Raw genomic sequence first — 71,922 nt, 5'->3', positions numbered from 1 at the left:
TTAAACCATAATTAAGAAAACCAGTTACATATATAAACAACAAAGAATCCATTCATTGGTCAGTCAAACATAAACCATTTCTCACTATCCTATATACATGAAATAAATCTTCTAAATTTATTAATGGCAAACTCATTAGATAATAAAAAAGAATACAAAGGTTTTAAAAGAGACTAATTACAGAAAGACTTTTTCTTTAATAAAAAAAACTTTCTACTCTTCATACTCATAATGATCATAAACCATTAATCACTCCAATAATTATTTAGATAGAAATGAAATAAACTTTCAACACCTAAATCCAATCCAAGAGTTGACATATGTCATAGTTGTTAAATGATCCTTCCAGGATACACATCTAATTTCGAAGAATCGAAGTATACACATCTAATTAAACAATTAAGAGAAAGATTAGATGCAAATATTATAATAGTGAAACTGTTTGGACCATGGAAGATCGTTACCTTTAGTGAGAACCCTAGCAATAGTGGTAGCGATTCAACAACTATAGAAGAACAATCGAGATTTGAGCATGGATTCTAAAAATCGTGAGCTTTAAACCTGTCAATTAAGAGCATGAGCCCAATAGGTGAACTTGTGAAGGTATCTGTCGATTGAAATTCCTGGTCGGCATTGTAGACGAAGGCAGTGAAGGAGGTGGCGCGATGCTGGAAATGAAGGCAGTGGAGGAGGTGGCCGGAGGCTGAAGCGGATCGAGAGGGAGAGGACAGAGTGGAGTCCTGTCCAAGGAGAAATAAGGAGAAGGGTAAAGAAGGGTAGAGGCGTTTCTTTTTCTCAGTCAGCATTGTTTTTTGAATGACTCGGTAAGAGCAACATTGACCGAGTAAGAGTTTTAAGCGGTGCTATCAAACGTTATGATTCAGACTAAGTCAGACCGGACCCAATAAGAGGCTTATCAAACAAGCCCTAAAGTATTTTAAGGGTTTTTTTTTTCCATTTTTGCCCTTAGTTTACAATTTGGAAAAAAAAAACTAAATATGAAATCAAATTTGTAAAAAACTTTATTTTTACATATCTTTTTATGTTTTTACCCTAATTATATTTTTCAAATTTGACATGAAAGTCTTTATGTTCGACAAATTTTGTTGGTTTCGTCTCTGAAAAGTTGCTATCATAGGTAACAAGAAAAAAAATGATAAACTTTAAACATTAATGAGTAAAAAATCGTGATATGTATAAAACCGACAAAATTTGATAAACTAAAAGAGCCCTATCATGTTTCATTATTGTGCACTATTTAGTGAATAAAATTAATAAGTTATGTAATATGGACAAACCCATAAAAATCGACACACTAAAGACTTTGCATATTTCAGAAAGACCCTACAATGTTTCATTATTGTGCACTATTTAGTTAATAAAATTAATAAGTTATGTAGCAAAACTTATAAAAGTTTATTGTCAATATATTAGATAATTAACTATAACCAATGCCCAAAATCATAAGGAAAGAAAGCTTAAGAAATATAAGCAATTTTCCATCCACAATCAATGTGCCTCGATAACAAATATGTCCTGACTTAGTTAAATATATAATTTATACCCAACTATCGAATATAGAGTCAAGTCAAAAAACTATAAATAGGATAACTATTGATACTGTCGGCCCATGGGCCCTTAGCAGACTCTCCAACAATCGGCCTGTTACACTCCCATACCAAACTGGTACATTTGGGCCCACTTCCCATCCCAAGCTGCAACACTCTCTCCCCTTGCTTCACTCGCTCTTTCCCTTCCATGTACGCCAATTCATACCACAATGAAGAAGATGACTGGTTCCCAAACCTATGTAACGTCATCAGTGCAGCCTCCACTTCCTCATCTTTTAACTTCATCTTTCTCCCTATCTCCATTATCATCGCCTTCCCAGACGTCGGCAAACAGTAATGTTGTATCACTTTCCTGAAGTTTGGTACGTAAAGCTCAGTCGATTTGTCGAGGAATTTCTTTCTAATCACAGAAAACCCGTATCGGATTTTCTCTTCTAATGGAAGAATAGAAGAACCCATAATGTGAAAGCTCGATCGGAGTAATTCTCCGACCACATGTAGTACGTCTTTTTTAAGCCTAAACCCCAAGAAGCCTTTGGAGTCTTCTTCACGGATTGCAGCGTTATACGCTATATCATCGAACGCACCTTGGGTTCGAAGAGTGTAGAGTAATCTGTATTTGGATATCTTTCTGGCGGATTCCTTGTTGGTGATTAGAATCGCTGCGCTGCCTGATCGGAAGAGGCAATTCAGGATCATCATTGACCGGTCTTTTCCTGCATACCAACCGTTTGATAAAATCTCTGTACTAAGAATTACAGCGTTAGAGTTCTTGTGAACTTTTAAAAGGTTCTGCGCCATGTCAACAGCTAATGCACTCGCACTACACCCCATACCACTGATGTTGAAGCTCTTTATGTCTTCTCGCATCGAGTACCTGTTGATAATGATTGACGATAGCGAAGGAGTGGAACAATACCCGCTACAGTTGACTATGATAATGTCAATATCGAGAGGGGAGAGTTTTGTTTTAGACAGAAGGTCTTCAAAAACTGGGAACAGAACCATTTGAGCTTCGTTAATGGCATCTTCATGAGATGATCTTGGTGGAAGGTAGTGTAGAGCTGGAGGAATGCATGTCTTTTGACTTTGACCCGAAGTCACCAACACTCTAGACATGAAATCAACACTTTCTTGGTCAAGAGAGTGAACGATACGTGAGTGTTCAAGGAAAGACGAAAAGGGTACTCTCCAAAAGTTTGGTGGCTTTAGGCAAGAGTAGTCAACAAGGTAGATATCTGAAGACCTTGATATCAGGTAAGTTTTATAGATAAGGAATACGAAACTAACACATAATACTAAAAAGTTAGCTTTTTGTATTTGATTGAGAAAAAGGAACGCAAGCAAAGTAAGGAGGATAAACGATAAGATCTTGAAAGAAGTTGATAGAATACTTGTGCGATTTTGTGGAATGGATTTGTGGAGAAGCAGAGTGTCATGGGTGAACTTAGAAAGTTGCTCCATTTTTGTGAAAAGAAAAGAAAAGGTGCAAGATATGTGATGTTTTGAGGTCAAATTATATAGACTTGTGCATGGGAAGTGCAGAATGGGGTTTTTCTGCTTATCACATTGATGAGTTTGGTCAGGGAAGGTGACCAGAATGAATGCGAGTTATTGCAGTTTTATCAAAACAAATCATAATCGGTTATCTCAAAATAAAAAGCCACACAACACAAGTAAATAAGGGGTTTTCTTTATATATAGTTTATACTTTGGTAAAGAATGTTGGTACTATATATATATATATATACTATAGTTATTATAAGGTAAAAAACGATAGAAGATGAGTCTAGTAGTTTATGGAAACAAAGTATATTGAAAAATGAAAAGTGAAAACATGCATATGCCCAAAAAGATGAGAACGTCTTAAATGAAGAAGGGAAAAACTAGATAGCATGCATTAAAAAGCAGTAGGTAGCTTCTTACGAGTAATTATGGCAGGGTGTATAAAGTCAAACTGTACATGCAGTATTAATTCATGAAGATTGATTAAACCATTTGGGTAATCGGAATTCTATATATCCTTCTCCCAACACGTATTAATCCCTCTTTCCAAGAACATGAACAAATCAAAATCTTAAATTCTAATTAAGGCTTCATTTCATTTAATTTGTTCATATATTATGAGACATAAGTAACTTATGTTAATGGTTTCTTTAGAGTATGGGCCCGTTTTGGGTCGTTATTGCCGATGTGGACACGGCTTAACGTCGTGGTGACGTGAGGAACACCGGCTCCCCTTTGTTTCTCGTTGCTTCCCGTTGCCAGCGTAACATTCGTCAAAGCTATTTATTCTTTCTTCCCTCTGCTTTTCTTCTTTCTTAACGTCGTTTTTCACGAGGAACATCATCCCCACTAGGAATGGTGAAATGAAGACAAAAATTTATGCAGATGTGGCTTTGAACGATGTTCTTATTTCTTGAACCATACCGAGTAGTCTTAGGTCAAGTAGGCTGGAGAATTGTAACGTGGGTGCCGAGGTCCATCTTAGTGCCAAAGAGAGAGAAACCACATTGTTTTAACCAAATCACCATCTTCTATATATCGTCTAGACTCTAGATATTTCCATTACTTCTTTACACTTGAACATTGTGAGAATGAAGATATTAAGTTATGCAGTATATGTCATGATAATGATTTTGTTTCAGTTATGAATTATTCATGTTTGATTTATTTTGGAAACTAGCAAGATGTGTTTAGCAACTCACATCATATTCGATATAGCTAATGCTCTTGAAATAGCCATTAGAATTTGTCTTTTAAAACTAGGGAAAATGACTTATAAATTCAACGAAGTTTCCAAACCGTTCAAAAAACATCAATCATGTTTTGTTTGTTCAAGAAAATTCAACGAACTTAACCTTTTGTCTAAAAAAGTCCAACGAAGTTTTCAAACATTTCAAAAAATTTCAATCATATTTTGTCTGTTCAAATGGTTAAGTTTGTTGGGTTTTTTTTTTTAACAGACAAAACAAACGAACATAACCTTTTAAACAGACAAAACAAAACATGATTGAGGTTTTTGAATGATTTGAAAACTTTTTTGGTCTTACAAGTCATTTTCCCGATATGATAATAAACCACGTCATCTGGTTCTTTTCTTTGACTTTCATAGAATTGAACAAAAATGTAACTTGGTTGGATTTTTTAGACAAAATGTTAAGTTTGTTGGGTTTTTTTTTTAACAGACAAAACACATGATTGTGGTTTTTTGAACGATTTGAAAGCTTTATTGGGCTCGTAAGTCATTTTCTTTTAAAACCATATCATAGATACTGACAAATCTATAATAAAAAACTATATGGTTTCCAAATAGAAAGTAAAACCAATAAAAATTAAATATTCAAAAATACTTGTAGTGAGTCAGATCATATCCTCCTTAATAAATAAAGGTTTTTTTTTACACATGTCAATCTCTCATAAATTTTGACACTTGTCATTTTATGGTATTTTTGAATAAATATTTTTTCCATTTGTCATTTTCTCATTTTTTTTATCTTTTTTAATTAACACTTCATATTTACACCTTAATTAATATTTGCCTTAATTGAAAATAACCAATAAATTACAATATTACAACTCGTATAGTATTTAATATGTTTTCTTTTAAATTCAAATTTTAAATTTCAAATTTAAATAATTTTTTGTTTAAACCTTCATATATTTTTTTGCCACATGTCCTCTTCTCATTCATTTGGACACATGGCATTTTCTAACATTTTTAAATTTTCTATTTTCCACTTGTCATTTTATTGTATTTTTCATTTTATTAAATTAAAATTCCATATTTAATATGTAAGTTAATATATATGTAAGATATTTATTAGAAATGGTTTATATATATAATATATCTAATACATTAAAGTCTCTTTAATTTTAATAATTCAAAAGATTCCTCATCTTTCTTATAAATTCAAACTTTTCAAATTGTTAAAATTATAAATATATTTTTTAAATGAACTCATGTAATACATGGGTCTCACACCTAGTATCATAAAAATTGATACCAACCAGAAAAAAAAATCATCCAGCTTAGTGAAAACGTGGTTAAACGGGAAAGGTTAAATCGGTAAAATGCCTTTTTTTTAATATAATTTTGAATTCTAAATCGGGCTTTGATATTGCTAACAGGCCCAATTCACTCGATGTCTATAAACAAATCGTGAATTTGTTGTACATGATCTTTACATAACAATTTCAGGCTAAAACACCATCAAGTCACTTGCTTTATAAAAGAAGGTAGGACTAATACTATAAAAGTATCAAATTCTACACATATAGTTTGGGAAAAATCATAATATATATTAATTTTTTTGGTTTAGGCCTGAATTTTTACGTAAAATTATCATTCTAGCTCTCTTAATAAGTTTCGTGGTTAAATCTGTTATCCTTTTTACAAAATTAGGCACTATAATTTGCAAAAAAATGTGGATAAGGTCCAAAAAATTTTCAACTTACCCATTGATAATAAACTCATGCCCTCAATTTCAACCTCATGTTGCCGGAAAAGTCTCGCCGAAGAATCATATTGTCATAGAAAAAGCATAAAATTAGGACATGTAGTGTAAGTTGAAACCTTTTAGACTTGTGCATGTTGAAAACTTTTCGGATCTCATCTATATTTTTTTGCAAACTACAAGGATCAATTTTGCAAAAAAGATAACAGAGTTAATTATGAATCTTGTTAAGTGGCTAGAAAGATAACTCTACGTAAAAATTATGGATAGAGCCAACGAAAAAATATGTTAGAGCTTTTCCCAAATACACGTGTAGAACTTGAAACCTTTTATAGTATTATTCCTAAGAAGCTATACAGAAAATTGTTTCGTTGTTGTGTCAATCTAGGTGCCTTCAAAGTTGTAGAGGTGCTTCTCCATGTGCAAATTTTGTTTTATATATGTTTTATTTACATGAAGGTTTTATAAATGTTTTTTAGCATTTGTCAGGCATATCATTTTAAATTTAAGTAGGATTGGACTATTATTTTTGGCATACTTTTTTTCTTTTAAGTCATTCATTTTAGTAGGAACTAGTAAGTTTTTACCCCAACTTCATGGGTGGATTGAAATTGTGTAACTGTAAAAGTGTAGGGAGCAAACTTATAAATATACAAAAGTTTTGTGGTCAAAATATGAAACCAAAAAAGTGTATGGACGAAATACATCAATATATTGTGGGAGCCTATGATGCATGGAAACGCCTAGTATGGAGTCGTTCCCGTATCTGAAACGTGGGGGAAACGTCGGGAAACGTTTCCGGCAAGTATCGGCAAACCCAGAAACGTTTCTGGTAAGTTTCATAAACGTTTCCAGTTTTCTTCATGGGCTTTTTATGTCCACTAATGAGTAATGGGTTGTAGTCCTATTGTAGTTGATATTACCCTACAATTAGTCGATTACAAGCCTAAACCGCAAAATTGATCGCTGCCTTGGTGAACAATGTTTACTGCCTTGCGCCCTTGCCTCCTGTGTCGTCGATCAAGATGACAAGAACAATAAAAAATTCAGATTACACTTTAAATAATTTGAAATTTCTTTAATATATTTTGGAATTTCTTATATATATGCGCGTGTGTGTGTATATATATATACATATATATATATATATATATATATATATATATATATATATATATATATATGTGTGTGTGTGTGTTTATATTTTAATATTGTCGTATCTCTACCGTATCCGTATCTTGAATTTTAGAGTTTTGCCGTTTCCCGTTTCCGTTCCGTATCCGTTTCCCGTTGTCGTATCCGTTTCCGTGCAACTTAGGTGGGAGCGATACGGGAATCGTAATCTGCAGATTTTCTATTAAATAGGGATTATTTTTTTAAAAAATTTCAAAACATAGATCGTTTATATAAAAAAAATGCATAAAGGCCTTTTCAATAAATTAATGGGATAATTTTTGTAAATTATTTTCCTAACAAAGGCCAAAAAAAACTTCACAATCATGTTTTTTTTTAATTCAAAAATTATAAAGAATAAATCTGTCAAAATTCAAAACTTCTGTGACAAAGATCTAAATTTGTCATTATTCAAAAACCTTTATGCTAAAAGTCTAAAATTTAAAAATATTTTAGGATTAAATATTACAATATTCAACACCTTAAAAGCAAAAATCTAATAAAAATGCCTATTGCCAACATCTAAAACATTTATGACAAAAGTTCAAATAAAAACATTTCATTTCAAGTTTTAAATGTATACTATAACATTTTTTTTATTACTTTAAATATGAATTCATATATATATATATATATATATATATATATATATATATATATATATATATATATATATATATATATATATATTATGTATAAATAATTAATTAATAGTTGTCAAAAGTTTGAAAACTTGAATTAAAGAAAGTAGTTAAGAAATTAAATTTGGAGCAAAACAAAAATTTTAAAATATTAAGTTCATGTATATATATTTATTTACTTTTCTTAAACTAAACATCAATATTAATTAATTTACATCAATAGTATATATAGACAATATAAATATAAGGCATAAACATAAATATTTTATTTAAAAATTGTATTTTTTTTATAAAATAATAACTAATAATAAAATTTAATAATTGTTTGCCTGTAAGAAATTATTCGCCAAAAATATTATTTATCATTGCCGCTTTGCGCCATATGTATTGGACCTGTACCTGGTAAGTCTCAACAGATTTCGTCTAAAGTCCACAAATTTATGTCAAACCGGTTAGGTCCAAGAGTCGGTCTGGTCCGAGTCAGTCGAAATGTCCAACCCTACAATCGTAAGAGATAAACAAGCTTTCAGTAAGACTTCAACGAGTTGTACCACATGTACTTAAAATTATACAGGTCCAATGGGTACAAAAACTGGAAAACCCATATTTGAACTGGACCCGGTAAGTCTCAACATGTCCACTCGAAGATCCATCAGTTTTTGCTAGTCCTGTCCAGTCAAAATGCTCATATATATATATATATATATATATATATATATATATATATATATATATATATATATATATATATATATATATATAGAGAGAGAGAGAGAGAGAGAGAGCTAGGTTCAGGTATTAAAAGTAATTATTGTGTTATTGTATGCATTAATATAGGCCAATCATTTCAAAAACTTAAATAAGGATATGTAATCTTACCTATTAATTAATTTAGCTAATTAAATAAAAAATTAATTAATCCTTAAAATATTGGATTGCTTTCCTTTAAATCCCTTCAAGCCGTTACTGCTTCTTTATCATCGATCCATCTCGTCTTTCTCCTCATCACCTTCCCGTTTCTTGCTTCTCGTCGGCGCTTCCTCACCAGCATCCTTCTTGGTCGTCGGCAGATCTTCTCGCCGGAGCACCGTTGCAGCCACACCTCCGCCCCACAGGTAAGCATCTCCTTTATTTAATTATTTATTTATTTTTCTGTTTTGTTCCTTCTGTTCGTTGCAGCCACGACTTCATCTGTTTCATCTTTTTTCTTCTGATTTTGGACCATCTAATCTCTTTTTTTTTCTGATTTGTTTCTTCATAAATTCCAATTTTACCATACATTTTGTGAATTTGTGATTTGTGATCTTCTTTGTATATTATAGAAGCATAAACTAGCATAGATGTTGATTTGAACTTTGTTTGTGGTTATTGAAGCGTACATACATGTTGTGCATTTTAAATTCTTGATTTGTTGATAGGAAAAAGAAAATACATGTTGAATTTTGTGTTGATTTTTGTTCAAACATGCTAATGTAAAATATAAGCTATAATATTATTTCTCGTGAACAGTAATTATGTGATTCTAACAAGTCATGGCGGTTCAGAAATCTTAAACAACATAAAAATAATTCTACGAGAATATTGCACACCAGGTGTTTGTAGAAATGTCTGAAAGAGAACTTGATGTTCAAATTCTTGAAGAGCAAAAAAATAATTTATGAGTTTGTTATTTGTGTTACTTGATTTTAACATGTAGTATGAATTCTCTAAGAACTTGATGTTCAACTTTAACTCTTTTGTAACATGTAGTTATTCTTATAAAATGCTCAATTTCATGGAAGTTATTCCCATAGAATGCGTGAAAGAGACATGTTGATCAAGGGCATGAACGTTGGATGATGGCGCTTGAGATGAAGATAAATAATGTTCAATGGTCTTCACAAAAGCAAGCATTATTCATCGTTATATTCTGGCAGAATAGTCCATAATAAAATGATCAAGTGCATTCGTTCAAGAATTCTATATTTAAGAATTCTATGCTTTTTAAGATATTTATTTATTTTTTTATGACATTCTGTTAGAATATGTGTAATTGTATTAAAATGTACAAGACTATTACTCTATAAGATTATGTATGAATCTATATTTACATTCAATGTCTATGAATATATATATATATATATATATATATATATATATATATATATATATATATATATATATATATAAGAATCATGTTATTTTTAAACTGATGTTCAAAACTATTGTTTGTCTTCAAAATATTCATTCATTCAAAACATTTATTTTGTCAGAATAGATGATCTAACATTCTCATAGAATATCATTCTAACAGAATTATTTTAGAATTATAATCTAATTAGTTAAAAAAATCAAAATTCAAAATTAAAAAAATCAGATATCTCTGAAAATTTGAAACTTTTTATTAATTAAAATTATGTTTCCTAATTAGTAAATTTTTGGTAAACTAAGAAAGTGAGTGTTACCTATTTATTAAATGGAAAGCTTTTTCTTTTTCTTTTTTAATTTCTTTAACCACAATAATCACTTTCTTAATTTACCAAAAATGATTGACCCACATTTATGCATACAATAACACAATAATTACTTTGAATAGAATAACCTAAGCATATATATATATATATATATATATATATATATATATATATATATATATATATAAAGGAAAAGTTAGATAGAGAACCGTTATTAATAGTTCTTTAAGGAACCAAATATTTTTCAACTTTTAAAACTTATTATATATATATATATATATATATATATATATATATACAGAGAGAAAGAGAGAGAGAGATAGGTTCAGGTCTTTTAACTAAGTATTGTTCAAAAACTAATTGAAAAAACAATAATTAAATAAATCAATAAGGGTAACTAGGTGATTTGACAAATAAATTCCACAAATACTCCCTATAATTTTGCTAGTTACGTTGATTTTAACCTAATTCCCCCCTTTTATATAAGGCCTACGACTGATCTGATCAATCTTCATCACCTGTGTAGGATCAATCTTCATCACCGGTTGAAGACTCCTTCACGCAGACCATCCAATCGGCTACTGACCTAATTTGCCGGAGACGATGCAGAAGATACTGAAGAATCCCACACCCGTCGTTGAAGAAGGCATCACTAAATCGGTAGCATCAGTAGCAGCGACGGAGGCACCGAAGCAGCGACGACCGACGCCAGTGATCGACGGTGATCGACGAGCGGTGGGTTTCCTTTGACGGTGTGTGACGATGCAGTCGATGAGAACAGCAGAGAAGGAAGAAAACGAGGGGAAAATGGAGGACCTCTGGGGTTTGGCTAGACCTAAGGAAGAAGCAACAAAGATATGGTGGCCTTCGGTGGGTGCATATGGGAGTTGTAGGGCAGCAGTGGGTCATCTAGGGTGGTGGCAGTTGGCATTTCCGTCTGCTTTTTTAAGGTTTGTTTCTTTTCTTTTTTTTGCTTGTTTAAGACAGAAATCAATAGAGGGAAAAAATAGGTGTTTGGGTTTGTTGTTTTTACATGGAAGAGAACATGAAAATGGGGCTATTTACCATTGAAACAGAAAGGGGAAGGGGGATATGTAGTGAAACATGTGAGCAGGGGGTTGTTTCTGCAACCCTTTCGTTCTTCATCTTTTCTTTGTTTAATTTTAATGGTAATGGAAGCAAGAAATCAGTGGCTTTTGCTTGTGGAATCGGTGATGAGCAAGGATGACCAAGAGAGGGTTGTTGCTCTCTTGGTTTACCCATCTCTAGTTGTGTTCTTTGGCAGGAAAACAAAGGAGAATACCAGGGAAGGCTTTGGTTGATTCATTTGAAAGAAAAGAGAAGGAATAACAATGGTGATGATCTCTTCTTTGATTGGTTATGTTTCTTTTGATTGGGTTTTACTAGTTAAATCGATAAAAAAAATCGATTCTCTTGATGATCTTATTGTATAGTTGTGAATTTTGATAGATATGGAGTAAATTGTGATCTAAGGGAAAGAAAACATAAATGTGTGGTACAATTCTTGAGATTGACGAGAAGAAGATAAAAGGAATCATGAATTCCAATTCTGTTGGAATGGAATCATGAATTCCAATTCTGTTGGAATGGAGTCATGAAGAAGATAAAAGGAATCATGAATTTCAATTCTTTTGGAATTGAGTATGGATATTTTCTCACTGATTCATGCATGTTCTACAATTCTTGTTTATTGGTTTTGGTGCAATTCACAAGTCCACATCTTTTTCCAAAGGAATTTAGTTTTTTATTTTTCATTTGCTAATGCATTATCGGAATCTAAACTACAATTTGGTTTTGTTTTCACAAAAGTTGATGCTTGAAGAACGGACCACAAAATTGAAAGTGATTCTAAGCAACATTATTTTTTAGAATGTATTAGTGTCGTTGTTAGATTTGATGTTTTCATTCCCATTTTGAAAGTTTTTTAGTTTTATTCTTTAACAATAAATGTAATTCTTAACAATTGTTACTCGTATTCTATAAGAAATAATGTATTTTTTGTATTTATTCGTCAATTGATTGTTCAAGAATTTGTTATTGTACAAGAAGTTTTTAAAGTCATGATCAAGAAAAACAGATTCAAGAATATTTTTATTATTTATGGTTCAAGAATATTTTTAGTTTTGAATATACTCATAAACATATTCTATCAGAATGTCCGAATTAAAAGAATTATAATTCGTACAATCGGATTTTTAAAATTAATATAATCTATGATCCCTAAAAAAATGTAGTTTCCCTTTATTAATTATATATTAATTGACTAAACTACCCTTGTAATTAATTAAGATAATATTTTTCAATTATATTTAATTCAATAATATATATTAATCACTTTCTTAAAATAAGTTAATTTGATTCGCCCACATTCATATATATATATATATATATATATATATATATATATATATATATATATATATATATATATATATATATATATAACTTCTCATTGTGAATGCTAAAAAATAAATTATATATTTTTCGAATTTACATTATGAATTTGCACAGATTCACAGTATTAATTTGATGAAGAAAAGTAAAAAAAAAAAAACTTATTGAGTTTAATATCATCGGAAAAATGATAAAAAGTTATGAAGTTTTGTATTTTTTTTTTTTTGATAAAAAAACTCAAAATGTTGAATAAAAATTGGTTTCTTGGTTTCATAGTTAATAATGGTTTTATATTAAACCTCACCCTATATATATATATATATATATATATATATATATATATATATATATATATATATATATATATATATATATATATTATAGACACTCCTTATTCTGCAAATTTGGTCAAAGGCTGATTTTTAAGAGGTACATGACCAAATGCAATATGTACAACCATTTAAAGAATTATAGAAAAACTTGATCTTATATGGTCAACCATTGAAAAAGTCATCCGACCTTTGAATTAGTATTCCCCATTTTCATCCAAATGAATCGGTCAACACCAACTACACTTTATATAACATCTCATCTTTACTATTCAATCATCACTTCTCTTCTCCCCATAACTAAATGATCATCACTCACCCTTCTCCCCAACTATCCATCGCACAAACAACATACCACCACAAACTTGCCGCCTTCATCACCTGTGACTATCATTTTCCGCCACCAAAACTAACCCTCAAATCGATTGTCTCTCTATGTGTGCATCTGCTATCTTTGTAAACATGGCTAAAGAAACCTGGAAACGAAGCAAATCTAGGGTTTTTTACTTTTGAGTTGTTCGTCGGATCTAAAACTTAATGGTTAGTTTTTTGTTTCTTTTCAAGCCTTCATAATCATTTCTCAAATCGTTGCTTTCAAGATCATGAGAAACTTTCATGGGACTTTTTTGTTACCTTTTCATTATCAAGTTTCTTTTGTTGTAGGATAAAATCGGGAAGACCAGCAAGAAATAAAAATATTTATGTGTGTGTAGTGATATCATGCTCCAATCCTCCCTCTCTATCTCGATTTCAATCCTTAACTTACTCTCGATCTTGATATTTTGCAGATAAGAGACATTCTGCGATTTCAAGTCCTAAATTGCATCAGCGAGCCTTTTTTTTGTTTTTCTTATTTTGGGTTTGTTCTTAAGTTAACGACTCACATATAATTCATATCTGATTTGGAAACTTTGTTACTTGCTAGCTAGGTATGTTTCTTCTTCTTTTTATATGATTAAGAGGTATTGAATTTCTCTTGGGTTATGTAGTTTCTCACAATTCGAGTTTCAGTTTGGACTCCGTTGGTCTCTCACACATATAATTTTTTATGAAGATATGTATCTGTACAGTTTTAGGTTATAAAAGACTAATAAGTTTTGTTCCTGATATGCATTAAGGATTTTGGTTCTTTAGATTTATGGTGTGGATTTGTTGGAGCATTCAAATAAAGGCCAATATTGCATTTTCGAATGGTAATTACATCTTTTTGCTTGCTAATTTAAGTTGTTTTAGCTAGTTTTGTCTTTCATTTCGTGTCTAACGGGGGTAAAAATAAAAGATTTTACAAAAATCATATCTCTCTCATATAGATCATATTTTCAGAAAACTTTGTCCTAAAGTTTATATCTTGAGGAGTACTATGAAACTCCTTTTTGCACTTTTAGTCAAAACTCAACCAATCTTTAAGTAGCGTTTTGACGTAATTAATTTTAATTACACGGTTGATTCCTGTTTCTATAAAATCCATAACTCTTTCTTGTGGAGTCAGATTGTTAGTAATCTAATATCATTGAGATCACGTTAACGAGTATTATACAAGTATGTTACTCAGCTTAGAAAATAATATAAATTTTCAAACGCTAATTTTTTAGCCTAATGGACGTTTTAACAAATAAATTTAATGACACATTTGATTCTTGTTATCTCAAAAATCAAATATCACAATACTAAACTATTACATTTATTTTTTCTACTCTTTACCAATGGTGATTAGTGACGAAACCTCTTGGTTGTCACAACGGAGGCTAAAAATGAAGCAATAATTATGAGGTTAGATGCTTAAATACGAAGGGAACCCTAAAATTATGGGCGTGTGCCTAAGCATATCGTGGCCCTACTCTTGCCACGTCGTGGGGCTTATCAGGATGACACGCTCATTTAAGTCATGCCACGTCGTATGCATCCTTGCGTTATGTCATGGCATAGAGTTTTTCCCAAAACTTCATTTTTGATCATGGTAAGTTTTTAGTTAAACCATATTGAAAAACGAGCGTAACTACCCAAAATAATGTCGATTGTTTTCATGGAATTCGTTACCTTCACAATGGTATTGAAACGTCAAAAACTAATGCATCAAAGCAACGACAATTTTCCATGCGACTTAGCAAAGCAACCAAGTTGAAGTGAAGCGACAACAATTTTTCAACCGACTGCGACTCTATTCCTCTCACTCTCCGAGTTTTTCGATTTTTGATTGTCCATTTTGTCAACTAGTTTGCTAATATGTTTCTGACGTGATTTTTGATTTCTAATCTCTAAAGCTCTACAAGATTTTTGATTTATGATTGTCCATTTTATAGACTATAAGTTGCAATTCAATATCAGCATCCAGACCTGGTTGTATGATTATGTTTTTGTTTTACTAATAAAGGCAACGTGAAATTGTGTTTATGATTTGGTTGTTCAAGTTGTTTGGACACATGATTTTGCCCCAACTTCTTGGGTACATAAGCTAGTAAAAATATATAAGATCCTAAAACTTCATCTAATAATGGTGATACATGTTCTTGGAAAGGAGTAGGGTAAAAACATTGAAGACGTGTTTGGAAGATTGGAATGGCATGTTATAGATTTCGCTTCAATTATGCACGCATATTATTTTACTACAATTGTTAAAGCTTATTATACTTCAGCTTTAGTTATTTAATATAATCTCATTATTTTGAAGAGCCACATATTTGCTATTGTTTCGGGCCTCATATTGGCCTGGACCCGGCCTAACATGAAAATGTAAAAATCCTTATATTACAACTTTAGACTTAAGTATTGCTCCAAACTAATGTTTTTTATTTAGGTTCCACATTTCTTTAGTAATTCTTAAAAAGTTGTAGGCATTACATACATGCCTTGTAAGAGGCATTCCATGGAACTAGTACGTTGTTCCTATAACAAATATCTAACTTTAGCCTACCTAAACTTAGCATTCATAATTTAAATGCTAGACAGTGCAATTAACTAGCCACTTGTACTTGGCATTGATAATTTAAATGCTTGACAATGCAACACCCATAATAATAAATAAATAAATAAAAACTCCAAAATTCTTATACTTTTTTTTTACAAAATCTGCAAAGATAGAAGTGACATTGATCTAAAAACACAATTGACCGTTAGTTAGACTTGAGTTAAATTAAGAAACTTTATATACGAAATAAGTATGAGTTGCTATTTAGAGAAATCAAATTATTTTCTAATTATTTTCTAATAATGACATATATACTAAAATATTATTAATCAGGTTATAGCATGTAGAAGTTATGGTCGTTATGTTTAAACCTATTATATATACAAAAATATCAGGAAAATAAAAATTTTGTTACCAAAAAAAATAAAAAATTATATAAATCATAAAAAAATGTCATGTGTCATGTGATGTGATATTTTTAAGTTTCGTTTATTGAAATAGTTAGAAGTTAGATTAGATTAGATCATATCACATCTTATCAAAATGTGACAATAATACAATAACTAACATATATTCATATCAAGTTTTTGATATGTTCTGTCGACATTAAACATTAATCCTTATTCTAATAAAAGAATAGTTTTATTCTCCTTTTGACATGTGTCACCATATTAGACCTCATAATTATGTGTCACTCTATTATGTCTCATAATTAATACATGTCACTTGCTAACCTATTGAATCTCCATTTCAAATTTTAAATTTTAAATTTTAAATTTTAAATTTTCCACTCTAATTACATTAAATTAATAACATTAGAAAGGAAATTAAATAAAATTAACACAGATTATAAAGTGATATAATTATACATATTTATTTAAAGCAATGACTATACTTTTATATAATTTATTTAAAATAAGTGATTAATAATTTTGAGTTTTTAATATTAAAGTTTAAATTAAGTTTGTAACCGTGGTTCCACGGGTTATAAACTAGTATGTAATAAAAGACTATAAATATCTTTTGTTCGTTTAAATATTATATTTGTTGTTATTTGTTAACTATCTGTTGAGATTTGGATTTAAATTTACATGTAATACAATACTATTTAATGCACTAGTTATATGAATAACTCGGTAATTAATTGCAAATATAAACTTTATATTTGCATTCATTTATCAACCTAATTAATCCAAAATATTCTAGAAAATAGAGCGAATACATTATATACTATGAATGGACGAGAATCAATATTTTTATAATAAAAAATAGACATAAATTAATAATAAAAACTCGACGGCTGTTAATCATTAATCAGTTTACATTATCTTTACAACATTTATGAACAACATTTTTTTTTTTTAATTTTGTAGAACGGCATAAACAACAAACAGAAAAACTTAAAAATGTTTGTCTAGAAAAGGTTAAATCATATATGGCAAGGAAATAATAGGTGAGTAAATACTAAATATACGATAGTGTGAATATACAGTCATTTAATATTCAACTTTATTTGATATAATATTATGAAAACCAAACTTTGATTCAAACGCACTTGAATGCACGATATATATGATGATTAAATGATAACCCGTGACTACATGCTGAACACATAACGTAAACGACAACACCCAAAAACACTTTACACAAACAAAACTCCATTCACAACATTCATCTCTTCCTGTTTTTTTTTTTTGCTTCCTCCGCCTCTCCATTATTTATACCCACCACTGTGCTCCACCACCACCACAACCACCGCCGCCGTCAATGACCAACCTTTACCACCTTCTCGCTGTCTCTCTGATTCTGATATCCAGTTTTGCTCCTACAATTCAAAACCACTTCGCCACCACACCTCCATTGCCGGTGTTACCCCTCCCGTCGTACTCTCAGCTCAAATGGCAACAAAGAGAGATCATCTTCTTCCATCATTTCGGTGTGAATACGTTTACAGATTCAGAATGGGGCACCGGAAAAGAAAACCCGAAAATCTTCAACCCGAAGGGACTCAACACCGCCCAATGGATAGATGTGGCAGTCCAAACCGGCGTCTCCCTCTCCATCCTCACCGCTAAACACCATGACGGATTCTGCCTTTGGCCGTCAAAGTACACCGACCACTCCGTCGTCGGAAGTCCATGGGAGAACGGCAATGGAGATGTCGTACAAGAGTTTACGAATGCAGCAAAATCCCGAGGAGTTGACATCGGACTTTATCTTTCTCCATGGGATCGTCATGATCGGAGATACGGAGATAGTTTAGCCTACAATGAATACTACATGGCTCAGTTACAAGAACTACTCAACAAGTAATTCTTCAATTTCAGTAATTAATTTTTTCACATTATTAATTATTTTTTTTATCAATAATAAAAAGATTCTTAAAAGGTATGCACGTTGAAATCCACCTGGGTTATATATGTCTTTCCCGATTCAAACTAACCATATTATTATAATGCACATGACAGTGCATACCCTAACTTTTTGCATTCTAGAAAACTTACAACATATTAATGTAATGTACTTTTTAGAAAATTTGTTATAATAATATATATTGTGGTTGGAAATCTTGAATTCGTCCTATATATAAGTGCGTGTGTGTAATTATATAAAAAAATCGTAGTGTTTTGCATTTCTTTAGAAAACTTAAAACGTGTTAATATTTTATATATTTCCTAAAACCAAATCTTGAATCCATCAACATGTGAGTGCGTGATATGATAAAAAGAATATGTAACGTATTACATAATCTTGAATGTATCACCATGTGCAAGTGTTTGTAAAAAATAAAAAATAAAAAATAAAGTATTGTGATACGTCTTAAAAATGTGCATTTATATAATGAGATTCTAATTTATTTAACAAAGTTGAGTAAAAAAAACATCTAAGTGCATATGTTTGGTGTGTAGATATGGAAGTGTGAATGAGATATGGTTTGATGGTGCAAAAGGTTCGAATGCACCAAACATGAGTTACCTTTTCAATGATTGGTTTCAAATGGTGGCGGAATTACAAGGCACCATCAACATATTTTCCGACGCCGGTCCCGGCGTGCGCTGGGTCGGAAATGAAAATGGGTTCGCCGGAACTACGTGTTGGTCCACCATTAATCGGACCTCTCTATCCATTGGAAATGGAAGTATTGTCAAGTAAGAATGATGCATTGATGTTGTCGTACTTTAATTGCTTATGTTGTTTTCTTCTTAATGAAAATTTTTAATAATGGCCTAATAATAATTAATGGTGGTGGGCAGTTATCTCAACACCGGGGACCCGAGAGGGACTGACTGGCTACCGGCGGAGTGCGACGTCTCTGTTCGACCCGGATGGTTTTGGCACAAATCGGAGTCCCCGAAAAAACTCAGTGATCTTCTCGAGATCTACTACAATTCCGTTGGCCGGAACTGCGTTTTATTACTCAATGTTCCACCAAACACCACCGGATTAATCTCTGCAAACGACATTCAACGATTGAAGGAATTCAAATCAGCAATCGACACAATTTTTTCCAAAAACTTAGCGGAATCATGTTCCTTAACAGCAAGTAGCATCAGAGGAGGCAAAAACAGTGGATTTGGACCAGAAGCTATGCTAGATAAGGACCATTTATGGACGTATTGGGCTCCAAAGGATAATGGCAACGAGGAGCATTGGATTGAAATCACGGCAACAAACGGAGAGTTGAGATTCAACGTGGTGAGGATTCAAGAGGCGATCGGACTCGGACAGAGGATCAAAAAGCACGAAATTTACGTCGACGGGAAACGTATTGCGAAAGGGACGACGGTGGGGTATAAGAAACTTCACAGGCTTGAAAATGGAGTCATAAAGGGGCGTAGTGTACGAATCCGGGTTCTTGGGTCACGAGGAATCCCTTTAATATCTTCTTTTGGACTTCACTTTGATCCTTTTTGGCACCCAATTGGGAGATAGTGAATTGCTTCATTTTCATCTTTTTATAATTCTATTTTCGCAATTAAACTATCTTTACCAAAATGTTCATATTGTATCTTTTGTTTATCCGAAAAGAAATATTAATTAACTTATTGTCAAAAAAAAAAAATCAGTTTATTCGGTTTTTAAAATTGCAAAACTAAATATATCTGAATAAAATTTAATTGGTTTTGAGTTTTTTTGGTTCGGATAATCGGATAAACCAAATAAAATTTGAGTTGCATTTTTTTTTCTTGTAGTTAAAGGAAATGAGGAATAATCTGAAATGTTCATCGCTTTTAATATTTTTGTAGCACTAAAAATGTATCTTTACAAATAAAATTTTGCAAATGCCTATTTTTATAACTTGTGGATGATTTGGGATTAGACATTTGCAAAGTAATTGCATAGATATAAAAACATAATAAAAAATTATTAATCAAATTTATTATTTGGTTTACTTAAAATATTGAAAAAATAAATAAAATAAGGTATTCGTATTCGGTTATTCGAACCAAATAACTAAAAGTCATTTGGTTTGGATGGGTTATACGATTTTGTTTTTTTCACTTTTCAAGAAAAAATCATTCTATCGTGACACTAATGTGACACTAATTGTAGAGGTCTCCATCTCAATTTTAGAGGGGAAGAGGGTTACATTCGCCCTTTGAAGATACTAAACTAAGGAGTAATTTGTGACGTTTGAATTTTTATTTTGAGAAGTTTATTGATTGTGGACAGTGATTTATAAGTATTTATTTAGATCTAAAACAAACATTGTGAATCCCATGTGAACAATCAATGTCTTTATTGGGGCTAAAGTTCAAAAATATGACATTAGGAATAAGTAAAACATAAACCCATTAATGACTAGACACATTGATGTAACGCCAAATTTCGGGTATGTCTCTCTTGAAAAATATTAATATTTCGAATTTTGGATTTTTTGTGGCCACAACGTGGTGATTGAGTCTCACATCGTAGCCATGGTTAGTGAATTCGTGGAGGCCAAGTAAGTGTCACGTCGTGACAATCTATTCGTCACGGTGCGACCGCTATTTATGACAAACCCTAGTTTCGGGGTTTGTGCCCCTATTTAAGGGATGTGATGGCTAGGGTTGCCCACCTTCAACCTCCAAAAGTAAACCCTAACCTTCATTACTAACTCTTGAGTTTTTGTGGTCTTTGGTGGTGTTTTGAAGAAGAAAAAGGTGCCCTTGAGCTTTGTTTCAACAAGCAACTCTCACCATCCTCCTTATGAACGTTTTTTGGACTTTTGAAAATCCTCAAGATCTGATTTTTATGTTACTTGTCTCTAGAATTAGCCCTTTTGTCCCTTAATCTTCATATTGTGGGAGTTTGGAAGGTTGGATTTCATACAGTTGGCAACTTTATGGATCCTTGTGGTCATCTTAGTGTCATATGTTTCAGATATGAGGATCCTTGGAGTTTCGGTCCCATGCACAAGCTTTGAGTTCCTAATTGCCATGTTTTTGACATAAATGTAACACTCGCAGATTCCGCCTAGCCAATTTAGAGACAATAAACGTCAAAAATGACTTTTTGATGGAAGATTATTTAGAATAAATAGTTTTAACTAAGATATAGTATATGTCACAAGGGTTCCGTACATATAAAGAACACTGAAATTCGAGTTATAACGAAGAAGTTATGACCTGTCGAAGTTTTACGGCAAAACCGGCACGACACCGGGAATCGTAAAAAGTGAGTTTGCGATTACATATTTTTTAGCCTTAGCAATCTAAATGAAAATCGTAGTATACGTTAAACCGAGAACGTGCATAAAAAGAACGTCTTAATCTGACTTCGTATGAGGAATTTATGTCTTTTCTAAAATTTAGCCTAGCAGTGCACAACTCAGAAATCGAATTTTAAATCGATCGATTTTTTACCGATACAACCTAAATGAGAATTAAAGATCTCATTAATAGGAGTTCAACGATAAAAAGACAGTCGAAAACGGAGTTCGTATGTAGAAGTTATGAATTTTACATGGTCATTAAACAATGTAATCTTTGCATACTGCTAAATTTAAAATCGATCGAGAATTAGCTGATGGAGTCAAAAGGAGAGTTGTAGATCTTGTGAATACCTACCCGTGGATATAAAGAACGTCAAAAGCGGAGCTAGTATGCGAAAGTTACGGATTTTAAAAGTTAATTAGTTTTTGAAGTAATCTGCGAGTGACACGTGACACAATCCTGACCATTGCTTCCTCCCCACGCCTTGCCACCAGATGGTGACATGTTGCACACCAACACGACGAGTTAGAGGCCCATAACTCGCGAAATTGAGCCAATTTCCAGCCTATAAATAGCTTGCGAGGCTCTCCCATTTTCTTCACACCTTCACCCTTCTTACTCTCTCAAAGTTCTCTCTAAAACCCTCCCAGCCTCTAGTACTTCTTAAGTGCTAATAGGCGAGTCCAGGAGTGCTAAAAGGTTCCAAGAAGAAGAGTTTTTGACTTGGAAGTTCTGCCCCTGTAGAGCCCGGTTACTAGCCAAACCTCCTAGTAAGTGAATTATGTTTACCTTACTTTAAGTATAGTTTATGTTTAAGTTCAATATCGTTATTATGAACTTATAAACAATATATATTATAAATAATAATATACAAAGTGTTATTATAATATCTTTAACTACTCACGGTACGGGGAATCCGGTTTGAAGGACTACATAAGGTTGTTGGATTTTAGAAGTGCTATAATGCCAAAATGGTCCTGCCATTCGGTGTTTCATGTATGGCCCCTGTCTGTACATAGTGATTGAAAAGTATTGTTTAACACTTATAAAACAATATCGCTCGTAAGTAGTCGTTATAGATATTAGACTAAAATCTAGTAATAATGATACGAGGTTTCGTCGAAGGAAAAAGCAATTGTTAGAAGCGAAGTGTTATCCGAGTTTCGAGTCACCACTTTAGCAAGTGGGTGCATAGTTACTTTCATCTTACACATAGATATAAAGTATTTAATATAAATTACGTGTTATGTATGCATATTATCTGTTTTCTTGATATTTATGCTAGATAAAAAAAATATACATGTTTTATTTGTATATGTATTTTATACCTATAAAAATATTGGATAAAGATGGGTAGATGAACGATGAGGGATGATAGATGAAAGATGCTATAGATGAACATTGACATCTATGGACTTAGTTCCATATAGATGAACATTGGCAGCTACGCCACAACCTGTAGATGTTTTTGAACTACGATGTACTCTAAACATCCTAGCAGTTGCGCCTAAAGGATAATATATGTAGTTGTGCCTAATAGAAAACGTCATAATTCTGGCAGTTGCACCTAAATGATAATATTTGCAGTTGTGCCTTATAGATAACATTGGCAACTGTGTCATTGACAACGATGGACTTCGTGCCTATTCCTTAGGAACGAGTAAATAAAAAATAGATGATTCTTAGGGTAGATCCATAAGAATAAAGAAGATAATGGGGATGTGTAATTGGGTTAATTGGTTGATGATGAAACATAATAACTTTATTATTGTGGGTTGAAAACCCTATGTCCTCACCAGGTTTCCCAACCTGACCCATTCAGTTTATTAGTATCACAGGTGTCGATACGAAGCTACATTACACCGAGATATTAAAAAAGATGTAGATCACTAGTATAAATGAATGTAAGGTCTGTTTATGCTTATGTTTCTGTATTAACAATGACATCCCAAAGTTTTAATATAAACAAAATATATTTCTTCAGGAATGCTTTGATAATATATTGATCATTTTTTTCTAGGAGCAAATTCCACAATATTATTTTTTAAAAAGGATTCTCTGATTTTCAAATAAGCATAAATAAAAAATTTTAAATGATCGTGAATTTGGAGATGTCACACTAAAATAGAAGGGACATGTATTGGACACGCATGTCCATAAAGCAACGATTTTTATGGTCCATTAGGTGTAGGAAACACTTCTGGAAACTTTGGAAGAGTAACTCTAGTGATTAGGTGCTTAATGAGTGTTTGCATGCCTTTAGTTGCCTTTAAAGATTTAGGTTTAGGATCTTGACTTATTGAGATGTCTTAATGGATAAAGTTGGAAACTTTATCCATCAAGACCGTGGGAAGGACCAGATCTGAGCTTTGGAGCTCTTCGAATTATTGGAAAACGGTTTAATATGTTATGCTGTCCAAACCAGTCCCCACGGTGTGGCCTTAGGTTGCCACGGCGTGAAAACTGGGTAAAGACCCGTTTGTTTTTTTTTACACTGCCACGACATGGCCAATGGATGGACACGTCGTGGCGACTCGCTGATTTGTACTTTTGGGTTGTTGACTTGATCGTTGACCGTGGGGATTGACGTGTTGACTTAGTAGACTTTTGGTCAACTTATGGGTTGGACTTTAGGTTGGGAATTGAGTTTCCTTGTTGTATTATAAGTGACTCGTGATATCGTCCTTTATCGTGGGCAGGAGCTATTTGATTATCTACTAGATTCCGATGTGAGTTTCCTCACAGTACTCGTGGGTCGAAGGCACCAATGTCGGCCCACCAGGTTGTGTTATGTATCATGGTATATAGGATGTTGTTTGTAACGTCCCAAAATTCATGACTAAAAATTTCATTTAATAAAACATTACGTTAAGCAAATTCATCGTTTCCAAACATAAACAAAGTATTAGTTTCCAAAATACATATTCGTTATCAGAGTAAACATTCCCAGGCTGTCTAAGTTATGGTGTGTGCCATGCGATCATCTCGAGCTCCATCATCTGCTACCGTAAGTACCTGAAACCAAAACTGAAAACCGTAAGCACGAAGCTTAGTGAGTTCCCCACCCTACCATATACCATGCATAACCACATACTGCACATACTGGGCCGCGCCCGCTATCCTGGGCCTCGCCCCCTACCTCGGGCCTTGCCCGCTACAACGGCCCCGCCGCTCCAGGCCCCGCCTGGCTTCGAGCCCCGCTCGGATACAGATCTATTTCACGTAGGCCTCGCCCACTAACATATAATAACACATAAACATCTCACATAAGCTAAACACATACTAACGGATCTTGTCCTAAGGCCTCGCCTATCTCTGGGCCCCGCCCCTGACCTGCTACTAATGAGTCACGGAACCCTGTCCATGCTCTTACTGGTAGTGAGATACGGTCCCAGCCCACACTCACTCCTTTCCTGACTTGGGCCTTGCCCCTGCTCTGCTGCTACTGAGATGTGGAACACCATCCACACTCTGCTATTGGTGAGATACGGGACCTCTCCCACACTCACCTCCTTACCAGTCACATACAAGTATCACACAAACAACAAGTATAAACTATCATTTAAATCATTCCTTGGGCACCAGCCCTCTATCATTGGACCTCGTCTCGAATATCATACTAGCATACTGGGCCTAGGGCTAACCCCTGGGTCTTCTACTCATAACTACATGGGCCGGCATTGTGGCCGTAGACCCATTCATACACAGGGAAACTCACTTGATACTGCTGAACTGCTGCTGCTAATCCCTTTGACCGCTACCTGACCACTGACTCCGAACTGCTGCTCCACCAGCTCCACGAGCTACCAATATCAATACAACACTGAGTCAAGTTGACCCCTGACACACAACCAAGTCAACTATGGTCAAGTCAAAGTCCTGGTCAAAGTCAACCCTTCCAGGTCAACCCTACTCGCCGAATCCACTTACTGACTCGCCGAGTTCACATACTCAGGGTCCTTCCATTCGCGACATGACTCGCCGAGTCAGCCCCTGACTCGCCGAGTCTACTGATTCCCGAATCCTGTCCTGACCAACTCACTGAGTCCTTGCTCGACTCGCTGACTCGAGTCTTAACTCGAAGGGTTTGGGGCTACGCGACCTAACTCGTCGAGTCCAAGAGCAGACTCGCCGAGCACAAGGCAATCTTCATCCAACTCGCCGAGTTGTTCATCCAACTCGTCGAGTTTATGCCCATCTTCATCCGACTCGACGAGCTGTTCATCCCACTCGTCGAGTTCCTCCTCATCTTCAAGCTACTCGCCGAGTCCACTAGAAGGACTCGCCGAGTCCATTCAGATCTACATACATGTAGAGGACTTTCGAGTCATGCATGGACTCCAAACTGTAGATCTACCCTTCCCAAGCCTATCCCCCACGTAAAGTTGCAAACTTTACGTGTAGAGAAGGAGATCTAGGCACAATCCACCATAAACTAGGGTTTAAGGCCAAGGGGCTTCAAAATCGACTCAAGGGTTGATACTTTATGCTTCTCCAGTCCATAACACACTTGGATCTGAAGTAGCAACTCCAGATCCGGCTCCTAACTCAAAATAATATCATTATGGCTAAAAAGCCCCAACAACCACACATAAATCTAGATGCAAAAAGGGTCCAGGAACTAGTTTATACCTCCAAAATCTCAGAAATGTCTTCCCAATCCCGGATCTACAACCCCCTTCTTGCACTCTCAAGATTCTTTTTCTTTCTCCAAGCTTAATGCACTCTTGAAGGCAATAAATGGCTCAAAAAGAGGATATGGCGGCTAGGGTTTGATATCCAGGGCTTAAGAGGCAGTAAGGAACCCTAGGAAGAAGATTAAGACGTTTATATAGGCTCCAAGTCCCGAATTTAGGGTTTTCCACGCACAGAACAGACTCACCGAGTCACCTTGGCCGACTCGCCGAGTCGGTCACTTACTCCTCGACCCGGATCTCGCTCGGACTCGCCGAGTTCCTCCTTGGACTCACCGAGTCGCCCCTTAACATTAAGTTTTTCTTTCCTTTCTTGGCCTTCAAAACTTTGGGTGTTACAACTCTCCCCCACTTAAACTAAACTTCGTCCTCGAAGTTTGCTATGGCCCACCGCCTGCGATCTTCCTGCAATACCCAACCAATTATCCCAACACTAGCTGCCTTCCTTCGCTGGCCTACCGCCCGATCATTCTGACTAGCATCAAACCTTGCGGATAATCATCTCGGGTCAACCCTGACCCTGAACATTCTGGAAACACGACTTACTCAACCGATAATCCGCCTGGTACTCACCGAGTACTGCACTGAACCTATAGGGGTTCACCCCTTCTTTCCTTTCACAATTCCCTGCCTTCCCAAGGCAAAACCCCATAACCAACTATTCCTTCTATCACTGTGAAGGCCCTATCCTTCACCAACTCCATCACCCCCGCTTACCAGTACGGGTCATAATCGCCAGTATCCACTGGGCATTTCTTTCTACTATGGTTTGGTGCAGAGCACCCCACGATCAACTAACTGAATTCCACCATGCGCTGCATGCTCGCACTGCCACTGCCTGACAATTCTGTTGTTCCTTTTCTGACTTCCGGATGAACTAAGACCACCTTGGTCCCTACCAACCTATCAATGACTGGATTACCGGCTCCTACCGGTAGCTAGTCCCAACACCACCACTAGTCGCTCCCAGCGACTTCCAAAGAACTTCGATCACCTATAACTGCTCAATCTACTCTGCCATTCAGGCACTACAAACCTGGGATTCTCGATCCCCTAACTTGACACTAAGGTCCCTACCAGGTCCCACCTGTGCTGCTAAAACTCACGGGCCTCGCCCACGGGTCCCACCCGCCTCTATCCTTCTATTCCCACTAGTCTAATCACGCTCGCTCGGGTCTCGCCCACGGGTCTCAATCAACCATACTACTGAGCAACCCTGCTCCCAGGTCTCATCTACACTGCTAATCTCCTACGGGCCTCGCCCACGGGTCTCACCCAACTATATCCTGGAGCGGCCTCTCCCAAGGTCTCACCTCTCTAGGGCTATACAGGTAAACTCCATATCATTCTCATCCACTACCCATTCCTGATCCATATCTGATCACTATGAGATAAGGGCCTCGCCCCAACTCCGCTAACAAAACTACTAAGGAATGCTACGACTTACCCATAGTCTTACATCACCATCCATTGTTGACTGCTAGTACAAAGGCACCCATGTGCCATTAGCTCTCAAGATCCTCATTCCGACTCCCTCGAGTCCTACGGGCGATCCACAACCTGAATTCTCAACCATAACTAACCATTACCATCACACGCACTAGCTGATGGGGAGTTTCTCAAACTCCCAACCCTGAAATCCTCAATCCATCAAACGCTGAACTACTTCTCTTCCCTCTCGGAGGTCACGTACTCATTCTGGGTCTGCGTGCTCCTCTCTGAGCACACCCGGAGGATTCTCCCCCACTTCGATCCTGCTTACCCCTTGTTGCTCAATACTCAAAAGAGATCCCGATCTTTGCTACCATTCCATAACCCATCTACTGAGGAACCCAAGCCCGCTATAGCTAGGGATTTAGCCAATCCATCACAATCACTGTACCACTCCGAACTAGCGAGACGTACCAAATCTCTCCCAAGCATGCTACAGTTACTGCATCCTTCGAAACCTTCTTCATTAGGGCACATCCCCTAACTACCATACAAATATCCAAGGTATGCAGATGGCATATAACTCGATCACAATCGACCACTCAAAATAAAATACTTTTACCGATAAAAATGGGAAATTGCATACCTGCAACGTCCGGCGTTGCTCGCGTCTCCAAGGTCGTCATCTGAAAAGCCCTGCTCCCTGCCGCAGGTGCCTCTACCCGGCCCTGACGGCCATCCGTGATCCTCAAAGTTGCAGGGGTGGGTGCCATTATCCGTCCTGCTGAAAACAAACTGGGACACTGGGCCTTCTTGTGGCCCCGCTGGTTGCAATGAAAACATATCAAGTCTGATCCCTGCGCGGCGGTAACAGTACAATCCCTGCTGAAATGACCAGTCCGACCGCACTTGAAACAGCCAGACTCACCACCGTTACCACTCCTGCACGCGCCCCCATGCGCCCTGCCACACTTTCCGCACCGACTGCGGTCCTGATGATCCCTCGATCTCGAATCCGATCCCTTGGGCCTTTTGCCCGAACCCGCAGCAACCTGAACCTCATCCGGCTTCCTCTTCCAGATTTGCTCCAAATCAATTTCCCTTTCTCTAGCCTGAGAAATCATATCTTCCAGCGTCTTATAGCTGGATCTGCTCACGAACTCCCTGATGTCATCCCTCAACATCTCATGGTACCGAGCCTTCTTCATCTCCTCATCCGCGACATACTGCGGTACAAGAAGAGCCATCTCCCTGAACTTGGCGGTGATCTCCGCCACAGTCTCAGTAGTCTGCGTCAAATCCTGAAACTCTCGTGCCAGTTGCTGCACCTCAATAATCGGCGAAAACTCCGCCCTGAACCTGGCCGAGAAATCACTCCAAGTCATCGCGTCCAACGCGGCATCATCCCCCAAAGCATGACCAATCTCCTCTCACAAATCCCTCGCTCTGTCCTTCAGAAGACAGGAGGCGAGTCTAACCTTGTCCCCCTCGGGACACTTGCTCGTACGAAAAGCGTTGGCAACATCAGCCAACCATCCGCTGCTAGCAATGGGGTCCCTAGCCCCATGATAATCTGGTGCCCCGCAAGCCCTGAACTCTCGAAATGTCAAGGTACGCGCTCCCAACAGAGCCATCATCTCGGTACGGAAGGCTCCTAGCCTCTCATCCAAGATCTCCAGTATACCCTCCTTGACTGTGCCAAAGATCATAGGAGTCTGAGCTAGAATACTGCGCGTAACCTCAGCTGATATCAACTCTCTCATCCGCTCCTCGAGCTGCTCGGCCCCTGAACCCGAGCATGATCCCTCTCCGGCGCCTGATCCGCCCGCTAGTCTCTCTCGCAACGTCACCATGCAGAAACATATAACACAACCACTATCAGAAAACTCATCACTGCTGCGAGACCGAACACACCCCCTACTAGGTTCCCGGTCTTGTCTTGGCCCTTCCCGAATCAAGTACGGATCCTCTGCTTTCAGTAGTACGGGCCCATACTACCTTCCACATCTATCCGTACTTTCCTCAGGAATTGCTTTGACTCCACCAGGTCCCTTATCCACTACTACTGCTCCCAGCACTATCTCATCCTAGGTTTACCCTAGGGAAACCTCTGACTCAACTCAAACAGTCCTCCGCTGCTGAAGGTCTCCTTGTGATGCCAATTACCCATCACCTAGATACCATCACATGTGACGAGGCTCAGATAATCCTTCAAGTAAAAGACTCGTCCCTACAACGGTTGGACTCAAACAAGAGTTGCGCAATAGGGCCAAATCCAGCACTCTGAGATTATTCAACCTTGATCACATGTGACGTGACGTATCCACCTAATGGCTAACTCCCATCACTCAAAATCCCACAATGCACAAAGCAAGCAGCATTTGGACAAGGGGAAAATCTAACCACAACATACTCAAGCAATCATATCCAAACAGCAAGAATCTGAACTAACATGCAACACAAACTCATAAACTCAGGTATAACCTAAACAGGCTATCCTATTACTGTCTAATCAGCATTATCATGCAGCTCAAACACATATAATAGGCACATAAGGCATCATTCCTAGATCCTTAGTCCTAATCTAGCATATTGTTCTATCAACTGATAATCATAACATAAACTTGTATGGGTATTTTGGGGTACTTACTTGAGCTCGGTTGATTGCATGCACCACACCCTTTTTCTCTTTTCAAAGTTCTTTTCTTTCTGAATTATTTTCGCCTTTCTAAAACTGTTTTCTTTCCCAAAACTCTCTTTTTACAAAACTGTCTTTTCATTTTGAAAACTTCTATACCAATCCCTCAGTTTGAGTTCAGACACGCTCGAGAGCATGTCCGAATCCCTCAAACCAAGGCTCTGATACCAACTTGTAACGTCCCAAAATTCAAGACTAAAAATTTCATTTAATAAAACATTACGTTAAGCAAATTCATCGTTTTCAAACATAAACAAAGTATTACTTTCCAAAATACATATTCGTTATCAGAGTAAACATTCCCAGGCTGTCTAAGTTATGGTGTGTGCCATGCGATCATCCCGAGCTCCATCATCTGCTACCGGAAGTACCTGAAACCAAAACTGAAAACCATAAGCACGAAGCTTAGTGAGTTCCCCACCCTACCATATACCATGCATAACCACATACTGCACATACTGGGCCGCGCCCGCTATCCTGGGCCTCGCCCCCTACCTCGGGCCTCGCCCGCTACAACGGCCCCGCCGCTCCAGGCCCCGCCTGGCTTCGAGCCCCGCTCGGATACAGATCTGTTTCACCTAGGCCTCGCCTGTCACAGGGCCTCGCCCACTAACATATAATAGCACATAAACATCTCACATAAGCTAAACACATACTAACGGATCTTGTCCTAAGGCCTCGCCTATCTCTGGGCCCCGCCCCTGACCTGCTACTGATGAGTCACGGAACCCCGTCCATGCTCCTACTGGTAGTGAGATACGGGCCCAACCCACACTCACTCCTTTCCTGACTTGGGCCTCGCCCCTGCTCTGCTGCTACTGAGATGTGGAACACCATCCACACTCTGCTATTGGTGAGATACGGGACCTCTCCCACACTCACCTCCTTACCAGTCACATACAAGTATCACACAAACAACAAGTATAAACTATCATTTAAATCATTCCTTGGGCACCAGCCCTCTATCATTGGACCTCGTCTCGAATATCATACTAGCATACTGGGCCTAGGGCTAACCCCTGGGTCTTCTACTCATAACTACATGGGCCGGCATTGTGGCCGTAGACCCATTCATACACAGGGAAACTCACCTGATATTGTTGAACTGCTGCTGCTAATCCCTTTGACCGCTACCTGACCACTGACTCCGAACTGCTGCTCCACCAGCTCCCCGAGCTACCAATATCAATACAACACTGAGTCAAGCTGACCCCTGACAGACAACCAAGTCAACTCTGGTCAAGTCAAAGTCCTGGTCAAAGTCAACCCTTCCAGGTCAACCCTACTCGCCGAATCCACTTACTGACTCGCCGAGTTCACATACTCAGGGTCCTTCCATTCGCGACATGACTCGCCGAGTCAGCCCCTGACTCGCCGAGTCTACTGATTCCCGAATCCTGTCCTGACCAACTCACTGAGTCCTTGCTCGACTCGCTGACTCGAGTCTTAACTCGAAGGGTTTGGGGCTACGCGACCTAACTCGTCGAGTCCAAGAGCAGACTCGCCGAGCACAAGGCAATCTTCATCCAACTCGCCGAGTTGTTCATCCAACTCGTCGAGTTTATGCCCATCTTCATCCGACTCGACGAGCTGTTCATCCCACTCGTCGAGTTCCTCCTCATCTTCAAGCTACTCGCCGAGTCCACTAGAAGGACTCGCCGAGTCCATTCAGATCTACATACATGTAGAGGACTTTTGAGTCATGCATGGACTCCAAACTGTAGATCTACCCTTCCCAAGCCTATCCCCCACGTAAAGTTGCAAACTTTACGTGTAGAGAAGGAGATCTAGGCACAATCCACCATAAACTAGGGTTTAAGGCCAAGGGGCTTCAAAATCGACTCAAGGGTTGATACTTTATGTTTCTCCAGTCCATAACACACTTGGATCTGAAGTAGCAACTCCAGATCCGGCTCCTAACTCAAAATAATATCATTATGGCTAAAGAGCCCCAACAACCACACATAAATCTAGATGCAAAAAGGGTCCAGGAACTAGTTTATACCTCCAAAATCTCATAAATGTCTTCCCAATCCCGGATCTACAGCCCCCTTCTTGCACTCTCAAGATTCTTCTTCTTTCTCCAAGCTTAATGCACTCTTGAAGGCAATAAATGGCTCAAAAAGAAGATATGGCGGCTAGGGTTTGATATCCAGGGCTTAAGAGGTAGTAAGGAACCCTAGGAAGAAGATTAAGACGTTTATATAGGCTCCAAGTCCCGAATTTAGGGTTTTCCACGCACAGACCAGACTCGCCGAGTCACCTTGGCCGACTCGCCGAGTCGGTCACTTACTCCTCGACCCGGATCCCGCTCGGACTCGCCGAGTTCCTCCTTGGACTCGCCAAGTCGCCCCTTAACATTAAGGTTTTCTTTCCTTTCTTGGCCTTCAAAACTTTGGGTGTTACATTGTTATGTTGTGTTGATCTGTTAGATTGGTAGATTTATATGATTACCTATATTTGTTGGTTATTGTTTACTTGTGGTATATGTCGACATAGTGTGGTTGGGTTGAGGCTTTGCTGCTCTATGTTGTAAGCCAACAAACTTGGGAGAATCCAGTCTGATGACTGTGGGACGGGGACAATCCAGTCTAATCACTATTGGCCGAGAGTAATCTAGTCCGATGATTGTGGACTCGAGAGTAATCCAGTCCGATGATTGTAGACTCGGTATGCATGCTTGTATATATTTTATTATGTGATATATTTTGGGGGGAACTCACTAAGCTTTGGCTTATAGTTGTTTTTGTGGTTTCAGGTATACCAGATGATTGGAGCAAGACGAAGACATGATCATACATATCATCATTGGGATTTATGTTGAGAGATGTTATTGGATACTTTGATTTTATGACTATATTTTGGAAACAATATTTTGTATGACTTATGGGTTATAAAAATGGTTTTTGAAAAATAAAACTTTTTATCATTGATTTTTTGGATGTTAGAGGTGACAATAAAGTCAAAGTAAGTAGTAAACCATGTAAATAGATAAATCATAATACAAACATATAACATATGAATGCAAAAACCTGATAAAAAACCAAAGTACGTCACATACATTTCTCATGGGTAGCTTGTAATTGAAACCTCCAATACTATATGGGAGGTCAGCGTTTTATCTCATACGTCACTATTAATATGCAGTATTGACTTGTATGAGTTGTATCCACTTGTTCTTTTTATCTAATTGGCAGTTATTCATCGAGTGATGTTATATAGGTTTTTTGGTCTCTTTTCAATTTTTTTCTCTATTATTTTCAGTACACTTTTACTTCTAAAAAATTGAAAGCGCACGATCCTACATAGAGAAAGTCCAAGAAATCTTAATTTCGTTGTGGGCCAAAAAGCAAAATGATACATCTACACCTTAAACTTAATCACTTTAGAGGAAACAATTAAAAAGATTTCCGTTGCCGGGACTTGAACCCGGGTCTCTCGGGTGAGAGCCGAGTATCCTAACCAACTAGACTACAACGGATTTGTTTTATTGATTTCCCATTGAGGAAAACACATAAACTAAAGCATCATGGACAGTTGTGCAAACAAAAAATTTCCTAACCACTATATCTGTTTTTTTTTTCGATAATGTTACGTGGATGCATTCGATCTTGCATTTCAACTTGTTAAATCATTCTGGTAAAAATAATTCTAAATTTTTATTATTTGATGTCAAGTAAATCAGATTTAGATAACTTGATAAAATATTTAATGTCAAGTACTCAAATTTCAATAATTTGGTAATTAATTTAGGTCAAGTAATCTGATTTAGGTAACTGAGTAAATTATTTAAGATATTTGATAATTGGTAAGACAAGTAAATAATCCATTATTAAAGATAATTAAATTGTAATTTTACTTATGCAGTTTGACTTAACTGATTTTCTTAGAATTTTTTAAAATTTTTACATCAAAATAAATCGTTTTAAGATGTACGTTGTTCCGCTGTTTGGAGCTCATAAATTTTGTTAATAGCGATTTCTTGAATCTTGATCAAAATTATTTAGCCTTAATAGTTAAACCCATAGGCCATAGGCCATAGCAAATATGAGTTCAAAGACTTGACCAAGTTTAGACATCATACAAGAATATGAAACCAACAAATGGAGGCCTTAAATACACAGCTACAAAACATAAAATTTAGTTAGCGAAAATGTTTGATTAAAAACGAGGAAAAGCATACAAGTGGAGTCCTTTATCCATGTGAAGGGTGAACATGGTTCGATAAGTAGCTTCTTCACTCTCATCCACAAGTTTGAACTTGAAGAAGTAAATAAGAAAAGCCGCAATAATCTTCATTTGTCTGTAAGCGAATTCCTTCCCCAAGCATGTCCTTGGCCCACCCTAATCAAACAAGCATCCAATATTCAAAACAAGAGACAAATAACACTAAAAAAATCAAACATATAATAATAAAAATAACACCTAAGACTAAATCATTAAGAGACCCAAAAATCGAAAAAAGTTTAGGGGGGAAAAGTAAAAATATATGTTTGTTGGAGGTGGGTACCTGAAAAGCGGTGAGCTTGAAAGGACTTTGAGGTCGAAAAACGCCATTGTGGAGCCATCTTTCGGGTCGGAATTCCTCTGCGTCGGGTCCCCAAATTTGGGTCATCCTTCCCATTGGATACGACATATAACCCACATAGTCACCTTTCTTGATCTTGAACCCATCTGGTAGAACATCGTCTTTCTCCGCACACTTGCCATTCTTAAAAAAAATACATACTAGCTACATGTTATTTATTGCTTTACTATGTATATATACTAGTAAATATGCAAAACAGAAGTTACCAATGGAATTGCAGGATAGAGTCTGAGTGTTTCTGTTAAGGTTGCGTGAAGATAATGCATTTTGTCAAGAGCAACTTCGGTCAACTTTATCTTAAACTCATCGGTAGATGTATGATCATTGCCATTGGCTTCGGTGGCCATTTTCACTTCTTCTGCAACCTTTTCTTGAATCCTGGATTGCTTGCAAAGCACATAAAAGAACCAAGACATGGTGTTTGCAGATGTATCCTTTCCGGCAAGGATAAAACTCAAAGATATATCTCTCAGATATTTGTCGGTCATATTTTCTGGATCCTTTTCACTTTCCATCAGAAATCTCGACAGTATATCTTCTTTATCTCTCTTTCATAACCACAAAAAGAGAAGTTAAACACTTGAAACGTTCAAATATTGGAAACAACACAAGAGTTTAGAGTTTACACACACACATATATAAATATAAAGATACCTCTTCGTTTTTCATCTGTTCCCTCTTGTTTCGTATCAATTCATATACGAAGTTATCGATAATTTTGATTTTTTCTTTGAGAGTGGCTTCGGAACCAATATTAAGATACCTCTTCACCTTCCATAGAAGATCCACAAATCGCCAATATACTAAACCATTTGATGCATCAAAAGCTTCCATAAACCGATTACCGGCCTCATTTGAACCCGATATAGTATCGAGTTCAAATCCAAATCCCACCTCAAACATCGCATCTAAAGTCGACCTCATCAACAGATCCTGCGCGAAAAAGAAATAGAAAGCAAATGAAACAAATTAAACTACAGTTAATTCATATCGCTTTTAGGTGATCGAATCTTCACCTGCAAATCCATCGATTCCTCAGCAGCTGCTAGTAATGAAATCTTTTTCACTAGTTTAGCAGTATTGGACTTGAAAATAACGCTGCTAAACTCTCGTAAAACTTTGGTTGAGAACTCTAAGCTTGCAAGCTTTCGTTGGTGGCTCCACTTAGCTCCGTCCACAACAAAAATCCCATTTCCAAAAAGATCACTCATGATATCAACATTGTACTCCCCCTGTAATGTAAATATATAACAACTTCTTCGAGACTGTTAATTCATTTAGCCATGAATCAGGTAGAAAGATACATGATAATAATACCTTGCCGTAATTTGCGAAATTGGTCTTCAAAATGTACTCAGTGTTAACAGGATCAACTGTATAAACTTCACTGTGTGAAGGTGTGATGAGACGATAAGTGGGATACTTTTTCGCCATTAGTGTCATGTAATCGTGAAGCTTCTGGAAGTGTATGAGTTGATTGGTTATTGGTCCGATGATGGGTGGCCGGTGATCGGTTGACAACAATTCTCTCAAGTAAGGTACAAACACCAGAGCCAATAGTACTATCAAAAATGAAGTGAGAATCCCGATAACTGCGAGGATGAACAACGGTGAAACGTAAAATAATACTGTGAGAAGGACGATGGTGGTAGTGGTAAGAAAGAAGGGAGTCCTCATATTGTGGAGACACCATTTGTGAATGACCATCGTTTCTTGTTGTTATAAGGGGGTTAATTTGGGACCTATGTTATTTGTTATTAATTATTTATAGATGGATTTGCGTAGACGGTTTTTATTTTTATTGTGTTTTAATGGTTAATATCACCACAAAACCACCAAATTATAGCTCATTTCTTTGGCTTTAGTTAATGTTAAGTTCAACAAATTTTCAAATTATTTTATCCAATTAACCCTAGTTAAACCCAACTCCCATTCGATAAAACACGACTGTTAGAGTATCCGTTTGCTAACATCTCTATTGCAATTAACCAAAAAAAAGGTGGTAAATAAATTATGAATAACACCCCAAAAGAATGAGAAACAAACTAGATTAACCAATAAGGACATGCAAACACTGTTAAGACCCATGCGTGTACTACGTACATGGTGCGGTTAGTGCCAACTCACCCTGCACGTATTCACGGTAAGACTGCTAGGAGCGGACAACACGCTTGCGCGTTTTTCAGATGTGGCAATCAAAAAACGGGGTTATAATGATTTGTACACCGCCCCCATCTGATGGTGAGGCTAGGTATAAGTAAGGTGGGTCTTAGGACCCACTTATTTTTGTTTATTTATCTAAATTTTCTATAGAAATTTTTTTATGATCTACCTTAAAAATAATTTAGGACCTATCTTATCTTTTCAACTCTGTTCTTGTCATAAAACATTTTGATTAAACACATATAATGATATAATCAGATTATATTATTGAAAAACTAAAAGTCTACCTTCCAAGGTATGTACCTTCACAATGCACCCACTTGGAGGTTGGGCAACAAACCAGCTACCCTCCATGGCATGTATGTCTTATAAACCTAAAATTGTATGACCTTCTCTTTCTAATTCAAACTTTCTTATCAGACAGGTGAAGCTGAGTTAAACTTCAACTTGTTTGTTGTAACCACTTTGGTAAATATATATGCGAGATTCTTTGTGCAAAGAATATTCGATATTTCTCAATGAGAGTATGCCATTTTTATCATTTATTAATCTTGGTAAGAGCATCCATAATTGTGAGTTCAATGAGAGAGTTCAATGAGGTGGCAAGTCCATGTGTCATTCAATGGATGAAACTAACCATTGTGAGATGTCACCTTAGCATACAATGAATTTGGAGTTCAATGGTTATTGAACTCTTTAATGCGAAAAATGAAACTTTTAATTCTTAAATATTTACTATAAATTACATTTATAACATTCTATTGAACTTTATAGAGTTCAATGCATTGTAAAGAAAAATATAATAGAGTTGAATGGATTATAGAATGATGATGTGGCAATCCATTGAACTCTATGAAGTTCAATGCATTGTGGATGCCCTAAGTCAGTTGGTAATCTAATGTCTAAATCAGTAATTGGGTTTTCGATTATTGGAATGTTCAAAAGGAAAGTGTCTAGTTGGAAAGAACAAAACTTATTGATCGAGACATGCTCACTTTATTGAAACACATGTTGAGCAGTTTTTGATCCGACTATTTCTCCATATTTAAGGCATCTAAAAAAAGTTTTGAACATGATGGGAAATTTAAGATGCATGTTCTTTTGGGTAGAGGCTACGAAAACCAAAAGGATTTCATGGGTGGCATGGAGAAATGATTTGTCCAAAACAAATCATGGGGGCTAGGTGCGCACTACTAGAAACAGGGGTTTTAGAGACGGACGAATTCGTCGCTATTCCATCGCTAAATGTTGTTTGCGATGGATCAGCGACAGATTCACTCCATAGGTAATTAAAATGTGGCTAATGACTTAGCGAGGGTTTTAGCAATGGATTAGTTTTTCCTTGCGACAAATTTAGCGACAGAGTATCCGTCGCTAAATGTTACTCAATACATTTACCCATGACATTAGCGACAAAATTTGTTAAAGACATTCCGTCTCTGTTCTGTCGCAAATTTCCATGATCAATTTTTTTTTCGTAGCTAATCCCTTGCAAAGTTCATATATATACTAAATTTTTTTTTGTCCATCGCTGATCTGTCGCAACCTTTAGACATGATTTTTCCCCATAGGTAATCCCTCGAAAAATTCTTAAATTAATTTTGTTCTTTTTCCGTCGTTGATCCGTCACAAACTTTAGACATAATTTTTTTTATGTAGCTAATCCCTCACTAAATTCATGCATTATTATTATTTTTTTTGTCACTAATCCGTCGCGAACTTGTAATATCATTTTTTTTATTATGATTCTAAAAGGAACAAAATACTACAATCATCAAATTATTATACTAAAAAACATCAAATAATGATACAACCAAAAGCAGCACAGAGAGCAGTAACAGATCCGATTGTTATAACATATATGAAATCATGATGATCGTTTTAGATGTAAATAAACATGAAATTACAATTACGCCCTTCAGAAAGAAATGTTGTATGCTTACACTGCTCCATTCATTCCATAACTAGCAAAAGCAGAGGCGATAGGGGTATCAGGGTCTAATTGGGAACATGGCACCAAACCAATCACTACAGTAGATACATCTCTCTGAGGATTCTTCACCTGTAATATAAACAATATGAAAATTACAATTATACCCTTTAGAAAGAACAATCACAATCACTAGTGTTACCTCTTCTGCTGTGCTGGTTACTGCATCAAAACCATCATATGAGAAAAAAAAACGTTTGCAGATCCAGCAAGTACTCCATTAGCTCCATACGGGAAATACCTGAAAATCTGAAACATGTTTCATGTTGCCAAGGGTAAAATGGTAATTTAACACATATGAAAAAAATGAACATATTACCCGCCTGGAACTTTATATCCATTGAGTCTTGAAACCTATGTATCCACCAACTACTATGATGAAAAGCAAGGCTACAACGTTTATTGTAGTGATTATGCCTTGAGCCAATGAACTCTAAAAGTATTCATTTTATTAGTATAATAAAATTTAAGAATAAGTCATTAACTGAAAGGACTAAAATACCTCTTTGATTCCAGTGCAAAGTAGTCCAGTTATAATGAAGACTAAAACAGCAGCACAAGGATCAACTACAATTCCAAGAATGGTGGGTCGAGTTAAGAAAGCAGAAAGCTTATCTGGACCTCCAAAAAACACAGCCTATTTAAAACTGAAATTATAATTCGAAAAAGAAAAAGAAAAAGAAAATTGAAATTATAAATTAGGTTGAAAGAAAAAGGAGATGAAGTGCACCATATTTGTGGATATGTCACGGGCTACTGCTGCTCCACCAAGTGTGTATTCAAGAATCAGGGACCAACCAATCAACCAAGCAACACTGGAAGTTGAAGGGGATAGAATATTGATTTGCAGAAAGAAAATATGAATATATGAATAAGAGAATTCTTAGGAGAAATTACGAGATTACCCTTCTCCAACATATAAGTAAGAATAGTGATATGCACTCCCTGTAGATGGGCAACGACATGCGATTTATGCATAACATAATGCTGAAAGTCCAGCTGCTATTCCGGCTATGAGGAATGATATTGTGATTGCAGGCCCTATTTTCTCTTTAGCAACTGTTCCAACAAGAATGTAAACTCCAGCTCCAATTGTTTCTCCAAATCCTAATAAAATTGGTTTGACTTTTAGGTTAATTGATACCAATACATCCCAACATCATACATACATACATACATACATACATAACAAATTCATTGCATAACGACACTAAGAGAAACAGCGTGTATTAATCAACAAAACATATGTATGTATCGATTTTACTTAATGTAAATCCGAGAAGTGATCAATAACAGATAGACGATGAAAGGTGAAAAGTGATGATACGTAAGTTGATTGAAAGTTTACCAATGGCAATGAGATCAAAAAACAGAGAGACATTTGGCCAACTGAAAACCCTCAGCTCTAGCGACACTTGCATCAACCAAGGGAATAAAAACTAATTCTATTTGTCTTTCTAAAATCATTAACGGAGGTTATTATCATGTTTCCTACAGAATCATTAGAGCATGTTTATCATAATCGTTCAATGGTTACATTACATTGATCAAAAGATGCATTGGCCAAAAAAGAAGAGGAAATAAGACAAAATTACATACCTGCCTTGGAGAACTACTCAAGGGATGTCGTACTTATATATTGATACATTGATCTGTCAAGAAATGAATAATGATTAAAAAGAAAATTAATAAAAGGAAACAACTACAAAATATATTTCACATGGAGATATGAAAATATGGAGATATTTTATAACACTAAATATATTTCCATGTAAAGTGTTACTTTTGCTTTAATTTTACTTTTAAATTGTGATCAAGAGAAAACATTTTTCACAGATGTCAACTACTTAATTTCACTCTAGAACACAGACTATAATTTTCAACTTGCTACAAAAATAGAGCTTCATCACTTGCTAAAACCCATTTTATATGCAATCATAATCATGGTTTTATGCTTTTTTGTATGTTATTTGAATTTAGATATAAGATGGTGTTTACGTAAGTCGCACATTGACATCATTGTATGTCTCATAAGGCATTTCAACTGAAGAAAATTCAAAAGGAAATGTTTTCCTTTCATATATTTCACCAGGAACATCCAGTTCACGAACTACATAACAAAGGGTAACATAGTAAATTACTGATGAATAATGATGTTGAATTATCAATTATCAATGAAAAAACAACATAAAAGTTGTCATTTCATCAATAACATGTAAAAGTTAGCCTCCAAACAGATGGACTTACCAACAGAGGTAAAGTCATAGAAGTTGCCTCTGTCAAAATAAATTTATACAAACAGAAATAAAATACTAAAATATTATTAATATTGATTTGCATGACAATTTCTCCTATAAATAAGTAGAAAACTCACCAATTTGACCAAGGAGTTCTATTTTAATGCCATTATGTTCGACCTTCTTCCCTTGCATTGGGTCTACAAATATCTGCAAAAAGGGTAAATAAGTAAATTCAACTTGTTTCGATCAGTAGCTAGCAAGTAAGATGTTTATTATCCAACAAAATTACAAAACCATCAATAAATACCACTCCAGCAATGCTTTCTTGACTTTGGAAAAGAGGCACCATTGATATCTGACCATTTTCCTTCTTCAAAGGAACCTGATGATGAATTAGTAAAGAAGAATTATTATATCAGGCCAAAGTATTGATATACTAAACAATAATCATCTATCTAGAATGAGAACAATAAGAATAGCTTACTTGTTTGTGAGTTTTCACATCATTAAATGTAACTGAAATATTACAAGAAGGCTTGAAAGCTCCTATATTAGTAAGTGGAGTGAAGTAAATTGCTATTTCCTGCAATGTTCTTGTAATATGCATTAACCTTACCAAGTATCCCCTGAAAGCTGCTTGTGCCTTAGTAGCAGCCTGTTCTAGCCTGATTAAATCATCATCATTTGCAACATTTAGTAAGTTGGCACTGGAGCTCTTCTCTAACTGTGATTGTTCTCCATTTATGTTGCTGATGTGGCACACTGGTGTTGACATAACAGTAGAGTCAACAGCAAGATCATTTGATTGTGTGTTGAGGGTAATAGAGGTCTTTTTGTCTAAACTAGCATCCTTCAAGAATAATAAGATACCATCATGTATATGTGTTTTACTAGTAACAGGTGTAACTGTAAACTGTAAATTAACACTTTTACTTACTTTTGAGATATTAGATTTTGATGACTCTTCCCAAAAAGAACAGTCTTCATCCACTTTCCAGGAGATTAGATTCCTTGAGTAATTCACGAGATTCATTGAATAATTTTCAACACATTGCTACTTGTTTTCAATTAGGTACATGCTATTAACTTCATCAATTGTCAAGATTATCAATTCATAGCTAATCCTATCAATCTAACACAACGCAATACAATGACCTAAACTTATGCATATCATCCACAAAGTTCAAAATTACCTCAAGGTTAATCAAATTTCTATAAACAAGAGCTTGAATGGGATGACCACCACTGTGATCTAGCTACCGCCAACAGAACCACCACCGCTATCTTATCGGGTGATCGACGTCGTTGTTGCCGCTGAGCAGTTGTACGGTCTGGAGTAGTTGTGAATCAACAAATCGAAAGGCATTGGCATGGAAGTAAGTTGTGAGTCAACGAGGAAGGGAGTCAAACCGAGAAGAAAGCCAACGAGGATGTGATTTCAGATCAAGTTTTCCTTTGAGAGGCTTGAAAGAGGGATGATACAGGTTGACTGTGGTAAGGCGATTTCCTGGACAGATTAGAGATTTGACGGTCATATAGGGATTTGGTAGGAAATCGTCACTTTGGGAATAAATCGGTGGGAATGAAAATAAAACGAGGGAACGAGTAAAGGAAGAAAAGCCAGGAATGAAAAAAGGAAGGCGTAGATTTTCTGCAAGGGTTTAGTGAGGGCCAGGAAAAAAGCCACTGATTTTTTGCAATCCGTCGTTATTCCCTCGTTGAGAGGTTTTACTTTTCGACGGTTCAGCGAGGGACTGTTTTTTTGTCGATAAAATCATACCAATCTGTTATTGATCCCTTGGTAATACGTCTCTAAACTTCTATAATTATTTGGATTGAAATATTTATGCATTCCATCAGTGATTCCTCAGTAAACCGTCGCTAATTAGCTACAGATAAAATTTGTCGCTGATTCCGTCGCTGTAGGTTAGGTTTCTAGTAGTGGTGTAGGTAGTTTAAAATTCGAAAAACTTGATTCTACTACCCAAATGAAGAAGATTTAAATTGAAAAATAAGTTGTTAAAAATTTAAAAAAAAAAAAAAAAAAAAAAAAAAAAAAAAAAAAAAACGTTGTTTTTCACAGGTGGACAAGGCTCTCTCAGACAACAACTCCGGGGGTGAGCCTTAGTGAAAGCCCTACTACCCCTCAAACTTTTACACACAATGGAAATTTTTTTAGTTCTTTTTCGGTGTAGTGTAATTTTCCTTTGTACTATCCTGACATTTTATTCTGGGTCCTCCACTTGACAACTTGCAAAAGATTGAACTTGGAGTTTTTGTCCAAGATTGCTTCTTTCAAGGATGAATAAAATAAAGTCAGTATTACACTATTATCGCATTTCATAAAGTGATTGGATTAGGTTAATCAATCAAGTTTTGTTAAGATTGTTGTGTTTCAAAGACCCCACTTTATCAGCCATTCCATTTGATGTTGATCGAGATTGTATTGTGATATACATATAAAATATTAGTAGAAGGAGACACCTATTGGTTACTCTTGTGGGTATGGAGGTGTATCATTCGAAGAGGAACAATACAGGAACATCTCATGTCTATTCAAACTTTATTGGCTCTATTCAATTAACACGGATTAGAAGACTCGTGGATTTGGTCGCTTGAAAACTTGAAACAGTACTTGGTAGGAACTTCGGGAGAAGAGGTTGATGATATGTCACTTTTCATTGAGGTCACATCCCAAGTAGAAAATGGACCAAACTTCTTTAATCTCATCAAACAATAACATGGAATCAATAGATTCATGTAAGGTGCAAAAAAATTCACATATAACGCTTAGAATTTGTTGGTGAAAAGATGCATTATATTGTTACAAACGAGGAAAAGCATACAAATGGAGTCCTTTATCCATGTGCAGGGTGAACATGGTCTGATAAGTAGCTTCTTTACTCTCATCAACTAGTTTAAACTTGAAGAAGTAAACAAGAAAAGCAGCAAGAATCTTCATTTGTCTGTAAGCAAATTCTTTCCCTAAGCATATCCTTGGCCCAGCCTAATAAAAAAAACATATGATTTCAGCAAGGACAAACTAAAAAAATCAAAAAACAAAACGAAACAAAAAAAAAAGTAACACTAACAAAGAAAAACGAATATAAATATACATACAAATTAAACGTAACTACGAACCCTGACTTATTGAACAAATCTTATTGAGTAAAATAACAGTAAAATAAATCGTTTACAATTAAATAAAAACTCAAACATCCACAAGTCCAAAAATGCTTAAGATTTTACCCAAAAAAAATGATAAAAATATAAATTTGTTAACTAATTAATTTGATTTTTTTAACAAGCGTTGGAGCTCAAATGTGGACGTACCTGAAAAGCGATGAGCTTAAAAGGACTTTGAGGTTGAAAAACGCCATTTTTAATCCATCTTTCTGGTCGGAACTCTTCAGCATCCTCTCCCCAAATGTACGTCATCCTTCCCATTGGATACGCCATATAACCTACACCATCTCCTTTCTTGATCTTGAACCCATCTGGAAGAACATCATCTTTCTCAGCACACTTTCCATTCTGATCATACGATTGTTTAAAAAATAGTGTTAATTACCAGCTGTATAGTTGTTGAATCCTTGAATAGGGAACATACCAACGGAACTGCGGGATAGAGCCTGAGTGTCTCAGATAAAGCTGCATGGAGATAATGCATTTTGTCAAGGGCAAGTTCCGTAAATTTGACTCCAAATTCATCGATGGATGTATGATTATCAGCTTCGATTGCCATTTTCACTTCATCTACAACCTTTTCTTGAATCCATGGATGCTTGCAAAGTATGTAAAAGAACCAAGTGAGTGTGTTTGCAGATGTATCTTTTCCAGCAATCACAAAACTGAGAGATATATCTCTCAGATACTCATCGTTCATATTCTCCGGATCGTTTTCACTTTCCATCAGAAATCTCGACAATATGTCTTCTTTATCTCTCTGTACCTCATGACCACGCACAAAGAAAGCATTGAAATCAGAAACAGTTGAAGAAAAGATTTTTAATTACTTTTACGCACATATATAAAGATACCTCTTCATTTTTCATGTGTTCCCTCTTGTTTCGTATCAACTCATATACGAAGTTATCGATAATTTTGATTTTTTCTTTGAGAGCGGCTTCGGAACCAATATTAAGATACCTCTTCACCTTCCATAGAAGATCCACAAATCGCCAATATACCAAACCATTTGACTCATCAAACGCTTCCATAAACCGATTACTTGCCTCATTTGAACCCGATAGAGTATCAAGATCAAACCCAAACCCCACCTTAAACATCGAATCTAATGTCGATCTCATCAACAGATCCTGCATAAAAAGAACAGAAAACAAATGAAACAAAGCTTATGATCAAGACATTCATCACTTTCAAGTTATAATTCTTTACCTGCAAATCCATGGTTTCCTCAGCAGCTGCTAGTAAGGAAATCTTTTTGGCTAGTTTAGCAGCGTTTGACTTGAAGCTTACAGTACTAAACTCTTGTAATACTTTTGTTGAGAACTGAAAGCTTGCAAGCTTCCGTTGGTGGCGCCACTTAACTCCATCCACCGCAAAAATCCCATTGCCAAAAAGATCTCTCATTATACCAATATTGTACTCCCCCTGTAAATAACAACTCGATTAAAACTGTTTATATACATCGACTTACAAGTTACAATCAATCTGGAAATTAATTAAAGATACTAAGACATTATAACACCTTGGTGTAATTTGCAAAATTGGTCTTTAGAATGTACTCAATGTCAGCAGGATCAGCTGTATAAACTCTACTATGTGTAGGTGTGATGAAACGATAAGTGGGGTATTTTTTGGCAATCAGTGTCATGTAATCATAAAGCCCCTGAAAGTGTAGGAGTTGATTGGATACTGGTCCGACAACAGGAGGCCGGTGATCGGTTGACATTAGTTGTGTGAAGTAAGGTACAAACACCACAGCCAATAGTACTACCATAAGTGAAGTAAGAATTCCGATAACTGCGAGGATTAACAATGGTGCAACGTACAAGAATCCTGTGAGAAGGAAGATGGTGGTAGTGCAGGTAAGAAAGAAGGAAGTCCTCATAATGATATTGTGGAGACACGGACACCATCGTTTATTGTTTTTATAAGGGGGTAAGATGAATGTTGATGATGCTGGAAATGGACCTGTTTATGGGTTTGCGTAGAGGCCTCTCTTTGTGTTTTAAAATGGATCAAGAACGGACCAATTATGATGGGTCAATATCATCCACAAAAGGAAAAGGTTAAGAGATATGTGGTTCAATGTTTACACAACGTCCTTATCTGTCATCACAATTATCTTCTAACCACAATTTTATTTTAATCAAACTTGTAAAGACTAGAAAGTTATTTGCTTTTAAGAAACAAGAGTATTAAATTTGTAGCAATGTTGTGACTTTTCTTAATTAACCTCTTTTTCAGAATAACGAAATGATATAAAGGTGCATTAGGATTGGTTGTTTTGATTTGATAATGACTTAGCTTATCAAGGGGTTGCCTTGACAACCCGAGCTGACTAATGATAGTTAAACTAACTACAATCGGTGTTCTTATCAATCTAGGAAGAGATCAATACTTACGAAGATCTAAATAAGTTTGAAGACAAATGATGATTTTTGCTAAACAAAATGCTCTTATTTATGTCCAGAGGAGCTTAACATGGAACATATCAACAGATCAAATTTCAACTTCAACCTTCAAGTATGTGACATTGAGTTGCTTTGTGGGAATTTTACATGGTTTCCAAGAACACATGAAATGAAATACAAAAGGGAAGGAATTGACTTTTTACTAAGATGATTCAACATTTGGGCGCGAGTAAAAGGATACAGATCGGAGAACAAAATTGAGAAGACGAAGAACGTTGTAAAAGTGAAAGGAAGGGTAGATGTATCTAAACATTAAGGTTGGACTTGTTTTGTTTTCTTGTGTCAAAGGTAAAGTTAAAATTATGAGATATATAGAGAATAATATTAACGCTCAATTATCCGATTGTTAACATCTCTGATACATTTAACAAAAAAAAAGGCAAAAGAATGGAAAGCAAACTAAACTAACCACAAAAACAAAACACACACCGTAACCACTATATAATGGAGTAATAAGAGAGAAGCCACATTATTGGCAATGTTGTCTTCCTTACATCATCAATCAAAACTGCTTTTATAGGCAGGCAAGCTTCCACCTATATATATTAATGAAAGCTTTTTCACCATTTCTTGTATCCCCCACGCCCACCTCTTCCACCACCACCACCTCCAAAGCCTCTGGAAAATCCACCACCACGTCCTCCACGAGAGAACCCACCACCACCACTACCTCTCCTGTCGCCACCATATCCACCACGACCACCACCACCTCCAAATCTTCCCCTGGGCTGCTCTCTCTCCTGCAATTGTGGCAGCTCCTTAACCACCTCCAAAGTTACACCTGTCGCATTCTCCTGGCCTGCAATCAAACAAAAAAAGAAAATTAGTTAATCGCCACATCAGAAAAAAAAAAAAAAAAAAAAAAAAAAAAAAAAAAGAGAAGAAAAAAAGACAATACCAGCAAGGAAAAGGTCGACATCTTCCATAGCAACATCAAAAACGGCACCCCTTTGGTCAGCAGTCAGTGCAAGACCTTGAATCGACTCTACCTTCTCTTCAGGCAAAAACCTCCTCAACACACCATATGCAAATCTGAAATTTAAATATAATTCCCAACATTTTATTATTTCTAATCAAATATAATTTTCAAAACCTTCAGTTACTATATATAAATCTTACGAAGGTGTGTAAACAGGTCTTCCAGCCTCAAGATGTAACGTGACATGATTTTCCATAGATGATAAGAGTGACCTGTGCTTGATTTCGGTATACCCCTGTACAAAATAAACCATAATACAAAGCTTATTAGAATCACAATAAGAAAATATATATATATATATATATATATATATATATATATATAAAATCAAATTTTAAAATAAAAAATAGGGTAAAGACTCACAATGCTCTTGGCAAGTGCCTTTGCAAGAAGCTCTACTGGTGTTAGCCCAGAAGTGTTCAACAACTCTTCAGCAGCTGACTTGAAAACAGGGATCACACTACAAAAAAATTTAAACAAACATGTTATTAAACAGGTTGAGGTTATAATCGTAAAATCACCACCAATGTTATTTATACCTATCAGCAACTTGAATTATAGCTTCTGCAGCATCACCACCAGCAGCTTTAGCAATATCAGCCGGTTGAGGGGCAGATATGTGTTCAAATTTCACACCTGCCTCCCTCTCTAATTTTGAAATATTTGCCTTTCTTGGTTCATAAAGTGTAATGGCAACACCCGAATTCCCTGCCCTTCCTGTCCTCCCGGATCGGTGAATATAATCTTCAACATCACGCGGTGGTTCACACTGAAGGGTAGAATTGTAATTTTAGCAAAAACAAGAAAAAAAAATAATAAACTCTGATATATATAATTGATTTGAATGTATTGTACCTGGATGATTAACTGAACATCATTAATGTCAAGTCCTCTTGCTGCAACATTCGTGGCCACTAGTGTCATAAACTTGCCAGATCGGAATCCCGCAAGTGTTGCCTAATATATTATTATATATAATATATCATGAAGAGAAGTTTAAAACTTTATACAAAAAGAATATAAATAGAGTAGAATGATTTTGATTTAAATGTACCTCACGAACAGACTGTTGAATGTCTCCATGAAGAGGGCGTGCTCCCTCCAGCACACCAGAAAGTTCAGAACAGTAATCTTTAGTTTCAGTGAAAACAATTGTTCTTCCTCCACTGATAAAAAATGAAACAGAAAATTAAAGATGAGAATTTACAAAAGTAGCCACAAAAACTTAAAAGAGTCGTGAAATTCAATTTTCAGCTAACCTGCTATGATGGCGAATGATGTCAGGAATGAGCTGTGACCTAGCTGACCAAGAGCAAGGCATGATGATGTGTCTCACATTTTCACTAGCTTTCATTACTTGAACACCAACAAGATCCACGATCTTCTTGTTTGGTTTTAAAAACTTTGATGCAATCTGTCATGTAAAGACAAATGTGAGTTTAATCAAATTTGTATAACAGTAAGAATACTTCAAAAAAAAAAAAGTTGGTTTAAGAAAGATTATCATACATGATTGACCCATGCAGGTAAAGTAGCACTGAACAGAACTGTTTGGACTTTTGTAGCATCATTCACTTTGCCCAAAATATATTCAACATCTTCAACAAAACCTTGTCTCAACATTTCATCAGCTTCATCAAGGATACGGAATTTTAATGAGCATAAGTCAAGATTCCCTCTTTCTATGTGATCCTACACATCATCATCACATCACCTTATGATTAATAAAAGGCATAATACAATTTAGACACCCAATGATGTTGTTGAAAAAGAAGATCAAGTTATAAGTACCTTGACACGCCCAACTGCTCCTACAACAATATCCACACCTCTTTTCAATTGAACAGTTTGAGGAGAAATGGATGCTCCACCTCCACCATACAAACAGCATGAAGAGAGGCCTACAGCATCTCCATAGTATTTGAAATCTGTATACACTTGCTTTGCTAATTCTCTTGTTGGCAAAAGCACAAGTATTGTAGGTGACCTGCCATAGCCGGTCTTCCTTGAAACTTTCTCAGGTCCATTGATAAGGGACTCTAATACTGGCAGGATGAAAGCTAATGTTTTGCCCTGTAGAATTAGTAATAAGCATTAAGTAACTGTTTTGATGATCCGAGTGAAGATTATGCAATAGTTCAAACCACAATGAGATCATTTCAATTAGTAACTTGTTCATAACCCCTAATAAGATGTGTGTTACGTAAAGCAAATTTCTGAAAGTGATTCCAAGTACCTGACCGGTCTTAGCTTTCCCAATCAAATCGAGACCATCATAGATCGATTCAAAGGTCCGAGCCTGAATAGGAAACAAAGCCTCGATCCCCTTAGCCTTCAAGGCATTCTTCAACGGCTCGGAAATCTTAAATTTGGAAACCGCATTTGGATTATCTTCCTTAATCGGTTCCGCCTCTTCATCGGCCTCAGCCGTCTTCATCTTTTTCTTCTTACTTTTCTTCATCGACTCCTCAATCTTCAGACATTCCAAACAATATTTTTCAAAAAGTAAATAATTATAATACGAATGACGAACATAAACCTGTAGAAATTAAGCATGAAACTAAAGACATCTACATACCTTGAGATTAATAGGCTCGACTAATTCAGAAGTATCGCTCTTTCCCTCGTCGTTATCTGTATCCGAAGAAGCCTTGCGTTTCTTCTTGATTTTTTTCTCGGATTTTTCAGAATCTGATGGAGAGTCGGTCTGCGGCGTAGTCTTGTTTTTTTTGCTCTTTTTCTCTTTCTTAATTGAAGATCCGAGTCCGACGGTTTCGGAGGTGATGTTCTTCATCTTCTTAGCCTTCGTTGTGAGGGCTTCAGATGATGGGGATAGGGTTTCAGGCAAAGCAGCAAGTGAAGGCATGGTTTGAGTATGTTATTCAAGGGTGTTGTTCTCCTTCCTGCTAAATATGATTTAGCGGTTGCGTTGCAGTAGCGAGGAGAGGGGAGAAAGAGGAGGAGTTAAGGTTTAGGGTTTGGGATACTTATAAGGAGACTCCAGTTGATTTTTGAGCCGTTGGATTTTGGGCAGGCATGGCATTATATGAGCCGTTGGATAAACATGACAATCTAGCCCTTACGTCCTTGAAGTAATTAAAATTGGGCTTTTTAATTATTATTATTAGGAAAATTAAGAAATCTAACCATAATTTAAATGTGTATTTGAAAAAAAGATAACCAAAAATTTTAGGAAAATTGATTAATCAAACCCTTATAAACGATCTTTTGGACAAAAATGTCAATAATTTCGTCTTTTTGTAAAATAATCACATTCTCCGGAACATATTGTTCCGGATAGGTCTCTGAAATTCTGGAGTACGACTTCGGACCATGACCATGGTTCTAGAATTGATTTGATTTTTTTTTTGTTTTTTTTTTTTTGCATATAAACTTTGCTTTCATAAAATATATAAATTTGCTTTCATAAAATGTATAATTTTTTGTTTTATAAAATATAATAATATGCAATTAAAATGAACAAACAACTATTAAATACATAAACTAAAAGTTGTGTTTGTAGGTCATATTACAAATATGTTGTTCAAATTATCTTTGTCATTTTACCCCAAAATATTTCCGTTGGTCGTTTTCTATAACCCATAGCCCATGGATCGGTGGTTTTACCCTATATAGAAATTAATTTTCCAATGATCAACGCCTCTAGGAACCAACACAGAAACACGCTACAATCTACTCTACTGTCAATCTGTTGTGGTGCGTCTGGGGCCTTTTTCAAGGGTCACCTTAAAGCTCTCAAGTGGGATTGAATCATTTGGTTTGGTACCCCAATAATTGACTCCCACTAGCAGTTTGTGGATGCGGACTCTCTAACCTATAAACCAATCTTCATTTTCCAAGCAGTAGTCGCCCTTCCAATGACTATCGTATGTAGTTATTTTGAATGTCTTCAAATCCAAAGAACCCAAAAACCAATGAGCTTGTGGTATGTTGATTGGGATGTAAAGCTACAAATTTGTTAGAAGTAATTAATTAATATATAAATACTCAGGTAATATAATCCAACAAAATTATATCATATCACACTCCACCCAAGCTGGGTAAACGGTATGTCAGTCATGTCACTCCAGTCATATATATCAATGTTGAAAGTTGACGACACAACCGTCCACCGAGCATCATCCGCTCTAAGCTCTAACAGAAATGAGATATACATCATGATGTGGTGCCAATTTTTTTTTTGCAGTAAAGTAAGTATTATTATTAGAAGCGTAGTATGTAATAAGCAAATTATTTTATTACTTACATCACATGACAAACATCCTCCATGACTATTCGCATATAACCGTGTCTAAAACTCGAGCGTAGCAAAACATGTCAAATAATTACGAGCAAACAACAACAAACCATCACGTTCTTTATATATAATGTGTACGGTGGGATCTACAAGATTGTCCAACGACGTTGGTTGTTGTCGCGTAACACATTTCTTCTTCATTTGTATCCATGGCGACTTATACCATATAGACATAACTTTTTGGCGTTTAGAACGCATAAGAAGAATCTATTAGGCAGAAAGATAAATGTTTCTCTACTCTGAAAGGAAATGAGAGTACTTTAGTATCGTGTTTTGTGAGCGTCTTAATGATTGTGGAACTATGTCTCGGTTGCTCCTTGAAGAACATCTTAGTCCGACTGTTTGACTAAGTAAAGGAATCGAATATTGTTAAAATGGTTCAATCAAGAGATGAGGTTGATAACCTATTGTATTAAGTTGACACGTTCTTATTTCTATGCATTTTCCAGTCGAGTTGGCAATCCTTATGAGTTCTATAGTTCTCATTTTACTACAAAAGGCAGAGCACGTTGGTCAGTGAAAGTACATTGATCAATATGGGTGAACTGCTTAACAACTTGGAAGCATTAGTAGACCCTTGTACTACCAGAAGGCAAAAATTTAAGAACGAGTAAAGTTCAATCCATGAAAGATAAATTTGAATTTGTCATAAACCTTGTCTTATGATTGTATATTGGAAATGATAAGATTCACATGGATGGGAACACACACACCATAAAATCTAGGTGGCAAAATGTTTCGCTCTAATTCATGAAAATGATTATGAGGAAACACTTTAGCTGGTAGATTTTAAATATTTAATAAATATCATTTTGGTTAGTGGTTGTGTTAATTGTGTTCTCAAATTCGCAATATGATTACGACATCCCTTTTCATAGTTCGAAATATGAGAAATGGCAAGGAACAGTTTGAACATTCAGGACTTATAGCTATAAGTTCTGAAAGGTTTTAAACACATACATATGCTATCTAATGAAAAGTGTATAAGTTTGAGAACTCTAACTAAATACTTACCAAAGCGTCACGTACCAGAAATTTGTACTTTAATAAGGATATCAATAATATTAATTTCTAGAAGTCCAATTGATTTTTGGGTACATGTCAAAGGTAGTGGGAGCATAATTGTTATGCAATAGAAGCAAAATCGTCATGCTTATGGGATCATAATTGTTATACTAAGTGTTGCAAGTTGGCCATGCTAATTATAGGAAACAAAGACTTCAAATTTGCAAATTGCAAAGTTTGGGAACTGTTTCGCTACATAAAGATTTAGGGGAAAAGGCACTTATACTTCATTTCAAATCTAAAATTTTAGATTGAAAGTTTAATAATAAAAAACTTAGTCTTAGACATATATATATATATATATATATATATATATATATATATATATATATATATATAGGGTTGGGATCAAATGTGAATCATAAGTATTGTGTGAATGTGTGTCCAAATTCTGACCATTAGATTAAAAGAATAAAACGTTGTGATCTTAAGATACATGTTATTAACATAGACTAGCATGTATTGTATAATTATATTTATTAGAATTACATATATTTTAGGCAACTAATCAAAACTAATTAATAACAGTTTAACCAAATATAATATTTTATTCAACACATTTAAAATAAATCGGACTTTTTAAGAATACAAATTCATTCAGCAAATATAAACACGTATTTTGATTCTTACATTATGAAAGAATACGATTTTATTTAATTGTTTTTTGACTCTTTCATTCTTAAAGAATACAATTTGTTGACATGTAACATTATTAAAGAATACATCATATATATATTAGACAATAACACATCATTTTTTAAGAAAAATATATTACACTATAATCAAGAATGTATACTAGCAAACTAACAACCATTTTATATACAACCTTCTATACTACATTCTTTAAGATTTTATAATATTTTCGAAGAATAGAAAAAAATATATAATAAATAATGTATTCTTGAAGAATTTGTCATCATTCTTGAAGAATATGTTTTTGTATTTATGGGTTTCCTATGGACACATCAAATATCAATGCTAATGCTACATAAATACCTAAAAACAAACAAGCAAATTAGTTAAAAAACATATCACTGGTTATTAAAAATCATAATGAAAACATATGATTTTGCTTTATTTCATCCACTGTCTATATGGTTAATTTAAATAATTTTGGTATTTACATTAATACCTTCAAAGTATTAGTCTGTACATATGGCTAAGAAAGTAATTCAACCAACAAAAAAAACTGACACTTTATTCTGTGTAGACGTGAAAGAAAAATTGCTCATTACACATGCCTATCTATTCCTTCGATATATCTTCTAAAAAAAAGAATGAATTAAACCCCCCCATATCCAATTTTTCATCAAATCCATGGGAAAACCATATAAATAAACAAGAGTACTCAAAAGAATTCTTTTACCAACATAATCGTATTAGTCTTGAAAAATTACATAAACCAAAATCATAATAAAAAAACTTACCTTATGTTTTGTTTTTAGCGATTCAAATACAAAAAATCAACAATAAAAATCAGAAAACACAAACTCACCAACACAATTTTTTCAAAAAGCAACAAATCGAAATATTTTTTGGAAATCGGATAAAGAAATAACCAAATCGAAATGAGAAATCTGCAACTACATTTAAAACCTATCTTCTAGTGAGAACACTTCAAGAATGAAAAAGCTAAACATTTACTATAAATCTTTCTCAGGTAAATTTTCAGTAAGTTTGAAGTCAAGTGAATCATCTAAGCGCAAGCCGAACAGGAAAATGCCCTAAACTTCATAAGATGTGGTTATTTTTGTAATGCCCTAATCTTAAAAAAAAAAAGATTAAGAGGAAGATGCCTGGTGAATATGGGTTTTATGAGCGAGAATGGCATAGCCCTAATTTCGTATTGATGAGTAATTACCTTAAAAAATCAGTTCCAATTGGTAGAAATTAGAAGTGTATGTGGCTGCCTAAGTGAGAAGAACATCATCATCTTCACTTCCGACCACCACCACCATCATCAGCGGCAACTTTAATGCACCAGAACCACCGCAAATAAAATATATTCATTGGTGCCTTCTTTTCTTGCTACTGTCTTCCCTTTTTATCGTTCCTCTTCTTTAATTTCTACTCACGAACAAACACCACACAAAAAGTGTGTGTATGTGTGTGGTTTTCCCTTGATCGAACTACACATTGCATTCACCTCTATGATTTGGTGAAGAATGTTGTGTAGGGTTCTAAGTGAATGAACGATATACTAGTCCTACTTCTATAATTATTGGCTGTTAATTAATGTTATTTATTTAATTGATTACTAATTTACCATTTTTGAAAAGAGTGGTTCACAATTAGTCATACAATCACACAATATTTATACATTATACATGAACCTAATATATATAGGGCTTGGTTATAATATGGATGGACAACTATTGTGCGGACGTATGGACAATACTATTCTTTGAGAATCACTAAGAAAATAAGTTGTTTATTAATGCGAATACGTTCAACCTCATATAAATATCATCATTTTAATCAATTCTCAATAATTCTTATTTATTTTCATTCTTACACAATACGACTTAACAAACATCCTGATAACATTCTGACAGAATGAAAATAATAATAAAAAGTTTATAATAATCTTATAGACGATTTAATTAGTGAGAACGTATGATTATGACAATAGTTATGTAAGATTAAACGTATTCATATTATCAAACAACATATTTTTTTGTCATTCTCACAGAATAGCACTGTCCACACGTCCGCACAATAGATGTTAATCGACATTTGAACATATATATGTGAATCATAAGTGTTGTGTGAATGTGTGTCCAAATTCTGACCATTAGATTAACAGAATAAAACGTTGTGATCTTAAGATACATGTTATTAACATAGACTAGCATGTATTGTATAATTATACTTATTAGAATTACATATATTTTAGGCAACTAATCAAAACTAATTAATAACAATTTAACCAAATATAATATTTTATTCAACACATTTAAAATAAATCAGACTTTTTAAGAATACAAATTCATTCAGCAAATATGAACACGTATTTTGATTCTTACATTATGAAAGAATACGATTTTATTTAATTGTTTTTTGATTCTTTCATTCTTAAAAAATACAATTTGTTGACATGTAACATTATTAAAGAATACATCATATATATTAGACAATAACACATCATTTTTTAAGAAAAATATATTACACTATAATCAAGTATGTATACTAGTAAACTAACAACCATTTTATCACAGAAAACAATAATATATACAACATTTGTAAGGAATATACACAACCTTCTATACTTCATTCTTTAAGATTTTATAATATTTTCGAAGAATAGAAAAAAATATATAATAAATAATGTATTCTTGAAGAATTTGTCATCATTCTTGAAGATTATGTTTTTGTATTTATGGGTTTCCTGTGGACACATCAAATATCAATGCTAATGCTACATAAATACCTGAAAAACAAACAAGCAAATTAGTTAAAAAAACATATCACTGGTTATTAAAAAATCATAATGAAAACATATGATTTTTCTTTATTTCATCCACTATCTATATGGTTAATTTAAATAATTTTGGTATTTACATTAATACCTTCAAAGTATTAGTTTGTACATATGGCTAAGAAAGTAATTCAACCAACAAAAAAAAACACTTTATTCTGTGTAGACGTGAAAGAAAATTTGCTCATTACACATGCCTATCTATTCCTTTGATATATCTTCTAAAAAAAAAAGAATGAATTAAACCCCCCATATCCAATTTTTCATCAAATCCATGGGAAAACCATATAAATAAACAAGAGTACTCAAAAGAATTCTTTTACCAACATAATCGTATTTGTCTTGAAAAATTACATAAACCAAAATCATAATAAAAAAACTTATCTGATGTTTTGTTTTTAGCGATTCAAATACAAAAAATCAACAATAAAAATCAGAAAACACAAACTCACCAACACAATTTTTTCAAAAAGCAACAAATCGAAATGTTTTTTGGAAATCGAATAAAGAAATAACCAAATCGAAATGAGAAATCTGCAACTACATTTAAAAACTATCTTCCAGTGAGAACACTTCAAGAATGAAAAAGCTAAACATTTACTATAAATCTTTCTTAGGTAAATTTTCAGTAAGTTTGAAGTCAAGTGAATCATCTAAACGCAAGCCGAATTGGAAAATGCCCTAAACTTCATAAGATGTGGTTATTTTTGTAATGCCCTAATCTTTATAAAAAAAAAAAAAAAAAAAAAAAAAAAAAAAAAAAAGATGAAGAGGAAGATGCCTGATGAATATGGGTTTTATGAGCGAAAATGGCATAGCCCAAATTTCGTATTGATGAGTAATTACCTTAAAAAATCAGTTCCAATTGGTAGAAATTAGAAGTGTATGTGGCTGCCTAAGTGAGAAGAACATCATCATCTTCACTTCCGACCACCACCACCATCGCCAGCGGCAACTTTAATGCACCAGAACCACCGCAAATAAAATATATTCGTTGGTGCCTTCTTTTCTTGCTACTGTCTTCCCTTTTTATCGTTCCTCTTCTTTAATTTCTACTCACGAACAAACACCACACAAAAAGTGTGTGTATGTGTGTGGTTTTCCCTTGATCGGACTACACATTGCATTCACCTCTATGATTTGGTGAAGAATGTTGTATAGGGTTCTAAGTGAATGAACGATATACTAGTCCTACTTCTATAATTATTGGTTGTTAATTAATGTTATTTATTTAATTGATTACTAATTTACCATTTTTGAAACGAGTGGTTCACAATTAGTCATACAATCACACAAGATTTATACATTATACATGAACCTAACTCTCTCTCTCTTTCTCTCTCTCTCTCTCTCTCTCTCTATATATATATATATATATATATATATATATATATATATATCATGTTGAGATGGTTCAACATAGGAAATTCGATACATGGAAATATTTGTAACATCCATAAAAATTCAAGCCAATTTAAAACTTTTTCAACCAATTAAAACCATTAATTATTACAAAGTGTTTTCAAAATAGTTTCGTGCCAGAGTATCCCATAAATTAAAATCATAAAATGTGATGAGTTGTACGATCACGCCTTCGCCTTCCCGCGATCTTCTGAAGTACCTGAAACCAAAACTGAATCTGTAAGCCCGAAGCTTAGTGAGTTCCCCCAAAATATCGATACGTAACAAATAGTACACATAATAACAACATGTAATGGGTCCACAACTCTACAAATTGGATTACCCTTGAGCCTACCGTATGAGTCTGGCTTGTCTCACAGGCCCACAACCCATATCTGGCTTGCTCCCTCAGTCTTTGGATTGTAGTGAAATGATTAGCCCTCATTGCGAGTCTGGTATGCTCCCCTGGCCCTCATCTAGCATCTGGAATGCTTAGGAATCCTTAGTATGAGTCTGGCATGTTCTCCCTGGCCCTCAGCTTATATCTGGCATACTCCAGGGTTTTTTGGTCACTGTACGGAGCAGTGCAACCTCAACCCTACCAACATAATATGTCGATATATAATAGACAAAAGTGCATACAGATAATCAGGTTATATCACAAGTAGTACTGCCAACCTACCATCATAGCATATCGAACTAACATGCATATCTAACTCATACTCAACATATCAATAACTACTAAGATATCAATCCAATGGGGCGGCCTTGGTGCCTTAGACCCCTTAGTATAGTGAGGATAACTCACATCGCAAGTAGTGCTGAACTGGACTAAAAGTCTTCGATCGCTGACTCGCAGAAAATCCCGAACTATCCAAAATAACAAACACTAAGTCAATACATGTGATATCAATCTTGACTAAGGGTCCACATAGTCCATTTTGCCTTTTCTCCAATTTGGGCCAAGGCCCGATGCCAAATCCATGATCTTAAAAGTCCATATATCCAAAGCCTATTAATGGCCCAATTTTCCCAATTTGGGCCTTATTATAGGAACCATTATCAAAGCTGGCCCAAAACCCAATTATTCAGAACGTCCAGCAAGCCCAAGTCCAACTAGTCCAAAGGCGGTCCAATCCCGAAGCCTAATTTGTCAAAAGCTCAACAGATGGGCGTACGCGAGGTGTACTCCTCTGGTACGCTGGGCCTACTTCCGTTTTGTGTTGACCACCATCGGGGTGGTTGACTCAGTACGCTGGGCGTACAGAAATTACGCGGGGCATACGCGATTTTTACCAAAATTCTAATAAGTTCTTAATGGCTTAAGCACTTAAGCCCAAATTTCAGATCCATCGACCAAATATGTCTTTGAACCATAAAGTCTCGAAATTTAATACTTTGGACGTCCAGAAAGTTCTTAATACATGGTCTTAACCCATTAAGACCTTCATACTATATGCATGGGACATTTTAAGCCATTGGGACATTATTTTTATCACTTAGGACCCTTTATAAGGTCTGAAAGGACAACTTATTACATTCAAACCATAACCTGCACCAAATTGGGACTTTTGGGACAACAAATGGTTTCATGAAGCTACTAATGATAGATCTACAACATACACACATAAAGGTTTGAGCTTTTTACCTTCTGGAGCTTCTAGAGCACAAAGAAACTCCAGATCTACAAACTTGTCCTCCTTCTCCAACTTCTTGATGCAACACCTTCTTATCCAACTACTCAAAGCATACTCTTTTAGCTCACACACTCAAGAAAGAGGTTAGGGTTTGGGGAAAACGACTCAAATCTATATGGGCTGAGGTGATGGAGGGTTTTGAGTTCATAAGGACGTTTATATAGCACTCAAACCCTAAACATTAGGGTTTGCTTCTGACGCAAGTACGCTTAGCGCACACAAGTGTACACCCAGCGTACTAAGGCGCGCCTAGTACACTTAGCGTACTAGTCTTGTTCTCAAAGTTGCAACTTTAGCCCTTAGGCTCCTCATGAGTCGACTCTTCTAACCTCAGTGACTACAAATGACAAAATAATAATAGAAGATGCGATTCGGAAATACCTAAAAAATCTTGGGATGTTACAATATTATAGCAAGAGACTGATCAGATATCATGCCTTTATGTAAGAAATTATGTATCGAGTCCTATATGCTTTGAATATTGGATCATTTGCATATGTTATCATACTCACTTGTTCTGAGTTTTCCATATGCCTTGCATATTCAAGAGGAAAAAAAGACTAGTATTTGGTCTGACTAAAGTCGTTAAACAACTGTAAAGAACACTCTGAGCTTTACTGAAGGTTGGTTGATTGTGGACGGTTGGAAGTATAGTATTAATTTGGGCGGACCATATTGACATAACTCTTAATGGAGGTGACTCTTGTTCAGAATTTATAGTTATATGGGAATATGGAAATATTTCCATAGTGGAAGTTGATGATAAAATCTACATGTGAGTTAGGAACTTTAATTCGAGGAAGGTGTTCGAGGAGTATACCTTGAGTTTGATACTTCGTTACCATGGAATAGTTCTAAGTAACAAAGTTTCAATGGAACATCTTTGTAATATCGTTGGTAAAGTATATGTGACTTTGAAGCCTCAACATCGCAAAAGGATATTGCATGTAAAGTTGAACTTTAACACGTTTAGTAGTAACAAGAATTTGAAATTATGAAATGAGTATCATTGGAATAATGTCCAACCGATCTTTTCACAAAGGAATGATCATAGAAAGACATAGTATGCATGTTTATAACATGGCATGACTGATGTTTAATTCAAGTGTTTAGTTGAATACTACAAATATTATACAATGAATAAAGTCTAATTAATGTGGTGATTAAATAATAAGGGTTTTATTTATATTCAATAGTTTTTAGACCATATTTAGTTAGGTTATTATTGTGTTTCACTTCGCATGTTTTACTTCCTCAATAATTGGATTATTCAAACATCCACAGTCGCTCGTACTTTTGGAAGTAAGTAGCAAATTAAGACTGTCACGAATTGAATTGTAGATTGTATAAGGGTTTAGACATAACAATAGTTTTGCTACGATGTTCATGAGTACTTGAAATAAGGATTTTAAGTATTTGATAAACCCACACTCAGATAATTATTTCATGGATTTTATCACGAGTAATTCTGAGATGATAATATCTTATATTCTTAAAACGAAGATATATTAGTTGTTGTTTATAAGTCATTTGTGCATTTATAATACGTAAACGCATCAGTAACTTGATGTTATAAAACGTAATGTTGTGCGTGATTTGATGAGTGAATAGTGCAAGCATATAAGTCAAAATTTATCCATTCCTTTTGCCCTAACGGGAAAAACGATATATATGGGCCCCTCAATGATTTGATGTCGACATATAAAGCGCTTGGCCAAGCCTAGACTAAATTGATGTGTTCAATTGGTATTTGTGACATCTCCAAATTCACAGTCATTTAAAAAAAATTATTTATGCTTATTTGAAAATCAAAGTGTTCATTTTAAAAAATAATATTGCGAAATTTGTTCCCAGAAAACATGATAAATATATTATCAAAGGATTTCCGAAGAAATGTACTTTTGTTTATATTAAAACTTTGGGATGTCATCGTCAATACAGAAACACAAGCATAAACAGACCTTACATTCATTTACACTAGTGATTTACATATCCTTTAATCTCTCAGTATAATGTAGTTTCGTATAGACACCTGTGATACATATAAACTAAGTGGGTCAGGTTGGGAATCCTTGTGTGTACATAGGGTTTTTAACCCACAATAATATAGTTATTATGTTTCATCATCAAACAATTAACCCAACTTCCCATCCTCATTATCTTCTTTATTCATAAGGATCTACCATAAGTGTAACGACCCCAAAATCAAGGGTAAAAATTTTATTTTTAATATAGTAAAAATATAGATATCAATTATTCCAAACATCCAAAACATCGTTAATTAAAACATTTATCAGAGTTCATCCCAAAATTATTCAATGCGGAAACATGGGTGTGTGCACTGCGATCAATCTGGGCCCTTCCTTTCCAAACCGATGATACCTGAAACAATAAACAAAATTGTAAGCACGAAGCTTGGTGAGTTCCCCAGAGCATACCCCATACAATCCACATAACCACAAAAACCATATCAGCTATAACAGCTACATAAACCATATCAATCACATAAACTATATCAATCACATAAGCCATATCAATCACATAACCATATCAATCACATATCCATGCATATAAACATATACGGATGTCGTGGGCTCCCCCTAGGGTCTTACTTTAGGATGCCATGGGCCCCCCACATGGTCTTACACCTAAGTGTCATGGGCTCCCCCATGGTCTTTAATAAGAAAGACATGGGCTCTCCACATGGTCTTACATCCAAGTGCCATGGGCTCCCCTCATAGTCTTTAATAGGAAAGCCACGGGCTCTCTACATGGTCTTACATCCAAGTGTCATGGGCTCCCCCATGGTCTTTAATAGGAAAGCCATGGGCTCTCCATATGGTCTTACATCCATGTGTCATGGGCTCCCCTATGGTTTTTAATAGGAAAGCCATGGACTATCCACATGGTCTTGCATCTGGGTGCCATGGGCTCCCCCCATGGTTTTCCATGCAAGTATCACAAAGAAAACTAGCATACCACATACCACATAGTCAATAGCATACCACATAACCACTAGCATACCACATATACATGCACACCAGACATATTAGTAGTGAATCTACAATAAACACTACAACTAACTGAATGGGCCGACCTTGGTGCCTTAGGCCCATTGGTATGGTGAGGAGACTCACCTCGCACTGCTGAAGTCCCGCGGATAAACTCTACTTGTTGGTTGACAGATTCCCGAATGGTCAACATCAAAACGACACCCAATTAATAATTGGGTTCCAACATGTAATCATAAGTCCACACTTGGGGTAAAAGACTACTTTACCCTAATCTTAACTTAATCCAAAAACAAAGTCCAAACACACACTAGCCCAAAAACCCAATAATCACCAAGGCCCACCACATGGCCCAATTTTCCAAATTGGGCCCAAACTCTACATGGACTTATCTTGATGCCTGTCCATTTATTCTAGTCCAAACATTGGCATTCCGATGATCCAATATTTCATAATCATCAAGGCCCAACTATGGCCCACTTATGGCCCAATTTTCCAAATTAGGCCCAAGCCTTTCCAATGGGCCATGTCCTAAAGCCCAATAATTTCTTAGTCCATAAACATGTTCCTTATTGGCCCACGAAGGTCCACAACAACTGAGTCCAAGAAATAGCCCAACAAGAACCCAAACCCAATTAGGGTTTTTCACATAAAATTACAATTAGGGTTAAGTGTTTCTTACTTAACCCATTAAGGACTTAATCCATTAAGTCCGATATTGCCTTAGGTTAATTGCAAATGATTATTAATTAACATTTTTAGTCTAATAAATAACTCCAATGCGGGTCCCGATCAAATCCCCAAAATTTGGGTTTCATGACATTAGGGTTTTCCAAACCCTAATTAGGGTGTCCAACCCAAATACTAGCACATTAGTCACATGGTTAGGATTTTAGGTCAATTAAGGCTTCATTGGGTCCATTAGGGTTAAACAAGTCGGGCACCACCCACTCCCACCTCGGGTAGTGGTGGTCAACGGCGGCGGCCACCACCTCGTGGTGGTGGTTATGACTTTTAGCCTAAAAATATCCAAGCATCCCAAAATGACAATCACACATGCAAAAGCACACAACCACCAAAGGTGGCGGCTAGTGGCGGCACGAGGTGGCAACCACCACTTCGCGACGGTGACAGGTTGTTTCCTTTGATTATTCCAGACATTCAATACATTTTACAATAATGACCAAACACACACACATAAAATTGTAATATCCTAAAATTCAAGACCAAAAATTTCATTTTTAATTAAGTTATTATAAAACCAACAATATAAAAACACCCATAATAACTTCACATGTCAAGACCAAAGTGTTAATAATCAAAACATGTTATCAGAAAATAATACCAGAGTGTAATCACAAAGATCTCATGTGCGGAAAATCATAGTGTGATGCGTTGCGATCGAGTCGGCTCCTTTCTTTTGAAAACGAAGTACATGAAACCAAAACTGCAAACCGTAAGCACGAAGCTTAGTGAGTTCCCCCATGATACCACATACCATACATAACACATACTGTATAACATATCCGAGTACTAGCTACCCCTTCGGTCTCTTTCAACCGGTAACTTGCCTAGCATATCAGGGTGCTGGCTTTGTTACGCCCCGATTCTCAGGTTTGGATTTAAATAAAAGGTTCTTTGGTTTTAAGTCCTACTCGACGAGTTGGTTGCCCTACTCGTCGGGTAACAACGGGGTAAGATCGCGTGTTAAGTGACCTACTCGCCGAGTCCGGGGAGGGACTCGACGAGTAAGAGTTGGCAGAAGAAACCCTAAATCTCGGGGTTTTGCACCCTATTTAAGGAAGCATAAACCTCCTTTGGCCTCCTTACAGTCTTTGAGAACTTAGTGAAACCCTAATTCGTGTGGTACTCCTTGTGGTGTGTTTTAAACCTTGGAAATAAGATTGGCTTGGAGGGAAGAGCTTGAAGAGCCAAAGAGTTGAGGCAAGGAAGGTGTGGGAAACAGAACTTACCTCATCTAGCATCTTTTGGAGGTATCAAGTTGCAATCTTTACTCCCTTTTTCTTCTAGATCTCTTTGCGGTTGAGTTTTAGGGTTTTATGGATTTTTGGGAGTCACATTGGTGAGCTATGGGCTAGATCTGAAGTTGTAACTTCAGATCTGGACCCTTCTCAAGTTCTAGAATCATAAAGTTTCTGTTTTGGTCGTGGTTGAGGTCCTCCTTGTGCATGAAACCCCATTAAGAGCTTAGATTTGGCATTAAGAGCCTTTTTAGTCATGCATGCACGTAAAGTTTGCAACTTTACGTGAAAAGCATGTCCTAGAAGTTTGGATCTGTAAATTTGTAACGCCTGTGTTTCGGGCTTTCCATTTGTAGCAATGTAATAGTCTAGGTTGACCTTTGTAACCCATTTTGAAGTAATAAGATTGTATTATTTGAGTATTTTGTGTTTTGTGCTTAATTGCTTAATTATGTGGTTTGATTAATTAAGAATAAAAATAAGCGTCAAAATCTAAGTGTAAAATAAACTTAATATATTTGATTAATGTTGTAGTAATTGAAACGAGGTTTCCGAATATATATAGAACGCCCAAATCTGACTTCGTATGAGGAAGTTATGATTTATCGAAGTTCCGGCTTAGCGGTATACAGCCTGTTTTACTCGATTTGAGATCGAGCGGTTGTTAGCCGAAGCAATCTAAATGAGAATCGAAGATCTCATTGTTGGTATTGAAACGATAAAAAGTTAGGCGAGAACGGACGTCAAACGAAGAAGTTATGAATTTATAACGAAAGTTTCTATCCCGACCTATTAAAAATAATTAATAAAAATAAAGTCAAAATTAGCCGACGGAGTCTAAACGAAAGTCGTAGAGCATGGTCTCACCTTTCCGTGGATATAAAGAACGTCGAAAACGGAGTTCGTATGAAGAAGTTATGAATTTCCGAAGTTTATAAATCATTTTGTATTTAAATTTAAATCAAAATTCAGAAGCATTATCCGAAGGAGTCACCGATCTGATCCGAGGTACGCCCCGCGTACTCCGAGGGATGTCGACACTCGCACTCGAGCACTTCGGATACGTAAGCAATGACGTTTTGGGCAGTACGCCCCGCGTAACGCAGTACGCCCCGCGTACTCCGAGGCTCCAGCCTCCTATAAATAGGAACCGAAGGCAGCCGACCCAATTGCCAATTTCTTCTCTTCTCTCTCCCGTTTTGCATTGTTTTGCGTGCCAGAAATACCCCGAAGCCCCGGTATCATACTCTAGCCCCGAGGCAAGTCCCGAGATCCCGAAGATCCCGAAAAGTGCGGTTCCCGAGTCGAAGCTCTGCCCGCGAGAAGTTCGATTTTCGAGGAGATCTTCCAGATCTGCCGAGGATTTCTACTTCTATAAGCCGTAGTGCTGTCCGATCATCTTCTGATCAAGTGAGTGTGTAGTTATTTTCTTTCTAATACAATAATACGAAGTATTTTATATAAAAATACGTGCTATGTGTATATATTTGGTTGTGTTATGTGTGAATGAGTATTCACTCTCTTCTATCTTATAGATCTGCTTATTTCTTTATAAGATATGTGTTATGTGTGTGTGTGTCTCATCTGTTATGTGATATATGTGTTGATTAAAGCATGCTATACAGTTTTTCTTTAAAACTATGTATACAAATGTATATTTTTATCTACTAATATATTGGGTAGAACATGGGTAGACAGTTGGTGTGTAATAAACAGATGAGAGGCCTCGTTGTTGTTTGATTGAGTCATCTAGCGGAGTTTAGATGACGACCACTGGCTATTCTAGACAATCTTGTGGAAACATTAGCAGGTTCGCCACCTGTAGGTGTTAATGAACTTGGGTGTTCATTCGCTGTACTCCATCCCCCTCATGGTTGCCTTATTTGACTTATATTGCTGAGGTACCCCCGAAGCATGTGTTGTCGCCCCGATGAAATATTCTTAGACTAGGTCCCTTATGTTAGTTGTTTTAGGGACATTAAAGTGAGAATAACGGGAATGGGTAATTGGGTTATTGTTGGTTGGTGAAAATTAAATATGATATTTATTGTGGGTTGAAAACCCTATATGCTCACCAGGCTCCCAAGCCTGACCCACTCAGTTTTAAATTGTATTACAGGTAGTGGCGGAAGGGCATGAGATGGATGAACCATCAAGTTGTTTTGTTTACAAGTCTGCATATGTTTATATTTGTTATATGACTTGTAATGTATTCGTTTATGCTTATTGGTCTGTATCGGAACATGACACCCCGAGTTTTGATTATAATGAAAATACATTTCTTTTATGAAATGCTTTGGTAAACAATGTTTTATCATGTTTTGTTTTTGGGAACAAATTCCGCAACTCTTTCAAATCAAAAGGATTTACTCTGAAAATATTTAAAAGCATAAATGAAAATCGGTCTTTTCTGGCCGAGATTTTGGGGATGTCACAGTTGGTATCAGAGCATTAGTTTAAGCGAACTAGGAATTTGTTGGATTTCTAGACTTAAACTTAGAATGCTAAGTGAAGTTTTGAGATGTGAGTCTGTTGTGATTTAGACACGAGCACTAGTTTATTTTAGGAAAGTTGCCTAAAATGCTTTATGTGCTAAATGTTATATTTTGCCATATATGATATTATTTGTTCGGATCTATGGTCTGTTGCCGACCGGATCTAGAAACCTTATGTGTGTAGGATTCTAAGCGTACGTCTACGATATTAGAACTAGCATGTAAACGTTTCGGAGTGATAAGGATGATTTGAATATCCATCATGATTGAGGATCTAATTTCACCTTATTTGGTGTGTAGATCAAAATGGTGAGAACAAGAAGTGGAGTTGGAAATGCTGACGAAAACAGGAATCAACCACCAGTGATTGAGCCAATACCTGTCGTAGCAGCAACACCTGAGCCAATAACCATGGCTGGTGTGCAATTGATGATTCAGATGATGTTGGATCGTCAGATGGATGAAACTAGACGGCTGCTTCAACAAAATCGTGAAGAACTGTCGATTCGTGTGGAAGAGCCTGAACTGAATGAAGGGCACTCGGAAGGTGGAAACTTCAGTGGGTCTGTTGGTCCAGCCAACCCACCGATAGTTAGGCAAGATAACCATGATGGAAGGAATGATGTAATGGGATGCAAGTACAAGGACTTTTTGACTTGCAAACCATCGACCTTCAATGGAAAGGAGGATCCGATTGGGGTTATGGATTGGATCTCCGAAATGGAGCTAGCCTTCATGACGTGTGGCTGCAGAGGTAAGTTGCAAACTATCTATGCCGTGCGTCAATTCCGAGGTGGTGCCATTCGTTGGTGGAACACTCTAGGGAAGACCTTATGCCCTAATGAGCCACTGCAATTGACATGGGCAGAATTCTTGGTGCAGTTCAAGCGCAAGTTCTGCTCGGCTCAAAATCTGTTGGAGTTGGAGAATAAGTTTTTGACATTGACGAAAGGAAGCATGTCAGTTGATGAGTACACCAATAACTTCACCGATAAGATGGAGTTTGCCTTGCGTATCGTTCCAGACGAGCTGACAAAGGTGGATCGGTATGCGAAGGGACTTCCATGGGAGTACGAGGTGCCAGTACGTCAGGCACTTACTCTAGAGGCAGCTATCTGGGCTGCCAAGTCTGTGGAGAACATGATCAAGGGGAGAACCACCGTCAAGGTTGAGGTTGGTGAGAAAAGGAAGTTTGAAGGAACATCTGGTTCCAGTAAGAAGAGCAAATTTTCGAAATCTGATTCGAAAAAGTTTGGAGGAAAAGGAGGCGAAGCAAAGTGGTGTGATAAGTGTAGGAAAAAGCACTTTGGGAAATGTAGCGAGGATGTGACCTGCTACAAGTGTGGGAAGGTTGGACATTTTTCCAATGAATGTCCGAACAACAAAAGGATGTGTTTTGGGTGTAATGAAGAGGGGCACATTTTGAAAGACTGTCCGAAGAAGAAGGAGGCAGCAAAGCCCAACATTCCACCAAAGCCGAAGGCGAGGGCCTTCCAGATGACACTTGAGGCTGCGAAAGATGAAGCTGATGTCGCTTCAGGTACCTTTCTCGTAAATGATTTACCTGCTCAAATATTGTTTGATTTTGGAGCCAACTACTCCTTTATTTCGCATGAGTTTGGTAGAAAGCTAGCTTTGCCTATTGATAGACTAGATGATGCTTTATTAGTCGAAGTAGCTAGTGGCAAGTTTGTACCTGTTAGTCATCGTATGAAAAGTATCTTAATTGATCTGAATGGGAATAAGTTTCACGAGGAATTATTGCCTATCGAACTAAATGGTTTCGACATTGTGTTGGGAATGGATTGGCTTAGCGCCAATGATGCCGAAATTTTGTGCAAGAAGAAGATAGTTAAAGTAAACCCGCCTGGAAAAGATTCGTTTATGGTGTATGGGGACAAACGCAGAGTGAATTCTGGAATCATTTCTCTAATGAAAGCCAGAAAGTGTTTGACCAAGGGATGTACATCATATTTAGCATTTGTGATTGATGCTAAGAAGGAAAAGAAGGTGATGCAGAGCATTCCAGTGGTGTGTGATTTTCCGGAAGTGTTCCCCGAGGATCTTCCTGGATTACCACCTGATAGACAAGTGGATTTCAGAATAGACTTGTTACCAGGAACCACGCCAATAGCAAAAGCACCTTATCGATTAGCACCGACGGAGATGAAGGAGCTGATGATGCAACTTCAGGAGTTGTTGGACAAAGGTTTCATTAGACCTAGTTCATCACCCTGGGGAGCTCCGGTGTTATTTGTAAAGAAGAAAGATGAAAGTATGAGAATGTGCATCGATTACAGAGAGCTGAACAAGGCAACAATAAAGAATAGATATCCGTTGCCAAGGATTGATGACCTGTTTGATCAATTGCAAGGTTCGAGCTATTTCTCGAAGATCGATCTTAGGTCAGGATATCATCAGCTAAAAGTAAGAGAGCAAGATATCGAGAAGACTGCATTCAGAACTAGATATGGACACTACGAGTTCTTGGTTATGTCGTTTGGACTAACCAATGCTCCAGCAGCGTTCATGGATTTGATGAATAGGGTTTGTAACCCGTTCCTTGATAAATCCGTGATAGTGTTTATAGACGACATTCTGATCTACTCGAAAAGCCAGGAGGAGCATGGCAGACACTTGCGAGAAGTGTTAGAAGTTTTGAAGAAGGAGAAGCTTTATGCAAAGTTCTCCAAATGTGATTTTTGGATTCGTGAGGTCCAATTCTTGGGTCACGTGGTCAACCAAGAAGGGATAATGGTTAATCCAACGAAGATCGAAGCTGTGACGAAGTGGGAACAACTGAAAAGTCCCACGGAGATTCGAAGCTTTTTGGGATTAGCCGGATATTACCGAAGGTTTATCCAAGGTTTTTCTTCGATTTCTACTCCATTAACAGCTTTGACCCACAAAGGAGCTACTTATGCTTGGAGTGAGAAGCATAAAGAAGCATTCGAGAAGTTAAAGAAGAAGCTATGCGAGGCACCGATACTTTCTCTACCCGATGGAGTTGAAGACTTCGCTGTTTATAGCGATGCGTCTGGTGTTGGATTGGGTTGTGTTTTGACCCAAAGAGAAAAGGTGATAGCATATGCGTCTCGACAGCTGAAAGAGCATGAAAAGAATTACCCTACTCATGATTTGGAGTTGGCAGCGGTAGTTTTCGCTCTGAAAATATGGAGGCATTACCTTTATGGCACGAAGTGCAAACTTTTCACTGATCATAAGAGTCTCCAATACCTCTTTAATTAGAAAGAATTGAATATGAGGCAACGACGCTGGCTAGAATTACTTAAAGACTACGACTGCGAGATACTTTACCACCCCGGTAAAGCTAATGTTGTTGCTGATGCTCTCAGTCGGAAAGTCAATCTTGAAAGGAAGAGGCCGAGAGCGTTGAAAATTGAAGTTGTCTCGACTATTGTGGAAAGTATAAAGAAAGCTCAAGAGGAAGCTTCTGAGAAAAATGACCGAAAGGAGGAACGTTTGGGTAAAACGTTGGTGTTTGGTACTAACGGTCATGGACTGAAGGTATTCCAAGATCGTATTTGGGTACCTAAGTCAAGAGGAATTAGGGATCTTCTGATGGAAGAAGCTCACAAGACCATGTACTCGATTCATCCGGGTAGCACTAAAATGTATAGGGACCTGAAACCCTACTACTGGTGGCCGACGATGAAGCTTGATGTTGCGAAGTATGTGGCCGAGTGTGTGACTTGTGCGAGAGTCAAGACACAACATCAGAAACCGTACGGGAGTTTAGAACCTTTGCCTGTGCCTATGGGTAAGTGGGAAGACATTGCTATGGATTTTGTAACTAAACTGCCCAGAACAAAGAATGGTCACGACATGATTTGGGTGGTCGTTGATCGATTCACTAAGAGTGCGCATTTCATAGCGGCCAAGGAGAAATGGTCTATGGAAAAGCTTGCGAATTCTTACGTGAAGGAAATTGTGAGGCTTCACGGTGTTCCGTTAACGATTGTATCGGATCGTGATAGCCGTTTCACCTCAAGGTTTTGGAAAAGTCTACAAGAGGAAATGGGTACCAAGTTATGTTTAAGCACAGCTTACCATCCGCAGACTGATGGTCAGAGTGAAAGAACGATACAAACACTTGAAGATATGCTGAGAGCATGTACCTTGGAATTCCTAGGTAATTGGGATGAACATTTACCGTTGGTAGAATTTTCCTATAATAATAGTTTTCACTCGAGCATTAAGATGGCACCTTTTCAAGCTTTGTACGGACAGAAGTGTCGTACGCCGTCTTGTTGGCTTGAGGCTGGGGAAAAGCAGTTTATGGGACCAGAGTTGGTTCATCAAACTGCTGAAAAGTTGAAAATAATTAGGGAAAGAATGTTAGCAGCTCAAGATCGTCAAAAGAGCTATGCT

The 71,922-nt window shown here is 36.1% G+C and overlaps 5 protein-coding genes, 1 non-coding gene and 1 pseudogene across 13 annotated transcripts; 1 reads left to right on the top strand and 6 right to left on the bottom strand.

Annotated features, from left to right (window-relative positions):
* Window positions 1–1,406: 1,406 nt before the first annotated feature.
* Window positions 1,407–3,077, bottom strand: LOC145088793 (3-ketoacyl-CoA synthase 5 pseudogene; annotated as a pseudogene).
* Window positions 3,078–17,544: 14,467 nt separating this feature from the next.
* On the top strand, window positions 17,545–19,925 carry LOC145088792 (alpha-L-fucosidase 1-like). The gene is made up of 3 exons (XM_079027198.1): window positions 17,545–18,253; window positions 18,854–19,093; window positions 19,199–19,925. The coding sequence occupies exons 1-3, from the start codon at window positions 17,712–17,714 to the stop codon at window positions 19,875–19,877; spliced, it is 1,461 nt and encodes a 486-aa protein (XP_078883324.1). The 5' UTR covers window positions 17,545–17,711; the 3' UTR covers window positions 19,878–19,925.
* A 13,946-nt stretch (window positions 19,926–33,871) lies between these two features.
* TRNAE-CUC (transfer RNA glutamic acid (anticodon CUC)) lies at window positions 33,872–33,944 on the bottom strand. The gene has a single exon. It is a non-coding gene; the product is annotated as a tRNA-Glu (tRNA).
* Window positions 33,945–34,624: 680 nt separating this feature from the next.
* LOC145090851 (cytochrome P450 704C1-like) lies at window positions 34,625–36,728 on the bottom strand. Its single transcript, XM_079028906.1, has 6 exons — window positions 36,369–36,728; window positions 36,068–36,283; window positions 35,686–35,984; window positions 35,258–35,597; window positions 34,974–35,174; window positions 34,625–34,807 (listed from the first exon to the last, which is right to left on the bottom strand). The coding sequence occupies exons 1-6, from the start codon at window positions 36,726–36,728 to the stop codon at window positions 34,625–34,627; spliced, it is 1,599 nt and encodes a 532-aa protein (XP_078885032.1).
* Window positions 36,729–38,977: 2,249 nt separating this feature from the next.
* Window positions 38,978–43,380, bottom strand: LOC145088791 (uncharacterized). Of its 7 annotated transcripts, XR_013701215.1 has the most exons (12): window positions 42,382–42,629; window positions 42,061–42,294; window positions 41,929–41,990; window positions 41,752–41,826; window positions 41,579–41,651; window positions 40,804–40,856; window positions 40,110–40,311; window positions 39,935–40,019; window positions 39,707–39,841; window positions 39,524–39,637; window positions 39,347–39,445; window positions 38,978–39,276 (listed from the first exon to the last, which is right to left on the bottom strand). XR_013701215.1 is itself a non-coding variant. In XM_079027193.1 (10 exons), the coding sequence occupies exons 1-4, from the start codon at window positions 42,475–42,477 to the stop codon at window positions 40,837–40,839; spliced, it is 717 nt and encodes a 238-aa protein (XP_078883319.1). In that variant the 5' UTR covers window positions 42,478–42,629; the 3' UTR covers window positions 38,978–39,276; window positions 39,347–39,445; window positions 39,524–39,637; window positions 39,707–39,841; window positions 39,935–40,019; window positions 40,110–40,311; window positions 40,804–40,836. The 7 variants fall into 7 exon arrangements, 5 of the variants coding, with proteins under 5 accessions (XP_078883319.1, XP_078883320.1, XP_078883322.1 ...); XR_013701216.1 differs by lacking the exon at window positions 42,382–42,629 and adding an exon at window positions 42,638–43,380 and having other exon boundaries at window positions 41,929–42,206; XM_079027193.1 differs by having other exon boundaries at window positions 41,929–42,629.
* Window positions 43,381–44,199: 819 nt separating this feature from the next.
* Window positions 44,200–46,615, bottom strand: LOC145088789 (cytochrome P450 704C1-like). Of its 2 annotated transcripts, XM_079027190.1 has the most exons (6): window positions 46,156–46,613; window positions 45,843–46,058; window positions 45,485–45,763; window positions 45,055–45,390; window positions 44,778–44,978; window positions 44,200–44,451 (listed from the first exon to the last, which is right to left on the bottom strand). In XM_079027190.1, the coding sequence occupies exons 1-6, from the start codon at window positions 46,516–46,518 to the stop codon at window positions 44,269–44,271; spliced, it is 1,578 nt and encodes a 525-aa protein (XP_078883316.1). In that variant the 5' UTR covers window positions 46,519–46,613; the 3' UTR covers window positions 44,200–44,268. The 2 variants fall into 2 exon arrangements, with proteins under 2 accessions (XP_078883316.1, XP_078883317.1); XM_079027191.1 differs by lacking the exon at window positions 44,200–44,451 and having other exon boundaries at window positions 44,781–44,941; window positions 45,016–45,390; window positions 46,156–46,615.
* Window positions 46,616–47,393: 778 nt separating this feature from the next.
* On the bottom strand, window positions 47,394–51,056 carry PRH75 (DEAD box RNA helicase (PRH75)). Its single transcript, XM_079027189.1, has 12 exons — window positions 50,662–51,056; window positions 50,320–50,556; window positions 49,875–50,156; window positions 49,593–49,775; window positions 49,343–49,497; window positions 49,138–49,249; window positions 48,939–49,040; window positions 48,623–48,852; window positions 48,447–48,543; window positions 48,224–48,318; window positions 48,003–48,136; window positions 47,394–47,903 (listed from the first exon to the last, which is right to left on the bottom strand). The coding sequence occupies exons 1-12, from the start codon at window positions 50,947–50,949 to the stop codon at window positions 47,665–47,667; spliced, it is 2,154 nt and encodes a 717-aa protein (XP_078883315.1). The 5' UTR covers window positions 50,950–51,056; the 3' UTR covers window positions 47,394–47,664.
* Window positions 51,057–71,922: the final 20,866 nt, after the last annotated feature.

The sequence above is a fragment of the Lactuca serriola genome, chromosome 2, assembly GCF_051521515.1.
Source record: "Lactuca serriola cultivar US96UC23 chromosome 2, Lser_US96UC23_V15, whole genome shotgun sequence".
NCBI classification, from domain to species: Eukaryota; Viridiplantae; Streptophyta; class Magnoliopsida; order Asterales; family Asteraceae; genus Lactuca; species Lactuca serriola.
The sequence above is the reverse complement of the archived record's forward strand: the minus strand, read 5'-3'. Positions and strand labels throughout refer to the sequence as shown.

Bases quoted from the DNA above. Each gene is read 5' to 3' on its own strand.
- PRH75 (XM_079027189.1), bottom strand. From the start codon at position 50,949: ATGCCTTCACTTGCTGCTTTGCCTGAAACCCTATCCCCATCATCTGAA. The intron at 50,157-50,319 runs GTACTTGGAATC...CTAATTCTACAG, and splicing joins GGAAAGCTAAGACCGGTCAG to GGCAAAACATTAGCTTTCAT. The intron at 49,776-49,874 runs GTACTTATAACT...GATGATGTGTAG, and splicing joins GAGCAGTTGGGCGTGTCAAG to GATCACATAGAAAGAGGGAA.
- LOC145090851 (XM_079028906.1), bottom strand. From the start codon at position 36,728: ATGAGGACTCCCTTCTTTCTTACCACTACCACCATCGTCCTTCTCACA. The intron at 35,985-36,067 runs GTGAAGATTCGA...TTTTTCGCGCAG, and splicing joins AGGAATCGATGGATTTGCAG to GATCTGTTGATGAGGTCGAC. The intron at 35,598-35,685 runs GTGTGTGTGTAA...GTTATGAAAGAG, and splicing joins GTATCTTTATATTTATATAT to AGATAAAGAAGATATACTGT.
- LOC145088789 (XM_079027190.1), bottom strand. From the start codon at position 46,518: ATGAGGACTTCCTTCTTTCTTACCTGCACTACCACCATCTTCCTTCTC. The intron at 46,059-46,155 runs GTGTTATAATGT...TGTTATTTACAG, and splicing joins ATTTTGCAAATTACACCAAG to GGGGAGTACAATATTGGTAT. The intron at 44,979-45,054 runs GTATGTTCCCTA...TCGTATGATCAG, and splicing joins TCTATCCCGCAGTTCCGTTG to AATGGAAAGTGTGCTGAGAA.
- LOC145088791 (XM_079027192.1), bottom strand. From the start codon at position 42,477: ATGAATCTCGTGAATTACTCAAGGAATCTAATCTCCTGGAAAGTGGAT. The intron at 41,827-41,928 runs GTAAGCTATTCT...ATTCATCATCAG, and splicing joins ATGTGAAAACTCACAAACAA to GTTCCTTTGAAGAAGGAAAA. The intron at 41,652-41,751 runs GTATTTATTGAT...CCCTTTTTGCAG, and splicing joins AAGAAAGCATTGCTGGAGTG to ATATTTGTAGACCCAATGCA.
- LOC145088792 (XM_079027198.1), top strand. From the start codon at position 17,712: ATGACCAACCTTTACCACCTTCTCGCTGTCTCTCTGATTCTGATATCC. The intron at 18,254-18,853 runs GTAATTCTTCAA...TTTGGTGTGTAG, and splicing joins TTACAAGAACTACTCAACAA to ATATGGAAGTGTGAATGAGA. The intron at 19,094-19,198 runs GTAAGAATGATG...GGTGGTGGGCAG, and splicing joins GGAAATGGAAGTATTGTCAA to TTATCTCAACACCGGGGACC.